This window comes from Gopherus flavomarginatus, chromosome 14 (genome assembly GCF_025201925.1).
Source record: "Gopherus flavomarginatus isolate rGopFla2 chromosome 14, rGopFla2.mat.asm, whole genome shotgun sequence".
Taxonomy (NCBI): Eukaryota; Metazoa; Chordata; order Testudines; family Testudinidae; genus Gopherus; species Gopherus flavomarginatus.
The window spans coordinates 14,433,589-14,505,677 of NC_066630.1; positions in this window are offsets into that span (position 1 = coordinate 14,433,589).

Consider the following 72,089-nt stretch of genomic DNA (forward strand, 5'->3'; position numbering starts at 1 on the left):
AGAAGATGATACACTGAATACATAGGAGCAAAAACTTAACAGAAATAATAAAAAGTAAACTTTGCAACATGAAATATCAAGAATAAAAAGGGTTATGATTAGATTATAGCTGTATTTCATCATAAACTCATCTTCATTTAATCTTTATTTGACAATTTTTGCATGAAAAGACTGGCGCTCAGGATTTTACCTATTTAACACCTAATTCAGCACATTTTAATTAATCCATGCAAAAAATGATATTTGCAATTCTATGGGGTTCATAAGGACAATTTTCTGTTGTCAGCTTGCATGGATTCAGGCTGATAGCGTTTAATTTTGAGTTGTAGATTTTGAACCCAAAAGCTCAAAATGAAACTCAGCTTAAAAATTACCAACACAACAAGCCAAAAAAAACAAAACAAAACAAGAGGAAAAACAATTTAGTTTTGCTTGGTTTGAAGTTGCACAATTTCAACTCCAAACCATAAATCCTTGCCAAGCACTCAAAAAAAGAATCCAGGTTCACATAAAACTCATCTAAGATTTGCTGTAAGGTTCTAAGACCTCTCTGAACACCTGATCTGAGCTTCTTGTTTCCCAGTCAATCCTAGACATGAGATGTGACACATATGAGTGTGAGCTCAGAAAGACCACAGAAGGGACTAGGTGCAGCTATCCTTGGAACTATGACATACTATTCATTGTCATGATGAAAAATCATCTGGTAGATATTCTAATAAAACATTTTGTCCTTATTAAATATGTCCCAATAGATGGACTGTATATTTTATTTAAATATAACAGTTACTGTAAGTGAAGAAATAGAGACTTTCCGTTTCCTACTTCATTTTTTATGCCATTGACACATAAAGGCACCCTCCATAAATAATCTATGGACCTAACTATCAAAGAACCACAATCAAATTTGACTTTCTGAAGTCAAGTTACTGAATCAATTTCTAACAATATAATGATGGATCTGGATGTTAAGTATGACTTATTATACAATAATTACCCGCATCTCTCTCTTGCTCTCACATATACAGATATCATATTGGAAATATATATATAATTACACTGATCGCAAACATACATTTTGTTCCTCCTTGCCTTTTTCATGGAAGTTTTTTTTGAACTAGCCATATGCTCTTTCTGGCTCCTACCTTATTTGGAGAGCAAAGGTCAATAATCTTAACAGAAATGGCATTTGCACTTGGCTACCTTACAGCAGTTCAAATGGTAAATACCTCATTAAAACTTGAAATATCTAAGACTGAGTACAGCCACAAATCTCTTTGATGTTAAAGGCCACCTCGTTAACATGGCCTTAAGATTCTGCTTGGAACTTTCAAGCAGACCATTAATTTGTAGCTAATAGGGAGTTTGATAAGTCCTTTTAGCCCTAACTTGCTATGCCATCATACTTGACAGAACCTGTGTGTCTTTGCACGTTCTGTGTCATTTCCATTATGCAACTCTAAGTTTTACTTATACAAATGTTTGGGGATAGCAAATGTTCAGCTTGCACATGCAAGCATTCATACGTATACTTACCCAATAGAGAGTCACAACTAGCCAACACAGCTCAACTATTAAGCATTGAATCCTTTTGGGGAACTGTTCACAGTCAATCCACAGAGTAGGAAAAAAAATCCCCAAACAAACTTGCATAAAAGTTTGTTGAATGATTTCAATTCAATAATTAGTTTTGGGAAATTGCACTCTGCTTGTTGACATTACTTAGGCTGAAGAAAAAAAGGTTACATTCTTCAAGTAACTTATTCCCTGTTAATAATTTGTTCAGCTGTCCCAGTGGCAAGGCTGTTCTGATTGACCATGAAGAGTCATATTCAGAAATGTTAGCTGTGAAGTTTTATAAGACCTGGAAATACCTTGCTTTGACTTTTGATCCTCGTGCTAGCCTAAAATAATACCACAAAAACAGTACATTTTTGTGCCCTGTTCCAAAAGGTCCTCTTAATCAAATACCATTGTCTGAGGCTGTAGCTGATGATTGTTAGTATTGTCATTATTTCTGTATTAGTGGGAAGCGCACGTATCAGGATGTTATATGGACACAGTCCTAGACTAAAATCACCCTATTGCTCTGTCACTCTTTCTTACTTTGTTCTGTTTTGATATTGGGGTAACTGCTTCTTGACAATTAGAGTTTTTCAAGATTTGGGAAACACTCTCTAGCTTCCATTCAGAAGCACTTACCACCATGTAATTTTTCTGTTGTACTTTTTTAAGGTCTCATGCCCAGATTTTTAAAGTTAAGTAGGCATTGCTGTGCTCAGCATTGTAATGCCTAACTAAATTCGGTGCCTAAATTTAATTTTCAGTATTAGGCACTTACAAGCCAAAATCCCATTGACAGTGAGTGCTGAGTTCAGCAATCCCTAAATACCTTTAAAAATCTGAGCATCAGTGTCTTGCTTTAAGCAGTCTGAATGATCTTTTTTAAATACAGAAAATAAGTTCATTTTCCTCTCCTTACCAGTGTATAGAACACACAGTCAAGAAAACCTCATATACGGTATAGTTATTCCATATAATAATGTAAGGTCTTTATATGATGGCCATTTCTAGTAGGAACCTTGCACTGTAGGATGGAGAAATCCTGCTTTACAGAAGATTAATTCATGCCCTTTTAGGGCTCTGACCTTGAAACATACATGCCTAGAAAAATAACTTGATGCCTGCTAGTAGTCCCATTCAGTTTAATGGGTTTACTGATATGTGTAAGATTTTAAGGGATGGATGCCTTGATGAGATGCATGGTCTGCAAACATTAAACTATCTGGTGATCCAGGAGAACCTAATTTGTATTATATTGCAGTTATAAACTGAAAATTATTATTTTAATCTAACTAGAGCATTTCAGATGGTACTTTGCTTAGTTTTAAAATACACTTTATTACATCCTGAGTTATAGACTTATCATGCAAAGACAATTATGGTTCTTATATGATTGATTTCATCTCTATATAGAAGATCATATTCGGAGTGTGAAAATTCCCATTTAAAACACCTGTAGTTCATGTTTATGTTTATTCTGATGGATTCAGTAGAAATGTGTATGTCATATGGGTAGGGTTTTTTCGGTGTTTGATAATAATTTCATCTAGGAAAATATATGTGCATCAGGACCTGATCCAAAGTCCACTGAAGTCAGTGGGAGTCTTTCCATTGATCTCAGTGGGCTTTGGATCAGGCCTAGTACATTTTATCTGAACATGAGTCTAAAGCTGAAATTTTGTACTGAAGCTTTTTTGAAGATAAGTTAGACAGTTAAAAAAAATCTTTATCACAAATCCTCTAAATGATGTTGTTTACAAATCTATTGGGATATTTCAGTGCATATGTAATTCTCAGTGTGCAACCCTCAGGGCAAGAGTAAATGATGTATGCCGGAGCTCTGGAAGCTAAGTTAGACAAACCTTTGCATTGCTACAATGTGTATTGTAAAAGGAAGGAAAAATGGGAGGAATGTGTGACAAATTTCTTTAATTATCACATCAAACATGCATGTGCCAAAAAGATAAATATCTCTGTGGAAGGAGTCTTAAATGATGTTACTCAACCTTTTGGCTGCAACATGATTCTTTAGCTCTGATTTTCTTTTAAAAAAACCTTTAGAAACTTACTTTATTAATTACAGCCACAGCTCTGCAAATCTGAATGTTCTGATTGGAGGTTTTTTCTGGAAAACTTCTGGGAAATCTCAATGTCTTCTGCCAAATATTCTTCTTATTGCCCTGCACTTTGCAAATTCAGTGTTAAGTGATCAAATAGAAGCCCAAAGCCATTCAAGGTAATTGAATCCCATGGTTTGAGACCAGGTGTACAAAGATGTTCAAACTAATTATTTAATAATTGAAAACAATAACCCATGTAGTTAAATCTCTTGCTGATTTTTCTAAAGTTTATTAATTTAGGCACCTGTGTCTTTTGCACCACTTTCTTTCAAAATGCTTGCAAAGATAGGCATAGCATATAAATGTACAATTAATAGGATTACCTCTTGATGCACACTCAGGGTGCTTAACCGATTTGAAGAGCATTATTTCTTTGTTTTGTAGATTTCACTCTTTTTAGCTTGCTTATTTATTGTTTAAATTCTTAGATAGCCATCGCAATGTTGGATTTTAATTAAAATCTCAACTCGTTATTTTTTCATGTTATTTAAGTTGTCCCAGAAATGTGACACTCCTATTTATGGAAAATACCATTAATGTGTTTAACTGCTACCCTTCAATTCCAGACAAATTAAATCTCTTATGTGGTAGCTGACAACAAACAAAAATCAAAATAACCCAGCAGCAGCAGCACCTTTAGCATCAAATCCATTATCTGATTTTTCCACTATTCTACGTTAACTTGTTTTTGCTATGTTTAATGCAAACTGCCTTGAAGAGTCTCACAGACTGAGATCTGCCTAGCAATTAATATAATGCATTAGTATTTTATTATATTGCAAGTCAGCACCTGTCATCTCTTCCAAGGGGTGTGTGTAGCAATGCAGATGTCAAAACTTGCCTACTTGCTTTTGCTGCTGTTACTTCACTTAGCTAACTGTACTATTTTAATTAATTATCCTCTCTATCTCAAAGGCAATTCCTGTCACATTTCTTTACTCTGCTAATGCACCTGCTTAAAGGAGACATTCTGGAAGTAGGGCACTCTGGGAAGGTTAAAGTAGCAGATCGCTTTTGATTATTTTTGTTGTTCTTGTTATTTTATTTTTTACTAAATAATAGATATTGTAAGAAACAAGTTGACTGGAGGGAATTGGCCGTTATTTTTGTTTGGTCCCAGTGCTGCTAATTAACAGCAGCTATGATAGGTTAGATAAAGGTTAAAAAAATCCAATAAAAACAGTTGTTACCTTCCATTCTTATTCTACAGAATGTATTCTATAGTGGGTATGCTGCTTTAGACTTAAAGTCATATGACAGCAGCATGAATATAGCAGCATAACTGCACTATTTAACAGCATGAACAAAATAAATGGGCAATATTAACTGTATCATTCCAGCAGCCTACACAGCAGTCCTAATGCCTTAACAGAATGTGTGAAAGTAAATGAAATGGCAGCATGATCACACTGATTACAGCCGTTCCAAATATGTTAGGCTACATTCATGCTTCAGTGCGGCTGTAATTATACTTCGAAGAACTGCATGCAGGCAGCCTCATTCTTATGGCATCCCTGCTGTTTGTTTCCTGCTATTTTGTTCTTACTGAGCTAGGCCCTGATCCTGTAGACACTTATACATCTGTGTAACTTTCCTCACCCAAGTAGTTCCACTGGCTTCAGTTGGACTACACCTCTCTGGAAAGTCACCCACATACCTTGGGCTGGATCAGCCCAGGGAACTATTATAAAAAATGTAATACATATGACTAGCTGTGGCATGCTGCTACAGAAGTGCCATCAAAGTAAAGGTTTTGATATCATTTAATACATTTTCCTCCCTTGTAGAATAAATCCATTCAGTGGTTCATTAAATCAGTTGGTAAATGGTGTGGGGAAATATGGTTCCTTGATATCAAACATCTCCTTCTTCCACCTTGCCCCTAGGTGTTAGTACTGAACAGAAGAAATCAGAATCTTTGTGATTTGTCTTTGATTAGATCTGCCTCATGCTGCAAACAGTACTTCAAGAAGAAAGACACATTTGCTGTTTTTGTTTCTCACTTCCAGAATGTAAGCGACCAGCAGCACCAAAGACTAAAGCTGACCGTTTTGTTTGATTTTAAGAAACAAGGTGTAGAGAAAGAAAATGTACTTTAATGTGTCTGCATTTTTTCAATACTTCAAAGGATACTACTAACATTTTATAGCAGGCTCTTCTTACCTAGCTAGATAATGAAATGACTCCACCAAGAGGTGGTCTGGTCTGCACTAGATGCATTTGGCAGGCTAACGACATTCAGTTCTCCTGTCTCATCTGCAGCACTCATTGTTTTCACACACAAAATTGTTTGCAATGGCACACAGGTGCTCACCACATTGTTTGGAAAAGATTTTCTTTGAGGAAGGCTAACTACAAGATGATGCTCCATTGTGCCACTCTATGCCAGTGCAATGTTAATGTAGACAGGGATGGTTTGTGTAAAGCCTCCATAGTTCATATAGTTTTCCACTACAGTTCCACAGTAATGCTTAAACGGCCTGCCTGGTCTTCTCTCTGGACTCCACTGCACAGAAGTCATGTTTGCTAGAAGCCACTTGGTGCCACAAACACTATGGAACTCAGTTGCTTGCTATTTTCATACTGATCAACTTCTTTGACTTTACTCTGCTTTTGTCATTATCATGTTTCAAAGATGGCCTTCCTAGGTATGTGCCCAAGGTGAATGGAGGTTGACATATGAACATCAAGGGAGATCCAGGGCCAGCTGAACTTGATCATTCACAACACTTTGGTATATGACTGTGTGATCTAGCACCTTCTGAGATGAGCATCACTCAGGGTAGTAAACAGTGCTGAGAGAAGATCAAGGTACTTAAAAGTCCAGTATAATACGGCCTGGGACACATCAATAAGGCATAAAAGTTATCTGTTCTATGATGAATAGGATCAGATCCCCACAGCTCACCCGTCCTTGAGGATGAGGTGACCTGGACAGCACATAGGTACCTTTGCACCGAAATGATGAAGAATGAGAGGAACTCCATGAGGACCAGAGGGATGAAGAGCCAACATCAAGAGTTGCGTGAGATATTGCTAGGATCTCCCAATTCCTTTGCAGGAACATAGGATCAGAAACAGCAGTTTAAAGGCAGATGAGCAGGTTCAGATGAAGGAATCGTAGATCCGAGGTTCCCTTGACAACAAGTTAACTTCATTAACTTCAGAGTCCCAAACTACAGCATTAGTGACTTATGTGGAGTTGTGCCATTTATGTTCATAGCGAATTTGGAGCATGATGTGTGTGTACAAATCTTGCACTTTATTACAGCTCAAAGTACAGTCAGGCACCTCATGGTCCTCAGGCAGCAGGTTTATCAGGTGAGGCAAAAAGAGAGGCCCCATCTGGCTGAGCCAGTGAGAGCTGAGCTAAGCCCCCTCAGCTGGAAGTTGCTCTTTGCTTGTCATACACAGTGATATATGAAGGTAATTGCTTTAGTGTGCAGTTAATTACAATATTGTAATTAGCAGGTTGCAAGAGCAGATGTAAGGGGTCTTTGCATAGTTCAGACTCTGATATGCCAGGAAAGCATCTCAGAAAAAGAGGGCAGCACAATGTCACATTGTAAAGCGACTCTTTGTGCCTGGAAAAGGAGGGTAATTAGCTGAATGCTCCACTCTTCATATTGATTTCTTTTAAGGCACAGGGGGCTAATATCTTCATGAATTTAATTTTAAAGAACTAGCAAACAGTAGCAAATCTTAATTCCTCCTTGGTAGTAGCAAGGTAAAAGAGGGAACAGAATCTACCTATAATCCCTGCAGCCTTTCCTGAGAAAAGGAGAAAGAGTCACAAAATCTTTGATAATCTTCTCCATGGCAACTGGAGCACAGGCCTGACCATTGGCCAGCGGGAAGAGAAGCAGTGGTGGCTGTAGGTTAGTATTTTATGGGGGCCCTTGTAAGTTATCTTCACTTTTTGCAGTACTTGTTAACAAAAAGTCACTTTTCAAAGTGACCCTCAGTTCTGTGAGGTTGGTGGCAGGTTGTGCAATAGGGTTATCTGGATCAGTTTAGTTTCAGCCATAAGGGAATCTTGGAAGGTTTTGATGATCATGTAAGGTCAGAGCTGTTTGGTAGATGAACTGGCATGAAGCCAGGTCACACACTACTCTAAGGCAGTATATCAGCCTGAGGGTTTCAGACCACCAGCTTTGATGTGGTTTCAGGGCTTTTGAGAAACCTTATTTTCTTATTAGTTTTGTTGCTCAGACAGGGAATGTGGGTGTTTTACAAAAATGCAAAATAGTTCAGGAAGTGGTCAATTGTTTTCTTGTAAGAAAACAGATAAAGCTAAGCTAACTTTCTATATATCCAGTAGCTTTCACAGCACTCTCTATTCTTTAACTCACATCATTATCCAAGTAAATTATCAAGCCCTGGTATTAGTATTTATTGAAATTAGCTATTAAAAGGGATTAAAGTGCATAGTCTCTTGAAATATTTGCCTAAGTCAGTACAAGTTGCACATTTAATTATTGTGTACTTAGAATCTAATAATCATAGAAGATCAAATACATAGCTAGGTTGAGTCAGAAAGTATTTTTAATAGGGTAGTATTAAATTATAGAGTTAAACATTATTAGATATATTTATTCATGAGAGATAATTTGATATGTTACAAAATAAGCCAATACATGGTGTAACCTATTGCAGTCTAATTTTCATGGATGATCTCTTGCATATTTAACATCTTTTGAGGATATATTTTAACCTACTCTAATTACTGCTTTCCTCTCATTTCTATTCAGACATGACACAGACATTTTGGTGAAAAAATAGTATTGTTATTCCTGAAGAAATGAAGTAAATCTAGCTTATTACATTTGGAGCCTTTGTTTACACTGTAAGCATTACTAACTTCCTGTATGTTGTTATAACATGCGCATCATATACAGAGGAAAATAGTTACAATGGAAAGGAAGACTAGCATGTTAAAATCATTTTTTATAAAGACATCTTATTCATGCTGCATATCATCACCATCACAAAGAATATTTTCCAGCCAAGCAACTGCTTAAGATCTCAGTTTCTCTGATTTAGCTCTGGTAGGTCTAAAAACCAGCAGTAAACTGAGAATTGAGGGGAAATGTAGATTACAATAGTGAAATAGTTAAGCATAGTAAATGAGCAGGACAGATAAGTGGGAATGAAGCCAACCAAAAAACATATAGAAGATAGATTGATTGGAGGGACTTTGTATTCACTCACAGGCAAAATGAATTCATCCAGCTCATGTGTGGTAGTTTTGATATTTGTATGAATTTTGAAATTTGAATACAAGGACATTTTTAATGAGGCTTAACATTTCTTGTCATTGTTGCCAATGCAAACATTGACCTATATGTAATATGTCCTGGTAGCTCCAGTTATAATTTTGCATGCAATATTCTACAACTCAAGTCATGTTGGCTTAGACAATTTTGTTTATTTTCAGTTTAATTTTCAACACCAAAGCATAAATCCCTCTTCAGAAGCAGGGAATGGAGAGAGAAGGGATTTGCTCAAAAGGTAGCTCAGGTTGATATAAAAAAATTGATTCCAAACCTCTTGCTGAATTTCTGCTAAGTTCTGAGTTTTGTTGAAGATGTCTTCACAGTACGCTCACTTCTGAAAAGCAAGTATTAAGATAAGAAATCCTGGGGGCAGAGGAAAATAGACACTGAGAAAATTTAAAACTGAATTCACAATATTTAGATTTACTTTACATTTAATTATATAAACTTTGATGAATGAAAATGGTCAGTCTTGTTAATCAAGATTGAAGCTAATAAACCACAGTCTGGCAAATGTTCATCCACAAAACTATAGATGAGATGGCAAATTAGAAGCAAGATGGTTCTACAATAATAACTCATTAAGACCCTGTGTCAGTATAAATCAGGAATAATTTCATTTAAGTTAATGGAGGCAAAACTGGTGTAAATGAGATAAGAATCAGGCTTCTGAGCTCTATAAAACTTCTGTGATGAAGCCCAAAACCAAACAACAAATGGTAATTTTTAGAATTTCTTTAGAAATTCCTCTGAGTTCCACAAACCTGTCAGCTGGTCAGAGTTGTGCTTTGAGGATGAAGCCCTGTGAAAATCAATTATATCTCACCAACCTGAAACCTAATGAAATCAGGCAGCTTTAAATAAAATTCACGTTAACTTTTGGAAGTTTGAAAATATGAAACTCCATGGTGAAAATCTATGTGAAACAAAATCTGATTGAAAGCTTGGTCTGAACCATTGCCAGATCACACCACTAGGTGCAGTTCCAGGTGACACCCAGCAATGACCATGCGATACTGTCATTTATTACAATATGGTTGATAAATTCATTATCATTCTGTAGAGTTCCAGAGATCATGCATATTGACTATATAAATTCTGTGTGTCACCAACCAGGATATCTACTAAGCTGATTATAAAGCACACTGAAGACATGGCTGTCTTGGGCAGCCCCGTATGTGTGCTGATCATTTGACATAACATCTCACAGTCAACTCAGGTAATCAGTTCTTCTCAGGATGAGACCTGGAGATAGCTGTGATGAAAAATGGCTTGAGCTCATTCTGAATTTTGAAAAATAACAGGTTCCATCAGTTACTAGAGAGAAATGGAAAATGTGTTTACAAGTATGACAATTAGGTTTCTTTACATGAGTCCATCATAGTTTTCTAGTGATTCTCAAGACCTCAACTGCTACCTGCAATATCCTACTCAGGCCAGGTCTTGGGTCTGTTAAATCTGTATTTTGCTGATCACCTGCCCCAGAGCAGACTTGAACCCTCAGGATTCCTGAGCCGGGGGAAATATTCACTTGCTGAATTGCTGCCAAAGCAGCTCCTATGCTACAGCCCTTAGCACAGCTGGTATGTCTGGGGTGATGCTGATCCCCAGCTGCCAAAATGGCCCAGGGGTCAGTAATAACCAGAAAAAAAATGCAGCAGATGGCATTAGAATCTAGCCCATTAACTAACTCTTCAAAATTATCTGATTATGTTAATACAGGAAGAGAAGAAGCTTAAAATCTTTGGATTTCAAGAAGATATTCTTTATTAAAGAACAAAATTAGCTGCTTCTTATCCTTTCAACATTTGTTTGTTTGTTTGTTTTGTAGTCATCACACATGAAATTTTTTGTTGCCTATTTTCAGAATCAATGGCTCTGGTTTACTGTTGCCAATATCTTGTTTCAGAACAACGATATCACAAAAGATTTAGCCTGCTATTTAACAACTGATCATTCATATTTCAAGTAACAAACACTTTGCAGTTTTGGATTTACATTTGCTATGAGTCCCTTCTGAAGTGCAAATTATTTATGCACTTACCTCGGTAGCCTTATATTTTAATTAGGCTTCCCTGGATACAAGCAAGGCCATTCAAGTAAACTGCCCTCCATATTTAAAGAAGAAAGAAACATGTTCAGTGCTTAAGATCTGACTCTGATAATCTACAGGTACCTTAACACTTTATAACATGGCTTAACTGATTTTTATCTGAGACCTGTGTAGCTCTAGTTTATGGTAAGGAAAATGAAAAGTCTAAATGAAAAAGAACATAGCAGTTGTGAATACAGTGTTAAAATTACAAGGTATCAGTTTAAGTTTTAAAGATTTCCTTGGTCCTGCTTGCAGGCTAGCGGGCCTGTAGGGAAGCATTTGATCTGCATCATTAGCAGTCAGTCTGCAAAAAAAAAGCCAGCCTGGAGCAAGGTGTGTTGAGTTGTACCTCTCTGTTTTCTCTCTTTCTGTATGTAATTGTTGTGTGGTAGAGTTCCAGATTCTTAGAAATAAAGTAGTGTTACACTACAGCCTTTCAGAAGCAGTGAGCTGAAGAACTTTTTGGTACCATCTGAGTGGGCAAATCCCCATCTCCTTTTTTTGAAAAGGTCTGTGCATACATATTACAAAAAAATATGGTAATTCTGCAAGGTAGCTTAAGGGGGAGGGATAGCTCAGTAGTTTGAACATTGGCTTGCTAAACCCAGGCTTGTGAGTTCAATCCCCCCTGAGGGGACCATTTAGGGATCTGGGGCAAAAATCTGTCTGGAGAGTGGTCTTGCTTTGAGCAGCAGGTTGGACTAGATGAGGTCCCTTCCAATCCTGATATTCTATCATTAAAGATGGAGTTAGGCTTGTTTCCATTAGTAAATTGTACATGGAAGGTACTCAGAGAGAAATGGGCACAGGCTATATTTTGACTAAAATGAATACAGCTTCACCCAGTTTGGGGTAATTACTTTTTTCACTAAAATAAAGAAAACTATACACGTTAGTTTCTTTTAAATTGATGGGTTTCCATGTCAACTGCTAAGAACAGGGTGAGGCATGCTTCATGTGAAAAAAATATTTTGATTCCACAGGCATTAGCATCATTATTTTTCAATTATAAATCAACTTGTATGCAGGTATTGCATACAATAAAGTAATGTGACCTATGATTTATGTATTTTCTCTTTGTTTGCTTCAGATTTGACTGTGATGTGGTTATGATTTCTGAATGAATAATGGAATCTGATGCAGAGGTTCTGAAAAATGTCCACAAACAGAGCAAATGTCTAAAAAAATGTGATTGTGAAATATAGGCTTCTTTCCCAGAACTGACCAAACGGAGAGACCTGGAATGGAAGACTCTTTTAAGAGTGACAGCAATTGAAAAATGTGCTGCCATTAGGCAATATAAAGATACCAGTGAAGTTCCTAGTACATCTTATCACCTAAATTGTAGAAAGATCTTCACATGCAAGAAAACGCTGCAACAACTTGAAAAAATAAGCAGAACTTGGCAGCTGTAGTGAAGAAACTGGCAGTGAATCATGCAAATCAATAAGGGAAATGAGATGATCATTCACCAGTGTGTATGAAAAAAGTGTTGGATACTATGTCACAAAATATACAGTATCTGAAAAGGACCAAGTCCTGAGAGCCACTGTGTCAACCAGTAGCTCCGAGGTCAGATACAAATGTATGAAAAAGAGTAGAAAAGAAGATGAACAGAAAGATATTGGCAGTGACATCAAGAAAACTGGTAGCAGCAGAGGCACACTATCACACATCTAGTTACAGAGCCTGCACAAGGCCAATGGAAAAGCACAAGTCTCATCAAGATGAAGATGATGACTATAACATATACTCTCCTAGAGACAAAGAGGCATATGGTAGGTTATTCAGTAATATCAGCACTGATTTGCTATCAATGGTGAACCTCACACAGAAACTGGTGGCCAATAGGAGCACTCTTGGGGCGGAAAAAATCAAGACACAAACAATGAAACTCATTTGGAGAAAAATGGAAGCAGCTTCAGTAATAGCCTGGAGATTAGCATCATGAGATGCTAACGGCAACATGTCTCAGGACATGTTATCAAGGAGAATCTAAGGATGGCCTTTGAGCTGGTTTCACTTTTTTGTCAGAAGACCCTGATCAGGTCTTGAAGCGATATCCCCTGGTCACATGAGCAGATTTAAAGATATCTAACACTGATCAGCCATGGCCTCCACAGCCAGAGAGTCTTGACAATGATTAACAAAAATACCAAAATCTCTCATGGGCTTCCTGTGTTTTAAATAGGGAACACAAAAGAGACTACACTACCCTCACAGATTCAAAGATTAATATAGTCCTTTTCACAAGATTGTATATATGCCATCAGTGCAGGTGTGCAGAAAATTTCAAAGCACATCCCTGCATCCCCACAACTATGGCATATGATAACATTGAGAGATGTGAAGAGATACTCAGCAGTGTAGGAACACCACAGAGAGTAAATGGTATTGCAGTGCAGCCTCACATACCAACTGTTGGACAACCCAAGTAGCCTCCATACTCAGAGAAAGTCATAACTTCTCTGCCATTACTTACCTCCTCCTTATAATGCAGTTAACCAAGCTGGTCCTGCTCTGATGAAACCAGTTGAGATAGACTATGAAGATTTCATTCAGAATGCTCAAATTAAGAATCAGGTATGGTGTCTGATCAGGCAAACAGATGCAAATAACCAGATGGTCAGCTCCTGAACATCCAGAGAGAAAAAGGTCAATGTGACTCAGAACAATGTTGGGTTGCCAACTATGAATGAGCCAGCGATAAAGATGTCCATGGTCTGAAAAATCCTTAATCAGACTCTGAAAATGTTAGAAAAACTTGATTTTGAAAGCAATAAAATGTTTGTTTTGGCCAGGCACTGTATGCCAAGGCTGCAGAATTACTATGGAGGAATGATTTTTAAAAAAAAATCCACTCCCTAATTATCAGAATGGGAGGATTTCATACAATAGGCAATATAATGTCCATCATTGGGAAAAGATTCTAAGATGCTGGTCTCAGAGATCTTGCAGATTAGTCTGATATCGTTCCTGAAGGTTCCATCAGTGGTATAATGGAGGGACTCCAGAACAACTTGCACCGCTATTTTTCCTGTGGATACACCACTTTTAGTTGTGGCCCAGCCATGAGCCTCCTCTTATATCCAATGAGGGTTAGCCCTTAAGCGGCTGGCTGCTTCCACACAAGTTCTTTCTTAGGACTGACACTTCGAGAGGCGTAATTATGATAAAAACAATTTTTTATTATTTATTCTTTCGATAATATTTAACTGATAACTAGTATTATGATACTTAACAATCTCCTAGCATTAATTCAATTAATTGTATCTATCTTTAGAATATCTATTGTTACAGCTGATCAGGCCATGCATTTTAATAATAACCTTACCTTGTTATAATAAGCGCTTATATATATTCCGTTATTGCAACAGGCTTTTGCTCTTTGAATTGCTTAAACACAGCAAATCTGAGTCCACTGTTGCCCCTGTTTTGCCTGTATTCCCAATCGTCTGACGCCTCTGGTGGAACTGGATACTCTCTAGGGTGGTCCGGGATCAATGCGAGATCTCCCTTGGTAGGGATGTGTCTCGAGACCCTTTCCAATCCCGCTCACTTGGGCTCTTGGCCGCCACTCAAGGCAGATCTCCCATGGTGGGGATGTGTCTGTCTGAGCTTAGGCCTCGTCTCCAAGGATTTCGAGATTCTCACGGCTACCAGTTGACTGCGATTCCCTTATGGTCCGTGGACCGGGCAGAGACCACGATTGGCACGTCCTTCACCGAGGATCAGGTACCTCAATGTGGCTCGCCCCGACTGTGTGTCCCCGAGCGTCTTTTATGCGATTTAGAAACACAGGCAAACACGTCAACAGCGCTTCTTATGCAAATTACATTTTCTTTTGCGGTTTGCGGTTAAGCGCATCCTGTTCAGCCATAGCGTATTTCATCCGCTGTTCTAAGAATCAGCGGAGGTTTCTTGCCCAGCTGATCTGCATAGCAACATATAAGTTCACAGGTCAGAGCAGGACCAGCATTCACACAACTGAGCTATTAGACTACATAAATCAGAGCATGAGGCCCCGCTGAGATGAGCCCAGAAGGATGGGTGGAGGAACATGACCTGGTTAACTTACAAGGCATGAATGACACAATAATCTGGATGGAGAATTTTCATGGCAACATTACACAGAACCAGTTGAATGATGTCCTCAATCATAATCCTCTGTTTGGATCATCCAACTTTTCAATGTGTACCTGAACTTCTTAAGGTATGAAAACAATGACCTATCAGCATTCTTGATGAGTTATATTGGTATGGGTGATGTAGTTCTTGGATTTATTTGACCGTCCAGAGAAGGTGACTAGCTTCTCCACCTAGCCTTGTAAAGTGCCGTAATACCTTGGTGTTTTGCTTTTGACAAGCAGAATTATGCAAGATATCCGCAAATGTACTACACACAAATGACATGGTTGGTAATGGAACATCCTGAGATGTAGGATTATTTCAAAAATTGAGGTTTCTCTATACAGATGGGGTCATCAGACCCCATTGGCAAAATTCCTGTGGATTAGTACATTGAGGTGACAGCCAATAAGAACATACAGACAGCAGGTGGAACCAAAAGATTCAGGCTGAAGGCTGGGACAGTGAATGGGTATTATCTAACTGAGGAGTACAGAATTACTTGTCTTGGAAAATAAAGGCCAATGGTACAGATCCAGACCCCTGGCATATTTCAAGCAGATCTTAACCTATCAAGGATAGAGAGAGATGAAAAAGACATGCAGTCACTGATAGATGCACTGGAGAAAATGGGTCAATTCTGCTGCAAAACCAAATTAATAACTCTTTCTTCACTAGTTGTGTAGCTCCTACAGACATTTGAGAAAATCTTTTTATATGCAAAGAAGAAAGGAGAAGATGCATATACAGCATTTAGAGATAACAGGCTAGAAGAGCAGCCAGCCCAGAACTTCTACAAAAGGCTGCCAAAGTAAAAACTGAAAATATTCAATGACATAAAGAAATCGAGGCAAACAAAAGCCTCAAACAAGGAAATTACATTATAGTCAGATTACAAGTGTTTTGGCCATATGCTTTTGATATCCATAAGTAGGAATCTGGACATATGGGAGGTGTTGCAGCACTACTGAAGTCTATTGTCCTGTGCTCTTGCCAACTTTGAGATACCACAAGGAAGACAAATAAAGTAGCCCTGTCAAGGAATCTTGAGAAAATAGTAACAGCACCTGACACAATCCCTAGTTCTTCTGCCTGTATCACAGATGAAATGGCTTTTGTACACAACAAACAAAACATATGATGATCTGTCTGAGAGTGTCTTCATATTGGACTTGAAGACTGGAACTGACATTGACAGAGTAGATGTGATCGTTGACGTGTACAGTGACATCTCTATTAAAAATTCAGATTCAGAAAATAGAAAGCCAGAATGGAGTGCTATTGAACCATTTGAATCTGGCCATCTGCCTCCCCATACAAAGACTACCTCTACCTGCATGGTCTTTGGGACATATACTGTTGTCTGGTGTAGGAGCCAGGAGAAGTATCCTATCATATCCAGCCATGAAACAGGGCATGACTGGCTTATGGAGAAGGAGCTGACAATAGAATGTCCCTGAGGTGGTCTTGCAGATGATGGCTTGTAAACGCATAAAGAATGTAAACTACCTAATTGTCAGTGCCTTGCTAATGTACTCCACTGCTCTCCAGCATATAGGCAGCAAAAGTGTGAGAACATGGGTGAAGATAAGGAGAATGTGACAGTTACTATGGAAAAGAGTTCGGACAATGAATATGGTGAATCAAATGGAGATGACATTCCAGTCAGATGCTGAATACAGGATTGTTTGTCAGTTATCCATTCTATATTATTGTGGGCTTGATATATCACTCATCCGTGTAATTATTACAGAACATATCATAATATTAGTAACACTGAAAAAGCTTCCAAAATCAATGGAGAGAGACATTTCTATTGCATTATGTAGTATTTAGATGGCAGGAGTAGTTTAATTATATATTTTAGACTTAAAATTAATATCCTCAACATGATACCAAAATGTATATTTTTGCTTATTAATGAACAATGTGTTGAATAAAATTGTTTCCTTTCATTTAAGTCATTATATAAGAAAACGCTGCATAAAATTGATGACTAACAAAAAAGACTCAGTTCTACCAATAAGCTACTCTGCAGGAAAGTCCACCATGAGTTTTTCATCATCTGTTGTGACATGGAGCTATTCAAAATACAAGAAGAAATTATGCTCACTCAAATGGTACCAATGGGCTATTTTTTAGGGTATATCTCATGGACTAGTTATATTTTGATTCTGTGGGCTAGACTCACAAATGGTTTTAGGAGCCTAAATGCCATTTTTGGTGCCTTAATCCCAGAATCAAGCCCCCAGTGGGATTCATCAAACCCCCACTCAGTTGCCCCCAAGGCCTGTAGGTGCCTTAACTCCCCTGGTGCCTAACTGTGTGCAGTAAAAATTTGCTAGAGTCTATGCTTCTCCCTCTCTGAATGTGTGCTGCAGCCTCATGCCAGGCATCCAGATGTGTTAGCCTCAGAGCAATGCAAGAACCAGGGGAAGACAGGTGTCCCTCTACTTAACTTGCCTGTGGGCTTGATCTAGTAAGCATGCTCAGAGCTTGCCTACCACATTGGTTCTTAAATTGAAAGGCATACACAAAATTAGGGTGGGAGTGGAGATCGTCCAATGGCTAGAGCACTCATTTGAGAGGTGGCAAATCTCTGTTTAAATTCCTTCTCCCCTCAGGCAAGTGGGGGACTTGAACTAGGGATCTCTCACATTCCAGGTGAGGCTCCTAGGCACTGGGCTAAAAGTTATGAGGAAGCTCCTTCTCCCCCAGGTGCTTTAGGTGTCTATTTTGAAGAGAGGGGCAGGGCTTAGCACACTTCCCTCAGCTTGACACCCTACTTCCCCTCCATTGGCTAGGTTGTGCAAGAGGCAACTAGCATGCTGGCTTTTCTGAATCCCATTCTGAGGTGCCCATCTCTCCCCATCCATTGTATAGGAAGACTAGAGGCTGAACACAGGTTTTGTGAATCCCAGGGATTTTCTAGTTGTCTAAAATTTAGTTGTGGTGACACTGAGCATTACTCTAGATAAGTTTCTTTGTGAATCTAGCCCTGTGTGTATGCCATGAACGTATCAGCAGTGACATCCTTGGAGTATTTTATGGATTCCAGCCCCGAGTGTTCAGGTTCATGCAGTGCAGTTGTAGCTCTGTCAGTCTCAGGATAATAGAGAGAAAGTAGGTAAGATAATCTCTTTTATTGGACCCACTTCTGTTTTTGAGCATCACAGAGTTCTTCACTTCTGGGAAAGGTTCATGTTGGCAGTTTATTTAATTAAAAATAAAACTAAATGTCTCTTTTTCTCATGGAGTCAGTACAATCCCATCTACTGTGATGAAATCCCTTTTTGAGCCATTCATATCCTGTGAGCTCAAGTCTGTAAAATGAAAAGTCATTTAGCAGGAAATAGATAGCATACCAGGGTTTAGGGACTGATGTACCTGAAAATACATAGGAACTAAGAGTTAGTTATTTATAAAATAGCACTATCTTGCCAATGAACAAGTGAAGAACTCCTCCAAAATTTGTTCCAAACAATTAAATGAAATGAAATTACATTTAATATTTAATTTATCCTGCCAAAATTTATCCCTATGTCCATTTGGTAATTTGGTGAACTCATTCTCCATCATCTTGATATGAAAGCAGGACCTGGACTATTACTTTGAGTGGACTAAAATCACATTTCTGGATTCCTGATGGTCTAAATCTCCTCTTATTAGACCTAAAAACCTGTTAGTTGCCCATGACTAAATATTACCTGTCTTCAGCCTGAGGCCAGTATAATTTAGAGGAATGCCTACTACAGCATTTTGGAGTAGATATTCAAAAATTTCACAGGCGTTTTTGTTTGTTTTTTTGTTTTGTTTTTAATGTTGGCCCTTGAAGTTACTCAGAAATTCAGAATGTTAGATGTAATCCCAGTGGAAATTCCTTCCCAAACACCTAAGATATATATGGTAACAATACACAGCTCATCTCCTGAGCTTTTGGCCAAAAAGGAGAGTTGTATGACCTTCTCTGAACCCGTAATAATCTATGGATCATCTAGTAGAATGAGCTTATTCTGTGAGAGGTTATCATACTCAAAGCCATGTCAAGCATACACACACATTAATTCAGCTAGCGCAAGGAGCTGCAAACCTGACACCAATACCAAATGTTTGTCTCTACCAGAAACGCACCATGTGAAGCTGCCTCCAAGTCACAGCAATGTCTCTTCTCCCACCCCAGAGTTCCCTTTACAATTGTTTGCTTGATTATTCTTTATGGCTGTTCTGTGCAATGGGCAAAGTACAATGATATGTCAGACTTCATCTTTCAAAATGAAAGAATTTCAATATCCCATGAAGAACCATTTCTTGCTCAATTTTTCTCTCATGTGTGGGTTCACAACTCTGTTAATTTTTTAAAATTGGCTACCAGAATAGGCTGTAACTTGTTTAATGATATACATCATGATATCTAGAAATGTCCGGCAATGAATGTGCCCAGGACTGAACATTTGGCTCTATCTGATTTACTAAACATAACATTCGCCTCACTTACTAAGTTAAATCCCATTCTTACAATATTTCATTAAAGTTTCAGAAACTTTATCTTACTCTGTTTTCATTACAAAGATGCCTTTCTTTAAAATACACCCACTGAGGAGTGAGTCAGGAATCTTCACCCTGCTTTGAGCAGGGTCAACACCTATATAGCCGTCATGTTACTTTATTACTATTAGCAACTCTAACATACAGAAATCCAAAACAAGTAACACTGCAGTTTATCTATGTTTTTGCATGGAAGAATTTCAGCATATGGGAATATTTGGTAACCTATTTTATGAGTATTTGGCACCCTCTTTCATGAATAAATATATTTAGCAGGTCATTTTTCTCCAGATCTACCAAAAAAAAATAACATGGACTCTAAGAAGTTGTCAAAGTATTTCTTCCCAAGGGAGAATTTTGCTCTTCTTTCTCATTTATCTAGGCATGTGTAGAGGCTTTTGACCCAATTTAGCATAGATTAATGACCCATGATGTAAAATTTCCCAACAGTTTAATAATGCATTTAAGTCAAAGTGACACTTGCTTGCAGCTGCCTTAGAGCAATTTTCAGGCTATATATGTCTCTTTGAAATGATGTATGACAAGTAGGAAAGCTTCTTTGATAGAACCCTTACTCCCATGGGTGAGAAACAAGAAAATCCTTTTTTAGATTGCCAGCAGCAAATTTATACTTTGCAAGTCTTTATTTAATTTTATGTTTTAATATAATTTACAGTTATGACCATTAGTTAAACTGTAGTCTAAAGCTCATAGTAACTGCTAAAAAAATATTTTTTCCTGACAGTACTAAAGGATTTTATTGATTTAATTTTTCTCAAAAAAACTGAATCAACCCCCTGGGCTTGTTGCTTAGAATGTTGTCATAATCCATGTAATAACTTAGCAGGGGTGAAACTGCTTTATATTACTTTTAAAACCAATGCAGTAGAACAGAAAACTTTACATTGTGTTTGTTATCCTCAATCACTATAAAATCAAGAAACACTCTCTTAATGAAACTCCCATTCAGAAGTACTCTTTTAGGTTTAAAGACAGAATGCTGAATTGTGAGTTCCTTGATTTCCACTGGCATTGTTTAAAAGATCCCTCTAGTTACATGCCATTTTTTGTCAATGTGTTTTAACTTAATCGGCCTCTAGATTAGTAACAAATATCAGAGGAGTAGCCATATTAGTCTGTATCTACAAAAACAACAGATTCCAGTGGCACCTTAAAAACTAACAGATTTATTTGGTCATAAGCTTTCGTGGTTAAACCCCCCCACCTCTTCAGTCTTTAAGGTGCCACTGGACTCCATGTTGTTTTTGTAGATAAAAAATTCCCAGAACACGTTTACAAGTAGTGCAGGCTGAAATATGTCGGTTAAATCATTTATTTGCTGAAAAATGTAGTGTTAGCACAACCAAGACTATTTGCAAATTGGGTCAAATATGTTGAATAGTTTTTGTTTGAATAAAAAAATAGAATGAGTCAAATTTCAAAACAAAATGTCTTGGCATTTGGTTTCAAAACATTTTGTTTTAAAATTTCACAGATTTGATTTTTTTTTAAATTTAAATTTAATTTTAAATTTAAATTAACACAATGAAACAAAATAAAAATATTTTTTTCAGTTTTTATTTCAGCCATCATACTGAAAAATCAATTATTCACTCAGCTCTGGTAGCAAGAACAGTTGAGATAGGTTTGCAAGTATGATTTATATTAGCCATAAGTAGAAAGAACATATGCTGTGTATTTATATAAAATAAAGTGTTGTTCATTTAACATTTGCATTAAAGTTGTACTCAAAGGTCTCAGTCAGAATTAGGACCCTATTTTTCTGGATGCTGAACAAACAGATGACACAGTCCCAGTTCCATTCAATGATGATTCCCTGTCCCACTTGCCTTAAACTCACAGCAATCTTTGCCTGTGTGTTCAATGGGAAGAGGATCAGAGCATGATGAGAGACTAATATTCAGATTGGGAAAAGGACAACCTAACCACAACAAAACAGATAATTAAAGAGAAAATGCTGAGAGAACATGAGTTTTGTCAAATCTGCTGTGTTGCATCTCTTACCCTCACCCTTCATCTGTTTTGTCAGGAAGGTTCCAATAGAAGCAAAGGTCCACCTGCATGTTGTCTTGGTGGGATCTGGGGCTTAGATTACAAACTCTTCAGGAAAACGACTCTCTATTACTCTGTATGTTAGTACAGCTTTCAACACAATTTGGCCCCAATCTTGATTGAGGTCTAGGGGTGTTATTGTAACACAAATATTAATAATAGAGTTTAGACGTACACTTTGGATATGTGTGCAGAAGTCTGGATGCTTACTCAGAAACACTTGGTGTATTCAGAATTGATTTGGAAAATTAGGACCCAATCTTTTTAAATCCAATCCTACAACCTGCTTAATCAGTAGTTACTAGGGGGCGTTCTAGCTCCTTACATTAGGTATTAGCATATCATAGAATTAATTGAAAAAACAAAATATTAAAAATGGATTTAAAAGTTATATTATAGTAGAACATTCCAATAGTTTCTATAAATGTCCTGGAGACATTTATATGCATGAGTAATCCCACTGAATTCAATAAGATTACTCATTACAATCGGGAAGGAAACATTTTTGCCATCTGTGATGGGGTATATGCTCCACACAGGCAACTAAAAGGTGAAGGTGGGCCTGAGAGGCCAATTATGCTACTTGGCTGCTCCTGGAATGTGTTCCAAGTTTAATTTAAGATGAAGTTCAGCTGGAGAATGAGCTGAGTGCTGACTATGAAGAAAGGAAGTCTGGAGCCAAAGGGGGCTGTCCCCCAGCTGTTCTGACTTTCAGCATCATTATCATGTGTATTGGCAGTTAAAAGGGGTACCTCAGAAAGCAGGATCATTTACTAAATGAAATGATTTTTGACTACAGAGTTAGCAGGCTTGGATAAAGACAGCATTCACATGTATTCCAGCACATGCAATGAAATGGCAGATAAGAAGGTGAAAAATGCTTCAGTCATGAAGAAATCAATATAAAAATTCCTTTGAGTTAACAGGAATTTAAAAAAATAGTTAAAAAAAGATTAAAAATGGAATGGTAAGAAATGTGGACCAAGGAGGAAAGAAGAAGAAGATTCTGTGAAGTATGCCCTAAAATTGAGGATAATGTGAAACACCAAGGTTATGATGGAATCAATGTACTCATATTTAGAAACTGGCCACTGTGGTTTGAATACTAATTTATATTTATTGAATAGACACCAAGATGGATTATGTAACCCATGGAAGATTACAGAAACAGTTGATCACCTGAAATGGGAATGCAGGGAGCATTCCCAGGAAAGAAAGGCACTTTAGATGCTTTAAGGTGATAAACTATACTATGAGGACTTAAGCGGGATATTGAGAACACAGGGTAACATTAAAAAATGCTCCAATACATTTTCTTAAGAATATAGAGCAGGGTAAGAGAGGGCAGAGGCATGACAGTAAAAGGAATATGGTAGGTGATATAGACTCAGTAGATGAGTCTGCTTCACCACAGAGCAAAAGAAATAGAGAGAGGCTCCAAGGAAAGAGAAAGGAAGTCTACAGTCTAGAGAGTGGAGTAACCAGGAGGGTCAAGGAGGAAGGCTGGGGACAGCTGGCTCTGGGATCCTCTCCTAAGTAGATAAATCTGGCAGAATGCCAAGGGAGACATGGAACAGCCCCTGAGAGTAGAGAAGACTTCTAGGGAAAGAGCCCTGGGAGCCATTTAGTGGAGGAACAGATCAAAGGGAACATGAAGGGTATGAAAGGACTAGCCTGAGGTGGGCAGAATTTGGTTTAAATGTATACTTTTGGTATGGGATTTATTGGAGGATTCTAGGGGATAGTCCTGTAAGTCCCAGCCCTGGAACAAGGGTGACCTTAGACAAGCTGTGGGAGGGGCCTGCTGATGGGCTGTGGTAGGAAGCAGTCTAGGAATGCAGCAGCAAGGAGTCTGAAGGAGCAGACTGCTGGTGGTTATAGAGTCCCTGTACTGGAACCTAGTGTAGTGGGTGGGCCTAGGTTCTGCTACCAGCCATGGGGAAGGTGGTGTGAGTCCCCTTAGAAGGGGACAAGGATGAGTGAAAGCCCTTAGAGAAGAGTATGAGGACCATGGACTCCAAAGTCAGCCAAAAGACCTTTTGTAAGGACACTGGACTGTTATTTGTTAGACTTTCTGGTACTCCAGAAGGGATGGGACTAAAACTGGCCAGAGGGCCAAATGAAGAGAAGAGGCAGATCACTGTGGAACTGGAGCAACCATTGATCAGGGATGTTAGAAGAGGAAAGCCTGCTATAGCATGTCTAGCCATGAGGGGACACCTGTGGTGAGTCACTCATTACACACTGTCCTACAAATGTTTTTGAGATTTAAAAAATAAAAAAAATCCCATTTGAATTGGAATGAAAAGTCAAGATCTGCAATTTTCATGAGCCAAAAATCAAAGTTTTCAATTTGGATGAATCAAAATATTACGTTTCAATACTTTTGAAACATTTCATTTTGATTTTGACTATTTTTAATGGTTAGCTTAAATTTCTAAATGAAAAGTTGTTTTGAACTGGAAAACTGGAATTTTTTTCATTATGAAAACATTGAAACAGGACATTTCAACAATATTCAAACTTTCCAAAAATTTGTGAGCCCAGAAATTAGTCCAAACAGGCCTTTTCCTGCTAAAAGTTTCATTTTCAATGAATTGGCACTTTCTAACCAAAAGAAAAAATCAGAAAATTCCTGACCAGCTCTACTACTCATGTGCTTAAAGATAAACATATAACTAAGTCTTTGCAGAGACAAGCACTAATTTTTTCTTTACTATTTGGTGTGTGTTTAAGTGGAAACAGTTGCTCCTTGAGTTCATTTTGTCCCATGTGTGGGCCAATATTTCCAGTGTGACTATTGATTTTGGGTGCTTAAATTTTTGGATGCCCAACTTCAGACACCTTAAAAGGGCCTAGTTTTCAGAGTATGGGCATTCAGAAGTTTGTGAAAATCAGTGTCCTTTAAGATGTACCATGTTGGACAGTTAAGAATTGAAGCATCCAAAACAAGTAGTTATTTTGATGTTTTGTTACTGGTATTTTTATAAATTCTTTACATATTGCCTATATTTAAAAACTGTATATTTTTCACACTTATAACAACATGATTCAGTCTTTTTTGTTAGTGACTTGTATGGCAAACACTGGGAGACAATACTACTAGAACTAGGCTTTCTGTCTCTTTTGTATGATTCATAACCATTTTCTTGCCATTATTTACTCATAAAAATGCAGACATGCTGATAGAAAGATACCTTCCTTTCCCTGTGACTTTGAGTGCTTAGGAATCTTTATTTCAGTGTGGAAGCCAAGAGGGAAGGGTCATACCTTGGAGCATTCTCAGTGACAGAGGGCAGTAATAAAATAAATCATTTTAAAAAGTGATACTTTTTTCTTTCTACATCTCATTTTTTATTAATTAGCAGTTTCTGAGAGCTCATTTTGTGTCCTGACTTTTAGGTAATTTCTAAAGTTTTGACTGATGTGTTAGTGTAATATTATGCATTCATGTTGTTGTAATAAGCAGTTGTTTAAATGGCATACCCTGACATTAATATTTTTATTATGGTTCTGGAAAGATTTTGGTCAGGTGTGAACTTGGGCATAAAATCCTCCTCTTTTGTATCAAAACTTGAAGCAGCAACCTGGTGCTGGATTTTGATCTGGATATTCAAATGCCCCTGAAATGCAAAAGGGGTCAGATTCAAGGATATTGTTGCATCTCTAATTCTGAGGTGACTGCCCACGATGTAGCTACCAGTCTCAGAAAGAGCCTGTAGTTTCATCCTTAGCCTGAGTAAAGAAATCACCTCTCATGTATCAGATTTTATTTGTCTGTCTTGCTTACTTTCACAAACCCTCTTCATCTGAAACCTTTCCATTTGCCCAGGGGACTCTTTAACCACTATGCCTAACCCAAGCTATGATATTACTATTACAATACCAAAAAAAGATATGGGAAGAGATAACTCAGTGGTTTGCACATTGGCCTGCTAAAGCCAGGATTGTGAGTTCAATCCTTGAGGGGTGCATTTAGAGAACTGGGGTAAAAATCTACCTGAGAATTGGTCCTGCTTTGAGCAGGGGGTTGGACTAGATGACCTCCTGAGGTTCCTTCAAAGTCTGTGATTGTCTGACATTCCTGAGGGCCTGCATGACCTCTGCACTTTGTAATTCCCTTCCTTGATCTCTCTAGGATCTATAGACTTTAAGGTCAGAAGGGACCATTATGATCATCTAGTCTGACCTCATGCACAATGCAGCCACAGAATCTCCCCCATCTCATTCCCTAGAAATGTGATGGTCTTTTATATACTTCAGCTCCCCACCCATCACTGACTTTCTCCTTGGTGAATGAGAGGTCTCTCCAGGGTACATCCCCCTCAGGTTCTTCCCAAAGCACAATTCCCATATCATTGTCATTATTATCTATAAGTGATTGGTTGGTGTTTTAAAGTTAGGATAAAAGTCAGATTTTGATAGTTGTCAAGGCATGCTTCTTCCAGCTTCCTATAAATGGGGTCTGTAGAACAGCTCCTAGGAGTTCAGTTCACACTCATGTTTGACATTTATTTTAGGCTCAGAGGGCCAGATTCTCAGCTGGCTCATTGACAAAACTGGATATTCCTCTTCCTGGGGGAGCCCTTCCATTTCTAACTAGGATTCCTCCTCAGTGGCTCTGTGGGCTGAGGTCTCCGCATTGGTCTCCAATACTGATGGAGGCAAATCATGGAGCAAAGGAAGTTTTTCTGGAGTTTTTCAAAACTCCAGATTCACTCTCCTTCCACTCCCATGTGACTTCTGAATCCTGTCAGCAGCTGAATGAGACACAGTCTACATGTCTCTTGTGATGTTAGTGCCCTCTAATTTATATAATAAGACATGGGAGCCAGAGCTAGGCTGGAATCTTCTGAGCAGAGCTGTATGATGTTTACCTTTAACCCTGAATCCACCTGAAGACAGGGTGTTTTGGGGTTCTGGTGTGTCCATGAACTTCATCCCAGCTCTAGAAATGGTCCAGGTTTGAATTTGTCTAGCTACTGTGCTGGGAAATGTAGGGTGCATCTGGCCATGAGGTTATTCAGTAAGGCTTGCTCCACACTTAAATATTTTGACAGAATAGTTATATTGCTTAAGTGTGTGGAAAAAAATCACATCTTAGCTGTGCCAGCAAAAGCCCTACTGTAGATTCAGTTTTACTGGCAAAAAAAAAGTCCAGTTGCTGATATAGCTTATACCAGTTCAAGGGAGAAAATAAGCTATATCAGGGTATGGCTACACTTGCACTTCAAAGCGCTGCCGCGGCAGCGCTTTGAAGTTTCTAGTGTGGTTGCAGTGCCAGCGCTGGGAGAGAGCTCTCCCAGCACTGCACATACTCCACATCCTCTACGGATTAATAAATAAACCCCTAAAGGAAACTTTTTCCAAGCCACTTCTTTAAAGTGCAATCTGATTTGATTTAGGCTTCTTCAACAGTCACTACTAACGAATAATTATTCAGCTTTTCAAACTGAAACAGATAGCTTCATTTAGTGTGATTAATACTGGTGTATAACCTCATTTGCATAATTACAAAATATAATAAAATAAATCCCAAATAGGATGCTTTGTTACTGTGTGCATATTTCCAAAAGTGGAAGAAAGCGCATTTCAGAAAATACATTACTTTTTACAAAATTATTACAAGACTCGACTGTAACATTCCACACTATCAATGTGTAAGTTACTAGTTAGAATTACTTTTCATCATCTTTCATTCAAAGGTATTGATATATGCAGGTTTGTATATCTGGGGAAGATATAGCTGGCCAATTGTACACACCTGATTAAAAGCACCATACTTATCATAACCTTAGTCCCAGATTTGGACCTTAGCGTCCAAAATATGGGGGTTAGCATGAAAACCTCCAAGCTTAGTTACCAGCTTGGACCTGGTACTTGCTGCCACCAGCCAAAAAATTAGAGTGTTTTGGGGCACTCTGGTCCCCCTGAAAAACCTTCCCTGGGGACCCCAAGACCCAAATCCCTTGAGTCTCACAACAAAGGGAAATAATTCTTTTTCCCTTCCCCCCTCCAGGTGCTCCTGGAGAGATACACAGACACAAGCTCTGTGAATCCAAACAGAGTGACTCCCCCTCTCCCAGTCCTGGAAACAAAAAGCACTTTCCTCTTTACCCAGAGGGAATGCAAAATCAGGCTAACAAATCCAACACACACAGATCTCCCCTGATTTCTTCCTCCCACCAATTCCCTGGGGAGTACAGACTCAATTTCCCTGAAGTAAAGAAAACTCCAACAGGTCTTAAAAGAAAGCTTTATATAAAAAGAAAGAAAAATACATACAAATGGTCTCTCTGTATTAAGGTGACGAAATACAGGGTCAATTGCTTAAAAGAATATTGAATAAACAGCCTTATTCAAAAAGAATACAAATCAAAGCACTCCAGCACTTATATTCATGCAAATACCAAAGAAAAGAAACCATATAACTTACTATCTGATCTCTTTGTCCTTACACTTAGAAACAGAAGACTAGAAAGTAGAAACTACTTCTCCAAAGCTCAGAGAAAGCAGGCAGACAGACAAAGACTCAGACACAAACTTCCCTCCACCCAGAGTTGAAAAAATCCGGTTTCCTGATTGGTCCTCTGGTCAGGTGCTTCAGGTGAAAGAGACATTAACCCTTAGCTATCTGTTTATGACAATACTTCAATACTATTTCCTTAATTTTTAATATTTGTGGAGGTTCTATGTGAAGCTTAAATAGCATTCTATTTAGTTGTTTTTGTAATACTTAGAGTATTTTTACTTTCTCAACTACTGCCATTTAAAAGCAACCATCCCTTATTTTACAAATCTGAAAGTACTTTTTACCACTATAAATTTAGGGTTCTGTTCTTTACTAAATGCAAACTTAGCTTAAGCAGTGCAAAGTGGACTAGGCAGACTAGAGAATTTGGTGCTTAGTTTTTAGATACTGTAATGTTCTTCATACTTTTTTAATCTAATGCTTTGGTTCTGGTCCAGCTTTAGACAAATCGATGTGACACCACAGCGTTTTGCTTAGTTGCAAATGAAATCATAAGTCCCTTCCTACAACCTATGAAGAGGGATGAAATTCACTCAAATCTGAGCTGACAATTGGGTTTCATAGTCATTTGGCTCTTATAGTCATGTGGTAACACAAATACTGTGATTGGAGAATCAGGGGAGTCCCAGTGGAATCTTCCTCATGCTCCATTTGAATCTTACAGTTTGCCTGTCTTGTGTCTACTGGAACAGCCCCCAGAACTGACTGATCAGTGGACTCTTTGGTCTGTTACCCAGCTTACATGCCAAAACACAGCCAGGCCAAACACTCAAATGGAATTTTCATTAGGGAAGTAGCAAAAAAGAGCCAGGGGCGGCTCTAGGAATTTTGCCACCCCAAGCATAGCAGGCAGGCTGCCTTCCATGGCTTGCCTGGGGCCGGTCCGCTGGTCCACCGAAGCCATGGGACCAGCGGACCCTCTGCAGGCACTGCTGCGGGAGGTCTGCTGAGGGCAGCCTGCTTGCTGCCCTTGCAGCGCTGGCAGAGCGCCCCCCACAGCTTGCCGCCCCAAGCACGCGTTTGGTGTGCTGGGGCCTGGAGCCGCCCCTGAAAAGAGCCCAAAATTGGAGGGGTGAAATAAGTGAGTAGGTGGGTGCCTATGAGGTTTGAAAACAAAGAAGCGCAGTTTTGAGATGGCAATTTGAATGGGAAATGAAAAAGATAATAAACATAGGTTGATTGGGGATTATTTGTTACCACCTTACAAAATGAGTAGGTATCCTTGTATAGTGGACCCTTTGAAGTTAGAGTAGAGAATTAAGAAGGCTGTGCTGTACTTGTAGCTGTAGATGAATATCTGTGAGGGAACAGAAGTCTTCCATTTCTGAGACTGTCAGTGATACCTTCCACCAGAACTGAGAAGTACAATATTATTGCACCAGCATCTACAGATAAGTACAGTAACATTGCTGAGATACTGAACACTAGATGTTCCTAGTGGATCAGTCAGCAATAATTAGTTCAAGTGTTTCAATACTTGATATACTGAAAATTCCATAAAGTCAAACGTTGCCTGTGGGAGATGGAACATAGTCTTCCTTTCCCTTCCCTTCCCTTAAATTACTGTCTAGGATCAATCCCAGTCATTTCACACAGAGAGCAAAAAGAATTGCTCCAAGCTAGTGTAAAAAACAAAGGTATTAGAGGACAAGTATCCTGTCTCTCTCTCCCTTCCCATGCACAGACCACTAGAGCTGGGCTCATACACAGTTTTGGACAAGAGATGGAAAAGAAGAGCATATCCAATTGCAACTGCAAGGGAGGATTTTGGTGAACTGAAATTTGGCTAGATTCTGGGGCTTTTAACCCCTTATGAAAAGTGAAATAGAATCTTTAAAGGTGACAAGTGTTCAGGACAGAGGATTTATACCACCTCCCAAGAACACTCCACGTAGCACAGTGCTTCCTAACACCTGCCTGTTGTAGATGTACAATATTGACACAGAAGGAAGACTGTAACACACTGAATCCCCAGCACCATTCCCTGTGCTGAAATAGCTGTGCCATGCACTTTCCACTGGAATAAAGCATCGTCACATTTTTATGGCTATCTGAATGTGGCAGGTGGGCATGCTCTGTGATATTATCGTTAACAAGAAATGTATAGTGGAAGAATACAATGCTTTCATTATAGTGTTGAAGTTTCTATCTACCCATCATTGGTGAAACAAGTAAATATACCCATTTTCCTGTTGCTCATCCCTTAGTAAAGGAAGTAACTAGTAGTCATATTATTCTTTTTTAAATGTTACTTTGATTTTGTTTTAGAAATTATTTGGAGGAAGGGAAGAACTCTCTAGGGGGGTGAGCAGAAGAAGTTCCACTCTCTGAATAGTTTAAAAGCCAGTCCAGCTGGACTTCAAACTTTTACTTTCCTGCTCATAAAAAATCTCTCAAAGTATCCAGGACAATGGATGTAGGAAGCTTTGAACTGGGAGGAAAATTCTTGCCATGTATAGTGATATTTTGTGAGCCTTTCAAAATGAGGCTTGCAGCTTCTGATTGTTCAGGAATGATTACAGGATTAAAAGAGTGATTACAAATGAAGGCAGTAAAAACAATAGCTACACTTAAGCCTTCTTTTTTTGACAGAAAAATTAGTGTGATCAGAGGGAATGTATGTGAACACTAAGCAAAAGTAATTTTTATATGATGGTAATGCTGTAGTGAAGCTAAACTGCAAATCACAATTCCTTTTTCCTTACACTGAAAGTTGCTGATAACTCCCATTCAAACTGTGACAAAGGCAGGGAGAGAGAATCTCCTATAAAAATAAATTGTGACTGAAAAATATGAAAAACAACTTTAAAATAATTTTGGATCCATGTCAGTATATTGTTAAATCTGACTGTCTATTCATGGAGGATTTGTCTCCTGCCTCTCTTTCCCCACCCCCTACTCACACTGCTTTAGCACACAGGCTGCAATGTGGTCTTTCCTCCAGCTTCTGGATCTGGCATAGTGTCTCAGCCCCCCGTGTGAGAGTTGTGGACCCCTGGGTCTGTATAAAGTCTGGATCCAATAGATCCTCATTCAGGCTGCCCCAGGCCACTTCCTGTGACTACCTCCACAGTCGACTGTGATGCAGAGGTGGCCTTTGAGGGGGCTATGTCAACAATCTCTTCCTACCTGGGAAGGGAGGCATGGGACTTATCAGTGTATTATGAAAATCCTCAATATCTGGATCTATTTCATCTCTTAGCCCTGCTTCATTTTGCTAATCCATGCACAGTAGCACCCCACTAGGTTTTAGCAGATTTTCATATAAAAGTGGGTAGCTTGTTTGGGCTTAATACTCTTTTGCTCTGAATTCTCTGAAATTTTGTTTTACTTTCTGAAAAATATAGCCTAAGGCCCCATTCTGCAGGATACAAGTAGCTCTCATTGTCTTCACCTGGGACATTAGAGTTTAATGATGTGAATGCCACCAATTGGTGAACGATCCAAATCATCTGGTGTGAAACCACAAGCTATAAGAAACCAGAGAGGAATAAATCCATTCAGTGAAGTGTGGCTGTATTTGCATTAAAGTGCCTGAGACATTGTGGAAAACGTGAGACATCTCCTAAATCAAAAATAGGCTGTAGGCCCCATCATGTTTATGATCAACCCCAGGATAATTGCTTCCAGAAATGAGGTTACAAACATAGAAAGTCACCAGTTTGTTGAAGCCTTTCATATCATAACATCACCTTTGGGAGGCAGCATGTCCAGGAGCATGCCAACCCCCACCTTGTTGACCTGCCAACCCCTACCTTTATTTAGCTTGGGTAGTTTTGTGGGGAGGAGCATTTGTTAGTCCCCAGAGGGCACAGAGTATTTCTAACTGGGTATCTATCTAACATCAAACCATTAACAAAAATAAATTTGGATCAAAACTTTTACATTAAATTTCAAATATGGAGATCAAATTGCTATGGGCAATCTAAAACCCAGCAATTATTTAAAGGGTTTAATTAAGTGCCGTTCTTCCTGTATGCTGATTTAATAGGACATAACTTAACATTTGTAGCCAATAAAATGTAAGGAATAAAAGACTCCTTTTCCATTTATTTCTACCATAAAATGTATGCTGTAAACTATCAGGAACATCTGAAGATATTTCACAAGCAGTACCATCTGTCTTCTTGGCAGACTGTCCAGGCAGTGCGGGTGGCTTTGAGTTACTTGCCTCTATCTACAGCATGACTTGCTTAGTCTGCTAGATGGGCTGCCCTTTACTTTCTGGAATGGTTTCAGTGTCTCATCTTTGGTTCCATATTTTATGTGCTCACTCTATACACCTCTATAAATTACCTGGCAATTCACCCAGGGAATGTTTATACAGGTAGGTTCCTTGGCATGAAAAGGAGAGATTTTGTATCTAAGTGTATGTCCTACGTAAATCTCTGTTAGTGTTAAAAGTTTTTCCTAAGTGTATCCCACTCACACTGCTTTCACGGTAAATCAGGATTACACTGGGCAGACGTACACAAGCACATAAACCATGTTTCCTCTCCCTTGAGCCTGTTTGAGAAACTCCTTCGTGGATAGGTCCCTCTATATCAAATTTTAAGTTTCAGTTCGACTGCATCTTTTTCCTATTACTAACATAACATATTTCATAGAGGATTAAAAGATTTGGGGCCAAAATTTAACACCGGCATAAGCTCAACCCTGTTGATTGGGATGAAGTTACCCCTGCAGATGACAATAGAATTTGGCCTTTTATCATACAAACCTGGGGCCTGATCCTGTGAACTACTGAGGCCCCTGCAAGGTGCTTATAACAAGATGTTTCCTACTTGCATATACATAATTTTTTTTCAGACATACTTTTATAATATATAACCTCAATTATATTAAATAAACTTAAAGATGCTCAGCCTGTCTTTTTGCTGTTGTCTGTTTATTTGTATGTGATAGTTCCTGTGATATTCGTGTCACTTGGCAGCAGATCTCTATCCATTCTGCAAGGCAAAACAGTGCCCAGGCTGGGAAAAAAGCAGCTGAAAAGAAAGACTAACCATTATACACATCAAATAGAACAACACAAAATTGTGATGTGATGTTATTCCACAGACAAAGAGCAAACATGTATTTGCACACTGGATGACTTTTATATTAGATAGATGAAATTAAGAAATACCAGGTCTTCAAAAGAAAGTGCAGTCTGAGGGACTTGTCTTGCACTGATTCCCAGGTTGTGTCCATGAAATAGGCCAAGAGTGGCCAACCTGAGCCTGAGAAGGAGCCAGAATTTACCAGTGTACATTGCCAAAGAGCCACAGTAATACGTCAGCAGCCCCCCACCCCCACCATCAGCTCCTCCACCCTGCTCCCAACACCTCCGACCCATGGGCAGACCTGCTGTTTCATGGCATGCAGGAGGATCTGGGGGGGAGCAAGGGCCCGGCAGGCTGAGGGCAGGGGATGGGAAGGGGTGGAGTGGGGGTAGGACCTACGGCAGAGCCAGGTGTTGAGCAGTGGGCCCCCCCCCATCACATTGGAAAGTTGGTTCCTGTAGCTCCAGCTCCGGAGTTGGTGCCTATACAAGGAGCCACATATTAACCTCTGAAGAGCTGCATGTGGCTCCGGAGCCACAGGTTGGCCACCCCTGAAATAGGCTATGGGCCTTCAGTGCATAGAAAACAGTTTTACAGTTCAATACCTACAAACATTAGAGATCTGTTGGGAAAGGAGACATAAATTACTAACCCTCAAGATGAACAATAACCAGCAAGCTGTAAGAGCCAAATTCTGTGTTCACAGGCCCTGCAGAGGTCATTGATTATATATAAACCAAATAACTCATTTGACCTAAAATGGTGTCTATTATTTAAATATGGAGTTTAGTAACTGAGATTGACAATTGGATGCACAATTTGTCCCTGATTATTTGTATGAGGCCATTTTCACTGTCCCTCTTGCCCTCTGCAACCCCATTTCCCTACCCACACACATGCTAAGGACTTGACCCTGTGCCCACTGAAGTCAATGCAAAGATTCCGATTGACCTCAGTGGGTGCTGGATAGGACCATACAAGAATACATTAGCAAATATTATTTCTCATGGAGTTTAGGCTCCGTCAGAGCTGATGTGCTACTAATGTCAAGAATACATTGTGTGTATGTTCTAGTAGTTTCAGGACAAAACATCCCTGGAGCTAGAATACCTGCCTGAAAAACAAAAAGGAAAAACAACTATTTGTTACTATATGTGTTAATGTTTTCTGCCAGAGAGAAATATCTCGGTGCTAAAAGCAGTGTACTGTACTATGTCAAGCACTTGCTTCTTGGCATGTGCTGTACTTCTTTTTATGTTAAACTAATGAAGCAGACCAGAGTACTTTCCTGCCCCTCCATCCATATATTGTGTTTCCGCTTCTTTTTAATAGAAAAGAAGCTGAGTTTTGCAACAATAGCTGCTTGTTTTTACAAATAAATTACTCCTAAGGTAGGAGCAAAATTTGTTCTTTTCTCAGGAGTGCACTTCAATCCTGGTAAATACTCATCAAGAACCTACTGAATGACAAGAATGTCATAATGATATCTCTCTGTCAAGTACAACCAGAATCAAGCTCCCAGTTGTACCCTCAGGGAAGGCAGATTGAATAAAATCCTTTTCAAACTACTGAATTGCCCATGTGGATACAAAAAAAGATAATTAGAATAGATAAATTATAATATTCCCCAAGTCAGCCTAGAAGACAGCACTATAATGTCATCACTACATATCTTAGTGATGTAAATATATTGTGGTATACATGGGAACTTTGATAAGAATGACATGGCCTTTGATAAGAATAAGATGCCAGAGGCTACATTGTGTAACATCTCTCTACTCAGCCAAGCAGAGTAACCCCTGCATTGGCTAAAACCTGCTCAGGTCTGGATTCAGATCTAGTGCTCTGCTCTCTAGATATTTCCTGCAAAAGAGTTGGCAGAGAATGGCTCCATCCTAGTACTTGCTAATGACCAGAACAGCTGGCCAGGTATGAGGAGCAAAGTCAACTGTACCATTTGAAGGGCTGCAGTAATTTATTTCCTTCCCTGGAGCAAGAAGAGAATAATTGTCCCTGAGAGGAGTGGCTCCAAGACACAATGTTTCCCAGGACTACTCCAGAGGTGGCATATCTTATTCACCATCCCTTGCTCAGGGCTGTGCCTAAAGGCACAATCTAGCCCTATCTGAACAGCAGACATTTTTAGTTGTTCTTTCCTATGTGACATGGGCATCCCTTTCATCCCAAATGAAATGTTCATTTTATATTCAGAACTTGTATAATGCAAAGAGTAAGTAATCCAGTCACAGATTTTGTTTAAGATATGGCTTTGGTTATTCTTCAAGATTATCTAACGCAGAAGTCCTGTTCTTTGGGATAAGAAACTGGGAACATGGGTCGTCTTTTCAACAGCCTTTCGTGGGAACTAATGATTAAACGCTTATCAGGAATTTCCGGTGGTGCAAGAGGAGGATCATGTTCTTTGGTTATAGTGTCTGCTGCTCCTGCCATAACAATGACAACAGTTTAAGGTACGGTTTGAAACTTTAAGCTAAAGCAACATGGGGTTACAATAGGCTCTTCCTACTCATAAAGTCTGTAAAATAGCAAAACTCATCTAATAAGAGCTGTGACTTTTTCAGGCTTGTTCCTTTGACACACAGGACACTGCTTTAACTTTCAGCTTCATTTTATGCTGTCAATGCAATTAAAAGGCCAGGTTCTTCCACTCTACTCATTTTGTGCAGAGTCTTTTTCATCAGTGGGATTACTTGTGGAAATAAGGTGCTATTTAGTGTAAGTAAGAGTATCAGAATTTGGCCCATAATAAGTCTGATTAATGATCGGTAATGGTTAGTCATGGAAGGTCCACTACTGAGCTCCTACGCATTGACTTCCACAGATAGTTTGTTAGAGCAAGGAGTGCAGGAGTCACTGGGGAGCTGACATTCCATGCAGCTAATTAAGACTTCTGAAAAGGTTCTTACCCCCTCAACAAACTCCAGTGAGTAGACTGAAGCATACATGGGAATTTTGATGATGATGTCATATTATACTCTGTGGGCAACTGTGCTCCTGTCTTACTGAATCAAACAAAATAGACCCCAGGCCCATTAGCAAGAGTTTTAAATGATTTCACAGAGTAATATTGGAGGAGATTCAGGATGGCTCCAGGCTTTGTTATACCAGTATAGAGAACTGAGAGAGCGTGGGATTTCCTTGGATATATTTATTCAATGATTTTTTAAAATTATTTTTAATTTTTTTTGCTTTGTAGGCTGATCGCAAACATTGTGCTCTGAGATGAGCTGGACAATTGGCAGTGAAAAGTGTGTTCAATTAATTTTACTTTTCTGGGGCTTTGATTCTCTCAGGGCAAACATGAGAACAGTTTGCAGAATTACAGGAAACTGGGATGGCAGGATTAGAGAATTTATTTGGATATTTTAATTTTTCTTCTTTCTGAGCATCTTTATTTAGGCCATCCCTCCCCCACCCACCCACCCACCCTCCCAAAAAATTACAGAGGGTAATTATAGTGCCCTTCTGAAATTAAAGTTTATGAATCTATGTCACTTACAATTAACTTTCTTTCATCACACTCACACAAATTACTGTAATTGTTGATATGCTCTGTGTGTGCAGTTCCCAGATGTAAGGAGGATAGCCAGATCTTTTTCTATCCTTAGTTACCTCTGTATTGTGGCTGTGTCCATGGGTTTTAAATGGTCCCACCTACAAAGGGTGCAGTAACATACCTATGTCCATCTCAAGGGCAGGTACCAAGGCTATTCCATCTCATAGCTATACTTTATGTGCAGTAACAGGATGATGTTCAAGGTCTGAGAACAAGCTGAGAGGTCTGTCCTCGGGCATGTACTCTGTCATTTCCTGCAATAGATATGAAATGTATCAAGCTTGCTCAGATGGTCCTGATCCTCTCCCCCAGTAGTGATAGGCACTGTCATAGGCTGGCTGGCCTTTAAAGCAAGCCAGTCTCATCCTTGTGTAACTGAACAGCTATCCCCCAGCTGAGCATGATACTTAATTATGACGTTCCCTCAACTGAATGTGTGGGAGACTTGATTATATAGTCATCTCTGATTCCCCATAACTAGGATCAAGCATTATAAACAGAGCTGTGAACTCAAGCAAGAGACGGCCCAGGAGGGAGGAATGAACAAGTTCCTTCTCTGGGAAAGACCTAGTGAAGTCAGACAGGAAGAAACCTGCTGGTCAGGCTCCTGTGGGGAGCCCTGGGATAGGGCTTGTAAGGAGCAAGGATATCTCTGAGGGGAAGCTGACAGAATCCCTCAGAGAGGAGACAGTGAGGGAAACCTGCTTGGAACCAGCAGCATAGAATAAACTCTCCAGGGGGCAGGAATAGGGGCAAAAAAAGCAAAGATTGTTGGTAGCTCATTAGAGGCAGAAGAATGATTAGTCTGGATTTTTATTTGGACTTATAATTGGACCTTCTCTTAGTCTCAGAAGGAAATTGAAATTGTAAGTGACCTGACCAGAAGTGGTCACTAAGGGATGCTAGAGAGAGTTCCCGGTAATGCAGCACCCTGGCACAAACAGGTGCTCTGGAGACAAAGGCACACTATTCCATACACTTACACAGATATAAATTGTGCAGTGGCAGACAACTCAGAAGGAGCCAGTGCTAAATAAAAGCATTAGCTGATTTACCAAGGCAGGGAGCTGTACCTTAAACTTGACATCAGAAAAGGTAAAGCGTTCTTCAAAACCCTGGGTGATTAGGGAGTAATACACCAGACCCACTTCGGCTTCCAAATGGTGGAACTGAGTGTGCACTTGAAACACAACATGGAGGCCCTGAACTGTACATTGAACCTGTCAGTGGCCCGCTTCTCTCCTTTAGCTGATCCCTGTGTTTCCCTAGGTCTATTTTACAACGCATAGTACTAAAAGAATGCACTTTGCTCAAGGAACACAGGGATAGCTGCCTGCACTATTACAATGAGACAGTTAATCACCTCTGGCAACATTCATTTATGGCTGAAATGAAACATTTACTGCCTAGAAATGTTTGACACCTTGGTATTGCATTGCCATTAATACTGCTATCTCAATAGATGTATAGAGAGATAGTTGCTGCTCAAAGTTTTGAGCATTTATCAGATTCAGCAGAAACTTCAAATGCACTCAAAGGCTCTCGGTTTGAAAATCTTGGAACAGAACCAAACACAGAGGTTTATGATCCATTAAGTAGCTGCCCTTTAAAATTTGAGTTGGGGAGAAGGAATGAGTCTGAGTAGGAAACGAGGCAGCCCCATGGGTTAGTCATAGGGATAGATTCTGCTCTCGTTGACCTAGTGCAAAGCCAGGGTAGCTAATCTACAGGCAGCAGAGTTGGCTAGGCTTTACAGTGATGTCAGTATAGTCAGTAGGCCCTTATACCACTTGCAGTTAAGTCTCTCTGCTCAGAAGGATGAATTGGTAAATGCAGGGCTGGATTAAGGCCATACAGGACCCAAGGTACCTGGAAGTTCTGCATCATCAATAGCTCCACCCCCCATGCTGTGAGCCTCATTCACACAGGGAGTGATGAGGTCCCCCTCCCTACTCCTCCCAGCATGAGAGGGCTCCCTTCTTTCTCCCCAAAAGTGGCAGCAGGGCCTCACTGCATCTAAGCAGCAATAGGAGATCTTATTTTCCCCAGAGAGGTGTGCTGGCAGTAGTGGGTCCCCAGTACTTACCCCAGCAGCTGGCGTGTGTTTATGTGTGTTGGCAGGCTGATCCCCCAGACCAGAGGTTTTTGGAGTCAATGTCCCATAGAGATGCATGAGACCGTTACTCTGCTCTGAGCATTGTTTCAGGCTGTCTGCATACTCAGGCAGACATCACTGCAACGCTGACACTCAGCTCATGTTTTCAGTTTTTGCTTCCTGACCATGAAGGCTAGAAACTTCCCTCTTATTTATGTTTTAAATGAAATTTGAGATTCCAGTGTGATCACAGGACTCCAGTAGTTGAGGCCGTCGGCAAGGGCCTGTAGTGCTTATGCCTTATTCTGAGCCTGAGTAGGAGGAAAGGAGTGATGGTACAAGGAAAAAAATAATTAGAGCAGGGAGGGTGCAGATGGAAGAGGAGGAAATTAAAATGGAGAAAAAAGCTCCTTTAAGCAGAGACGGGGCTCACAAAGGAAGCAGGAAGCCTGAGGAACAGAGAGAAAACAAAACAAAGTGAAAGACAGTGCATCCTCAAGATAGGGGGTATTATTGCAGTAGACAGACCACAAGGATCTCTCTGTATAAGACAATCGAGAGGCTTTTAAATTATTTTTATTTACAGTTTCATCAGACATAAAGTTACACACTGTTTAGGCTGGGATTTTACAGAGGGCCTAAGGGAGTTAGGTGTTCAAACCCCATTAACTTTACTTGGGACTTGGGGTGAGGGAGGGAATTTCAAATCCACTTAAGTGAATTAGGTGTACAAGATCCATTGGCTTCAAATAGGAGCTGTGTGCCTAAGTCAGTCAGGCTGACATCCTCAAAAGTGTTTAGGTTCCTAACTCCCATTAAAAGGTGTCTAAACACCTTTAGGGATCTGGACATAATACATTTTGAAATCCCATCCTGGACATGTAAATCCCTTAGGCTCCCTTGAAAATTCCAGCCTACATAAAAACTACACTGTTTCACTCTCATTTCATTTCCTTTCACCTCCAGTGAGGTGCTCTAAATAGTTCCAATACTCTGCAAAATAATGTATTCAAGAGTTTTCTTTGTTTTGTTTTAACTTTGAACTTATACTTTTTCCTCATACTACAAGCTACTGTTGCTGCTTTCATTCATCAGGCTTTAAAATAGCTTATTAAAAATTACATATTAACAAAGAACATCACCCACATGTACTTAAATAAATGCACGGTAATTAATCTACAGCTGGAATGGGAAATGGACAACTGGGCTGGGAAATGAGTCTAATAAAAATAAATTAAAAAGGCAAAAGTAGTGGCATTAAGAGATTTTTTCAAAGCCAGATGCTGATCAGAGTATGGTGGAAATGATAAGGTTGCTGATCCGATTTCTGCTCCAACACAATGCTATTAATACTATATATGGGTCAAATATGAAGAAAGTGAGCAATGCTAGAGTTAGGATTAAGTAATGCATTTGATATGATTGATGATGTAATGGGAAGGGAAAATCAGGTAGGCAGTAAAAGCAGTTTTATTAGGTTGAATGCTGAGAATGAAAATTAAAGGTGGCAAGGTAAAAACATTAATCTTTGGCATGTCAGGGCTATACTGTACATAAGTCCAGTCAAATGGAGATGATGTAGTGCGATGAACTAACAGAAAGGGAAATGGAAGCAACTCATTGGGCTATATTCTAAGCATTAGGGTAAGACTCTGTGCACAAGTCATAGGCTGGAAGCACAGAGATGGGGCTCTAGATGGCACAAGGAACCTGTCACAACATTGTCTTTCATAAGCATCCAAACATTGTAGTGCTTATTGATCCTGTCTAGTGACTAGCCCTTTTTTTGAGGTTCAGTTACCACTAGATATTGGAACGGCTGTCCTCTTGTCAAAACACTGAGGCACTGGCAAAGGCCAGCAGCAGTTGCTTGCAGAACTTGCACTGAAACAGATACAGGAACCGTTGGAAAGCGAGTGACATAGATGATTAATGAGGATATTAAAGCTCAGAGTCTGACATTGTAAAGATAAGCTTGCAGTGGAAATTACTCCTACCATATGTGTATCTGGGGCATCAATGAGACCACCCCAGTTTGATGGTTACCAACCTGTCAGTAGTGAGAAGACATACATAATCGGTAGGCTTATTCTCTTTGTTGTTTAGATTGGTTAAATTATTCTGAGGTCAGTGATTGATAATAAATTAGAGAAGGCATAGACCAGGGGACAAAGAGCCTTGAGAAACAGTGTAAAACCTCAGTCAAGTTTGACTAGCCCTGGTTTGAGAGCTGATTAGGAAAAGCACCCACCATACAGTGATGCATCCAGAAAGGGCTACAGAAAGGTATCATTTAAGCATGGAATAGGATTAAAAAATAAAAGAAATTTTTTTTCAAAGCTGGATGGAGTGCAGGACAAGGGAAAGAAGCAAGGGGATGGAAAGGTCAGAAGAAGGAGGAGGAGAAGAAAAAACTTCTATATACTGTTGCATGGTGACAGGTTTCAGACTGTTAGTCTATATCTGCAAAAACAATGAAGAGTCCTTGTGGCACCTTAAAGTGTGCACCAGGCATTAACAGACATTTTTGCCAGGGTAGGTTGGCACTCCGACATCCTTATGGATTCGGGAACTAATTTCCTGGCAGGGACCATGAAAAACCTTTGGGAAGCTCGTGGGGTGAACCACTTGGTTGCCACCCCTTACCACCATCAAACAAATGGCCTGGTGAAGAAGTTTAATGGAAGTTTGGGGGCCATGGTACATAAATTCGTAAATGAGCACTCCAGTGATTGGGACCTAGTGTTGCAGCTGTTGTTCTTTTCCTATAGGGCTGTACCACATCCCAGTTTGGGGTTTTCACCATTTGAACTTGTGTATGGCTGTGAGGTTAAGGGGCCATTACAGTTAGTGAAGCAGCAATGGGAGGGGTTTACGCCTTCTCCAGGAACTAATATTCTGGTCTTTGTAAACAACCTACAAAACACCTTCTGAAACTCTTTAGCCCTTGCTAGAGAGAACCTAAAAGATGCTCAGGAAGAACAAAAGGCCTGGTATGATCAACATGCCAGAGAGTGTTCCTTCAAAGTAGGGGACCAGGTTATGGTCTTGAAGACGCTCCAGGCCCAAAAGATGGAAGCGTCATGGGACGGGCCAGTTACGATCCACGAGCACCTGGGAGCTGTTAACTATCTCATAGCATCCCGTACCTCAAACCTAAAGCCTAAAGTGTACCATGTTAAATCTCTATAGCCCTTTTATTCCAGATAATTAAGGGTTTGTCAGCTTACAGGCTAGGGAGGAGATGATGCTGAGTGTCCTGGAGGTGTCTACTATGAAGGAAAAAGTGATGGTGGCATGGAAGAGGTGAACCTCTCCATGACCCTTGGATGTAGGCAGCGACAGCAGATCAAGGAGCTGTGCAGTAGCTTAGTGCCCATGTTCTCAGCTACCCCAGGATGGACCAAATGGGCATACCACTCCATTGACACAGTTAATGCTCGCCCAATTAGAGCCCAACCTTACCAGGTGGATCCTCAAGCCAAAACTGCTATAGAACTGGAAATCCAGGACATGCTATAGATGGGGGTAATCCGCCCCTCTAAATGTGCATGGGCATCTCTAGTGGTTCTAGTTCCCAAACCAGATGGGGAAATATGCTTTTGCATGGACTACTGTAAACTAAATGTTGTGACTCGCCCAGACAACTATCCAATGCCACGCACAAATGAGCTATTGGAGAAACTGGGATGTGCTCAGTTCATCTCTACCTTAGACTTAACCAAGGGGTACTGGCAAGTACCGCTAGATGAATCCGCCAAGGAAAGATCAGCCGTCATCACCCATGTAGGGCTCTAAGAATTTAATATGTTCCATTTTGGGCTATGAAATGCACCTGCCACCTTACAGAAACTTGTAGTTTCCTAGCAGGATTGGGAGAATATGCAGTAGCCTACCTTGATGATGTGGCCATCTTTTCTGATTCATGGGCAGAACACTTGGAGCATCTATGAAAGGTCATTGAGCGCAAAAGGGAGGCAGGACTAACTGTTAAGGCTAAAAAGTGTCAAATAGGCCTAAGCAGAGTGACTTACCTTGGAAAACAGGTGGGTCAAAGAACTATCAACCCCCTACAAGCCAAAGTGAATGCTATCCAAAAGTGGTCTGTCTCAAAGTGAAAGAAGCAGGTCCAATCCGTCTTAGGCTTGGCTGGATATTACAGGCAATTTGTACCACACTACAGCCAAATTGCCACCCCATTGACAGACTTAGCCAAAAAGAAACAGCCAAATGCAGTTCAGTGGACTGAAGAGTGTCAGAGGGCCTTTAACCAGCTTAAAGTGACACTCATATCTGACCCTGTGCTAAGGGCCCCAGACTTTAACAAACCTTTCCTAGTAACCACAGATGCATCCGAGCATGGTGTGGGAGCAGTTTTAATGCAGGAAGGACTGGATCAAGAATTCCATGTCATGTTTCTCAGCAAAAAAGAGTCTGAGAGGGAAAGTCACTGGTCAATCACCAAAAAGGAAAGTTACGTCATTGTGTACGCTCTGGAAAAGCTACACCCATATGTCTGGGGATGGCATTTCCATCTGCAAACTGACCATGATGTGCTGAAGTGGCTTCATGCCATTTTTAGCTTTCCAACATTCTGATTTTGAAATACAGCACATTTCAGGAGCTTCTAACAAAGCAGCTGATGCACTATCCCATGAAAGTTTCCCAGAATCAACTGGTTAAAATCATCCTTGAAATGTGGGAAAATTGTTAGTTTTTATATAATCAGTAGTATATCTGGAGGTGCATGTGTTTTATTAACTCTGTTTTCTCCTAGAGCTCCAGGAAGAAATTATAGCCAGTGTGGAACAGGCTGTCCAGCACTGTCTGTGATTTGGGGGCACGTGTCATAAACATACAGTTAAGGGTGGCATAAAATCCCTCCTTTACTTGTAAGTGGTTAAGAAGCTCATATAACCTGATTGGCTCCTGACCAAAAGGACCAATAAGAAAAGAAGATACTTTCAAATCTGGGGGTGGGAGGAGGAATGTTTTGTTTGTGCTCTTTGTTGTTTTCTCTCTTTGGACGAGAGAGGGACCAGGCAGGAAAAGACATCTCCTAAAAACCTACCTTAAATGAGCATCTAAGATTACAAAAATTGCAAGAAAAGGCAAGAAAATGTGATAGATTATCTTTTGTTTTAGCTTGTGAATTTTCCCTATGCTAACAGGGAGTTTTATTCCTGTTTTTTGTAACTTGGAAGTTGAGCCTAGAGGGGAATCCTCTGTGTTTTAATTTTTTTGAAATTTACCCTGTAAAATTACCTTCCATCCTGATTTTGCAGGTATGATTCTTTTACTTTATGAATAAAAATTCTTCTAAGAATCTGATTGATTTTCAGTGTCCTGAAACCCCAGGGCTTTGGTCTGGACTCACATTGTATCAATTGGTGAGGAAATTTATTCTCAAGCCTCCCCAGGAAAGGGACTGATGGGGCTTGGGGGAATATTTTGGGAAATGAGGGATTCCAAGTGGCCCTTTTTCCTGGATTTTGTTTCTAAATCACTTGGTGGTGGCAGCAATACCGTCCAAGGACAAGGAAAGGATTTGTGCCTTGAGGAAGTTTTAACCTAAGCTGGTAGAAATAAGCTTAGGGGGTCATTCATGCGGGTCCCCACATCTCTACCCCAGAGTTCAGAGCAGGGAGGGAACCCTGACATGAATAAATGGACACAAATCTGATATCAGGAATCATAACATTCAAAAACCAGTAGGAGAACACTTCAGTCCCCCTGGTCACTCAATAACAGACCTGAAAGTGGCAATTCTTCAACAAAAAAAACCTTCAAAAGCAGACTCCAACAGAAAACTGCAGAACTGGAATTAATTTGCAAACTGGACACCATCAGATTAGGCCTGAATAAAGACTGGGAGTGGTTGAGTCATTACAAAACCTAACCTAATTTCCCCTATACTAATTTCCCCCTACTGTTACTCACACCTTCTTGTCAACTGTCTGAAATGGGCCGCTCTCATTACCACTTCAAAAGTTATTTTTTCTCTTTTAGTATCCTGCCATCATTTGAATTGTCTTATCAGACTGATCTCACACTTGGTAAGGCAAATCACATCTTTTCATGTATTTATACCTGCTCCTGTATTTTCCACTCCATGCATCTGATGAAGTGGGTTCTACCCCATGAAAGCTTATGCCCAAATAAATTTGTTAGTCTCTAAGGTGCCATAAGGACTCCTCGTTGTTTTTTCAATATACTGTGATAGAGAGAAATATATCTGTTATATTCATAAGTTAGCAAGCAAAGATTGCCTTGTGGTTAAGTCACTGAAATAGAGGTCAAGCTTCAATGCTATGCCAGACTTCTTGTGTGACTTACGGTTAGGCACCTTATTTAGGTGCCTAAAGGGGAGTGGTTGGGTGTTCAGCTCTCTTGAAAAATGCCCTGAATTTCTCTGTACCTCGAATCTTTATCTGTAAAATAGGGGTAATAATGATAACATTGCCTTTCTTCTACCTCTCTCCAGTTTTTAGAGTATAAAGCTGGATTTTTAAAGGTATTTAGGTGTAGCTGTGCTCAGTGTCACAACATTTAATTTATTTAGAAGCCTAAATCTCATTTTCAAAATTGATTTAGGCACTTAGGAATCTAAATTCCATTGATAGAATTTAAATTCCTAAATTCACTTTTGAATCACTTTTGAAAATGAAACGTAGGCTCCTAAATCAGTTGTGTTGTGATTCTCAGCGTAGCATCACCTAAATATCTTTAAAAGTCTCGGCCTAAGCTCTTTGCAGCAGGGACTGTCTCATATTTTGGTATGTATAATACCTAGGACAATGGAGCTCTGCTCTCATTTGGGGTCTATAGGCTGCACTTTACTACAGCCCGTAATGATTATATTTGATGCTACTCTTTTCCAATACAAATGAAGGCAAATAAGAGGGTTGTGTATCCTGGCAACCCTTTGGTTATGGACGTCATCATTTGAAAACACAATCTTCCAGTGCTATATTGGTAGTATTAGCTACAGCCACTGTTGGAACATGATTCCTGCTGCCACAGAGTTAAAATTTACTATAATAGTTTACAAATATTTCTAGCCTCCTCCAGCTATTTGTGGCTATTTCCTTTCACTCTTTGAAGGAGGAAAGAAGTCCTAATCTTTGAGTAGATCCCCAAGGTAATTTTGCCTTCATTCAGCTGTTGTGCTCCACATTTTTACCCTGGAGAACTAAAAACCATAAAGTACTAAGCCCACAAAAATGATTTGATAAGTCCAGCAGATGCAGCCCAAATGGAGAGGAATTATTGTATCATAAAAGGTCCATTAAACAGATTCCACGCAATATGAAGAGGCATAACCTGAAGTGTGAATTGGACTTCTTTGATGCAATAGCTCCATAGCCTTGCCAGTGTAGTATGACCTATCACCAATCACTTCCACTGTTCTTTGGGACATTTGATATAATGAAGAAAATGCATAATTAGGTATGGATAAAAGAAGAGATGTACTTCATTTCCCTTTGCTTGTCAGAGACACTCTGTAAAAAAAAAAAAATGCCCAACAGAGCGAAGAAATCCAATAAAATTGTTCTCTGTCATATCCTTTTCCTTCAGCATTCTGCAACCAAACCTCACATGGAATATACAAGATAAAATGCTGATTATAATTCTGTGTTTAAATAGCCTAATTGTAAAAATTAATTCTGCAAAACTAGAAGATGACTAAAGAAATTAAAATCACTGATTGGTAAGAGAGGCCTAATTGATCTACCCACTCCACAATGTTAACATTTCAAATGAATGCTAAAACAGAGACAAAATGAAACTAGTTTTCTGCAACTGTATGATAAAATGTATACTGAAAGAGCTGAGATGGTTTTCTGTGCTATAACAATACTAGTATTTTAAAGTTTAATTTCTTGTCATATGTATTTGATGAGATGTGCCTGCTGCTATTGATTGACTTTCGATAGAGTTCTAAACCTGGGGGCCACAATCTTCAGAGGAATTACAAATACATGCTAAAGACGCTTCACTATCCTGGTTAAATGGCAGTTGAGACTGGAGGAGTTCCTTCTGGATCCCATGTAGATGGAAATAAAGTCCAGGAATGGTTTTGGTACATAAAAGAGAACAACTGGCTTATTGCATCTATGAATTGTGTGCAAAGCTACCTACTCTACTCTTAAAAATTAGATCTAGCTACATTGTTTAGGTCTATGAAAAAATCCCCCCCCCCCCAGTGCTACATAGTTAAGTTGACCTAACCTTCACTTGAGATGCACCTCTTGGAGAGGTGGATTACCTACACTGACAGACAAAAACCCTTCTGCTGATGTAGAAAGTTTCTACATTACAGTGGTATGGTCTATTCTAAACCATCCTGCTATTATTGGATCTCCATCCTCCTTCTCTCTTTCATAGCTATTTGTCTCACTGAGCTCTTAAGTCTTGTCTTTTTACAGTATGAGATCTTTAGGGTAGATACTGTCATTTTCTATATGTTTCTATAATGGAGCTCTGATATAGTAAAGGCCTCTCAAGGTTCTATTTTAAAACACAGGATAATAATTTAATAATAGTATGTACATGCATATCTTCGTACGAAAAATCAACCCAAGTATAACAAAAGAAAGAACCAAAAAAGTAACCATCTCCTGCAGTGTTTTATGTATAGTGTGCACTTATGCCAATCTGTTGGTCATTTTGCTGTCATGAATTTGTTTAAGAAGACTTCTGGATAGAACTGGCCTCAATAAGAAATAAATTCTTCATCATTTCAATAACAAAAAAAAATCTATGTCCTATAGTTGGATGTGATTTTTATACTGTTTATTCCTTTTAATAGTAAAATTTAATGTATCATTTTAAACAAAATAATATGATCTATTGAAGTGAAATTTGTGCCAGTGCAGACAGCCTGTGCAATGCCCTGTACATAAATTAGCAATGGATAGGCATTTATTTATTTTTTGTATGACCAGAGAAGACTTCCAGGGGAACTCGCTGGTGAACCAGTGGCACCAGCAGAGGAACCAAAGCTGGGGCAGGAAGTGCTCCAGGGAGCAGGTGTAGGGGCACTAGCCACCTAGTCTACGTATTGTGAATTATTGTTTTATTGGGTCCTGGGTTGGAACCTGGCTAAGCAGAGAGGACCCAGGTTTCCCCTACCCCCTAGCCATTGACTCTCACTGCTGGGCAATGTAACTGTCAACTCCTGCTGCTGGGTGATGCGGTTGTAAACTCTCGCTGCTGGGTGACACAGCCCAGAGTATCACCACTAAGTGGCACTGCTGGGCATGGACACCAATCTCTCCCCCAACCGAGGGACATCTAAAACTTTTAGTTAACTGGGTATTTGCATAAGCAGAAACGCTGTTTTGAGCTTCAGTTTCACTGACACAGAAATCCTGGGAATGAAGGTAGTGATGCTGATGTTTACTTAAGGGATTAGATCTCAGTACCTGCAGGTAACTGCTCAGATCCAATGGAGAAATACAAAGCCATTGATTAGCGCTAACTAGCACTAAGAGTCTAATTTAGAAAATATTAACAGCTGATTAACCAACATGAGGCTTCATGAAGGAGCCACTGTGGATTCAAATAACTAGAATATTTGGATAAAAGGAATCTGGATAACTGGAATTATGCTATATTATGTATATTCATGGAGCAATACTCGGTACCAGTTGGGGGATTTTAATATTAAATAGTTTTTTTTCCGGAAGTCATGTTATAGTTTTAGGCACAACATTTACTGTGTATTGGTAGATGCAAAAATGTTTCTAATTTGTATCCCACCACCAATTTCTCACAGTCCTGAAGGTACATTCCTCAATGGCACAGATACCTTCCCTTTTGCGACAGACATCTGGGCAGAAGATGCAGGGACAGAATTTATACTTAAATGTTTAGGAAGTGCACCTGAATTTCTGAAAGTCTATAAATTGCAGTGACTTTGTGTAGCAGAACTCTTAAAAAAAAATCCAATTTTCACATCTTCGCTATTGGTTTGCCAAACCTAACAGTTTTATGGAAATTCATGAATTTATTAAAGAGTGTAATTCTTAGTTCCTGTCAATAATGCCAAGTTTTGATGCAAAGAAAGATTACATTTTCTTCCCACGTTGTCAGTCTTGTTGGCAACTTGATTAGAATGACATTAAGGTTGATCCTGCTAGAAACTGTCTTTTTTTCCCCAATTAGCACAGGTTTAATAAAATAACAATAACAACAATAATAATTAATTAATAAAAAAACACATAGAAACCTTTAAAAAAGGGTTTTGGCCAGTTCAAAAAATGACCATTGACTGACACTTTTTGAATAAAGAGAAGAAATTTACCTTCCAGCTAATAAATTGTACATAACTTAGTTTATTGCTGAGGTTATAAACTTGCTAGAAAATGTTTCTGATGAAAATAATAGGACTAGTTGAAATTTTCCCATCAACATTGTTTCGGGGGGAGAAACACACTATTTTTTCCACCTTTCCTCAGACATTCTCAATTTTTCATCTGAAAACATACTTCTGGGGGAGTTACTCCTCTCCAGGAAGGCAGACAATGACTCTACTTCAGTTGTTAGTCCTTACGAGACATTTCAATGAATCCACTGCTGGAAGTTCACCTCCAACCATACAGGCTGAGACCCGTACATTGGAATGACCATATTCAAGGGCCCAGAACAGACAAATGATCTTTTAAATAGATAAAAAGATGGCCTTCTCAAATGGGGAGAGAGTGAGTCAGCAGAGAAACAGGCGATAATTTGGACCCCAGAAAAATGAGAAAAGGAATACCAAGGCTCAGTTGAGCCAAGCAGTTGCACGAGGCAAATACTAAGTTTAGGTAACACAACTGGCATTTAGACTTTTGTCATTTTTAATCAGTATCTCCCTGCTTGTGATGTTCCTAAGGATGGAGAAATCATACTCTGCTTTTGAACAAGCTGTTCTCCCTCAGTGTGTTTACCAGCTGGTCACAGCACCCAGGGAGAAATCTATAGCAACGGGCCAAACCCAGTTGGATCTGCTAAAGGTAACCTGGTTGGTAAACAGAGGATGCTGTAATTTGGTGATACAGTCAACAATGCAGGTGAGAGACTGTCACTATGAAAGAGATGCCAACGGGGGGAGGGGGAGGGGGAGAGAGAGAGAGAAAGGTCGAAGATATAGCTCACCGCTGAACCATAACTGATTCCCTTTCCTGCTGCTTCCCAAGATCCATCAGCTTGGAAGAAGCTCCCAAAATCTATAGCTCCCTTAGTCCTTCCACCCAAAGGAATGTTTTAGGGAAAACTAAGGGTATATTTATGTCCCCTCTTAACCTATGAGTTTTTCCAGGAGAGTGGTGGTCTGGCCCATTGCTGTTTCATCAGCAATAGCAGTGCCTCAGTATAATGAGATAGTCATTCTTGGCAAAAGTAAAAATAATAGATAAGTTCTTAGGGCACTTTTTTTAATGACATTCTTTTATGCCATCAAAGCAGGATGTGGAAAATCTATGCTGCTGTGATAATAGTTTTCTGAATGCAATGCAAAAAGTATTTAATTGTTTTAATTTCATATGTGAAGGTATGAAACATTCAATCTCATGCTGCCTCTATAAAAGAGACATTGAATTTATATTAATTAGCCCTAATCTAAAATTCGTGACTACATAAAAGAAATATAAAACAAGTCATCCATGATACAAATGTTCCAAAACATACAATTAAAGAAATATTTGGATTTTTATATTCCTCTGGTCTCAGTGTAAATCTATAGTGTCACTAATATAAAAAATGCTTGTTACGGAAAGCGGAGGCTATTACGCAGCAGTACCACAATATAACAATTCAGACTTAATGAAACATTTAAAATATGCTATTACTGATATTGTTTCATTATACAATTTCATGTACACTGTTTTCATGCTTAAGTGACCTCTAAATTGGACTATTGCAAATCACTACTAATGGGTTTGCAATGTAATACTCCAGACACATTTTTTTGCTGGGACGAAATGCAGCTGAAAAGGTACAGTGGTCACCATTACAATTTTACAAATTCCTTCGTAAGTCACTAATATTAGTGTAGCATTCACAGCATCTCCTAGATTAGGGACAAATATACTGCAAATTCTTCAATAATCATATCATAGCTAATTGCAGAGGCAAGTATTTTAACAGTGTCTTATGTAACTTACAGAAGCTCTGATTCAAGTCACTTAAGCCCATATTAAATCTACCCTGATTCAGGAAGCACTTGGATGTATCCTTACCTTCAAACATGTGCTTATATCATATTGATTTCAATGGGACTTAAAGTTCAGCACACACTTAAATGCTTTCCTGAATCAGGACCAGAAGCCACAAATAATATGGTTTAACAATGCTAAATCCACAAAACTAAGACAAAGTGAAAATGAAGGCTAACACCCCAACCTTGCAAATACATAATCACATGCATAACTTTACAAATGAGAGGAGTCTCACTTAAGTCAATATCTCATTTTTGCAAAGATAATCAAGGTGCTAATCCTCCAACCACTAAACCTGTGCATAAATTTACTCACAAAGAGTCTCATGGACTGTAATGGAAAAACTAAAGAGTAAAGTTAAACACATCTTTAGGTGTTTCAGGGTGTCGGTCTGTTACCATACCTTTTTGCTCTGATCTACTGAAAAAATATATCTAACTGCAGAAAAAAAATCAAAGACCTTTACAATGAACTCAATCTCCCATTGAACAGTGAGAGCTTTGTCATTGACGTGGATGCAGGCACAATCAAGACCTAGATACTAATATAATGAAGCATTATCATGACGTGGTTATTATTTTGTGGGGAAAGTGTTCCCAGCTCACACTAATGTTTTACACCTGACTCGGAATGCTTTCCTCTTAGCTAGTCGAATCCCCAGCCTATCTCAGCCAAAAGCTACACCAAGTCTAGAGTGAATAGTTCTCTCTTCTTGGGGACTTTTTACCAAAAGTAAGAACTAAATTGGAAAGGGATTGATTCTCCTCTCACTCCAGTTTTGCACTGGTGCAAAGCCCTGAATCTCAGTGTAAAAACTCCATCTTTACATGAGCATAAGTAAGTGGACACTCAGGTCAGAGACTGTACCCTAAACTTTAGTCCAAGGCTTGGCTTCTCTAAAGCTTCCATCTTGATACCCACCTGTCTCAAGTTCTAACTTCCGTTCTTGAGAGCTAAACCTTCAAAAAGCCACCTCTGCCTCAGTTAATCAGCAGAAATGAACCTCTGGCCAACTGCCAGCATCTTACTGCCCTGCTGCATTTCTAAATAGCAAAAAGGTAAACACAAGTTTACTGATTATTTGCAGAAATTCAACTCCATTTAGTATTGGTGGACAAAAGCTAAAATACATCACACTGTAGGGGAGAAAGCTATTTCCACTGTAAATATTGGAACAAATATTTTCAAAAGTTTGGCACTGTCTGTAATATGTATTACCAGTGTGCTGTGTATATGGTCTTCAAAGCTTCACTAGAATTGCTATCAACACTACATTGTGAAGAAAAATTACATTGTTTTCCACAACGAAAAATATCAGTTGCTGGTTACGGCAGTTTAAACATTCAGTCACTGACAACTAGGAAGTACAGTATAATGCATTACTATGATTTATTGTACTACAGCGCCAAAGAGGAGAGGCTAAGTCTAACTTCACTGAGTGCCTGACATAAATGCAGTCAGGAGAGGTGCAGAAATGTCTTGATAGGGCCTCTGAATTTCTGATAAACAACCTAATACCAAATAGCATTTTACATCTATTAAAGGTGTACAGCAAGGTTCCTCATCAACTTTCCAGTCCTGTAGAAGGATCAGCTGCTACATTTTCATAAAGAGAAGCAAGGCTGAAAAAACAAGTTGTTGCTGCTTCAGTGCAGATCCCTTGCCAGTGAACTGAAGATGAAAGGTTAGAGCCAGTCTCGCCTTCATAATGTCTGACAAAGGTTGTTTTTCAAGTGCAATGGAGAGAAGACATATTTAACAATCATCTGGAGGCAGTAGCAGCCAATAAATCTCTCTACTGTTGTCTACCATTCTTCCGTCATCAGAGCAGCAGCAAAACTAGCATATTCCTCATCTGCAGAATCACACCATTTGACAGATAGACATATCTAGGCCAGGAGAAATTTGGGTGAGGTCACATAGGAAACAGTTATATTATTTCTGATAATGGAATTAGCCATTGTGATAGTCAAGATAGTCAAGTGCCCACTTACACCTGACTCCACCAACCCAGGGGAATGTGTACATGACAGAATAAATAAGCAGAGTGAAAACATACAATAAATAATTATCATTGTCACTGTAAGTTTATGAAGCACTTTACAAAGATGTGGTAAAACACATTCCCTTTGTCAAAGATCTTACAATCTAACTAAGAAAATGAAAACAAGACAAGAGACAACACATCAGCTTTGATAAGTAGGGAGTAGAGATCACTGATTGTAAGTAAAGGGTAGGAATGCTGTTTGAAGAAGTGGGTTTCAGTGAGGGATTCAAAGGAAGAGAGTGGATACCTGCATACAAGATCAGCAGGATTGTTTCAGGCACAAAGATGAGAGTGGGAAAATATGATGAAGCATGGAATAAAGTGACAGCATTTTGGAGTGTGTAGGGACAAGAGACTGGAGGGGATGTGAGAGCAGAGATACACATGGTACAAAACTTTATAGGGCCTTGTAGCCTTTGCGACATATATTACTGGAAGCCACCAAACCTTCCACAAAAGCACTTAGAAAGAGAAGAGGCAATGAATGTAGGGCAATTTTAAATTTGAGGGTTTAACAGGATGGATGAAGGAGTCAAATACACACCAGAGCTGAAAGCAGAAATAATGAATATGAGGAGGGGACAAGAAGAGCCAAAGGGAAAGAGAGAAAAGACTGATGCAGTAAAGTCAGTGGTAATTGTGAAAAGACTGAGTGCTGTGGTGAAGGAGAGGATGGGGTGATGGATAGTACAAGAGAGTATAGGGGATCATGGAGAGGAAATGCTGTTTGTAGTAATTCTGCAAAGAAACAAGCTCAAAAGTCTGGAAAAAATTATGTATGGTAAGAGCTTTGTATATTCCAGACATATCAAAAGAAATGGGAAGAAACTTTTATCTGTGGCTAGAGTTTAGTGGCTTTCCTCATCAATATGCTGATAACCCTACCTATTGCTGTAACTGGTGATTCCAGCTTAATTCCCTCCCCAAAGGTTAATACTATAGCTGGCTGTATGTATCAGGTATTAACCCAAGATCTATACATACTAGTCCTTGATCCAGCTTCAAAGATTTTGCTCAAATAACTTACCAGGCATGTCGCTGGACAAACTGCACAAAAGAGACAAATCCTAGGGTACATATTGAGATTTTGAGAATGTCAGGGGCTGCTTTTCACTTTGACCAAGCAATGCAAAGGGATTCTGGTGAAATTGGTTTCTTACACATCTGGAATGCCTGAGGTTACAGCTTTCACAAGAACACATTTTCTGTTTGCATGTGAGGAGATGTATCTATATTGATAATTTGTTACAGCTTCACATGACTAAAATCATGTATGTGTAGAATGGCATTTACAGTGTGTGAGCACAGAAAAAAATCTCTATAGTTGTGTTATTGCGGTGATTACTGAATATATTTTTTGCTTACATAACAATGAACAAATTCAGACTGCATTAGACACAGATCACCTACAGCTCTTTTTGAAATGACTGAGGAGAAATCCTTTTTTCTGTTGACATGACTTGTAGCCACACTTCAATTATTATTTCAGCCTACTTTGTCCCTCTCCCCCAACATCCCCAGAAATTAGTAGGTAAGTATGGCTCTGTTTGTGACTAGTAAATTTATTCCATCAATACCTGTTATTTATCTGATGTAAATATTTGGTTTCTGATATAGTTGGTATTATTTCTCAAGACTGTTTCAAGTGTGTTCCATATTTACAATGCCACAGCAGATCAAGAACTCGGTACCTTTCTCAATGAACCTCACTTGAAACATGGCTCCCACCTAGTCCACCTTGGAATAAACCTCAGTAGAACTCTCACATATCTTAACCACCTGAGGAAAACTGTGGCTAAAGTGAGGATGCATAATATCCTTCTAAGAAAATTGGTAGGAACTTCATGGGGAGCAAACGTTCAAACTCTCTGATCATCTAGTTTAGTCCTCAGTTACTCTGCAACAGAATATAGTGCTGTGGTCTAGCTCCATTCACCTCATGTCAAGTTGGCTGACATACAACTACACTTAAATATGCATATTGTAATGTGGCTGATTTGAGCTGCTCCAGTACTGTGGCTCCCATGTTAAGCCACATCACTCCATTGTGAGGATGCTACAGCCAGAATGGTTGAGAAAATCAGGCCAAACCTGAGCCTACCAGAATACACAGACATCTTTGATAACCCAAAAGTGATCTTGTCATTGAGGCACTTATTGTGGGCCCACTTTCCTTGCAAAATCGATGTAGCCTAAACATGGTCAGCAGCTGATATCAGAAACCAGTCTTTTATAACTAACCACTCCATGCATGCACGCATGTTTGATTTGCCACACTACTCATGGGCCCTTCTGAACAAATTTTGAATGGGCCAGGTGTGACTCGGTGTGCCTTGGGCAGCCAACGTCAGGGCAAGCTCCAAAAAGGAAACCAGATTCTCCCAAAACTGGTGGTTAACACTGAATTTAGACTCACCAACCAGTCACAAACTGTGCTCCTGATCCCCCATACTGGTTATTAAGAAGCTAAGAAAGAAATCACACAGCCCTTTTATTGCATTCCTGTTCTCTGGCTCCCAATCAGCGCCTAGGTCCAGTTCAGTGAGAAGTTATTTAAAACTCTGTTCACTGTACAAAATGTTCTTCAGAGCCCAAAGTGCCAGCCACATTGCCAGGTCAATATTAGTTTAGATCTTACCCAAAATATACTGCCAGCCAATCCTTTAGTATCTGAAACTAAAGAAAAAAATAAAGAATTATTATAAAGAAAAAAAGAAAGAACTTTCCTGAAATAAATTGCCTAGGGAGGTTGTGGAATCTCCATCTCTGGAGCTATTTAAGAGTAGGTTAGGTAAATGTCTATCAGGGATGGTCTAGACAGTATTTGGTCCTGCCATGAGGGCAGGGAACTGGACTCGATGACCTCTAAAGATCCCTTCCAGTCCTAGAGTCTATGAATCTATGCAGAGAGTTGTTAAATGATAAAGTACTCAAATACATACAGAGAATTTGAAGTCCATATATCAGGCTCTCCCCAGTGTTGGTGAGTTTACTGGCTTGAAAGTCCCTCTTGAACACATCCACAGCTTGGATGGGTCATTCAATCCTTCGTTCAGAGTATCAGTTTGTAGAAAGATTACTCCAGAAGAAGCAGGAATGAAGACAAAATGTGGAAGATGCAGCTGCCTTTTATATTCTGTTGCCATGTGGCTGGTACTTCCTTTGTCCCAAACACATACTCCACAGCACATGGCATGGAAAAGTCTCTGTCCACTGGCATAGAGTCATAGAATATCAGGGTTGGAAAGGACCTCAGGAGGTCATCTAGTCCAACCCCCTGCTGAAAGCAGGACCATTTCCCAACTAAATCATCCCAGTCAGGGCTTTGTCAAGCCTGACCTTAAAAACCTCTAAGGAAGGAGATTCCACCACCTCCCTAGGTAACCCATTCCAGTGCTGCACCACCATCCTAGTGAAAAAGTTTTTTCTAATATCCAACCTCTACGAGCCTGGCTGACTCATAAGGTGTATCCTCTGGCTCCTTTCAATGGGTTCATTGTCCAGCTGTTGACCGCAATGGGCCATGAAGCAGACTTAGTGCTGCTGATGCCATTCTGTCTGGGGGTGTCACCCAGAAACACAGCACAAGTTTTGAAATACAAATATACTCTTCATATCTATAACTCATAATACAAAAGTGATACAAACAGATAGACAAGGTTATCATACTTGGCAAATCATAACATTTTCACAGATACCTTACATAGCATATCTGGCCAGATTCCTTGCAATTTTATAATATTGGTATCAACAATATTATGTATTCCACATATTCCATACAGCATTGCACCAGGGTCTGTGTGAAATCAGAATTCACACCTGTAGCAAAGGAAAGGATTCCCCCATGCAGCTGTGGCCAAACATAAAGGTCACACATCACTGATGACTGTCCACTGATGATGGTTTGAGGGCTCTGCACTTCATTGATGAGTCTGCTGCAAATTGGCTTGGCAAGCTCTGCCTCTGATAAGATTTACTTGAAGTAAAATTCACATTCCTATTTGTTTGCATTAGATATAAACATTGAATATTTTGCTTACATACTGTCTGGTCATACATAATTTACAGCATTTTAAATCTCTTTCACTCCCTGAAGGGGTATGCAAACTCCTCACTCCCTGTGGATGTTATAGTGTTCTAAAGATTTGCATTCTTTAGTGTATGTATTGGGTTGTTATGGGGAGTTGTGCGATTCCTGAATTCTCATCAGTAGAGAACGCAAAGTTTATCTGCAAGTGTCAAGATAACATGTTCCTTTACTTTTGATCAGTGCAAACATGGCAGACATATAGAAAGGATTCTGGGTTCTATTAACAGCTAAGCATTTTGGATTAACAGATTTCAGAAAGTAACCTTCTTATCTTTTGATCAGAATTGAAGGCTTGTTGAAAGATAACAACTGTTACATGCTCTCCTATGTGGCAAAATTGTTATCTTGTTTTGTGGCAAAGCAACATGTTACAACATGACTAGTCAAAACTGAAACATTGATTCAGCAGCTGACAGCAATTCCTTTCATTTCTCATCACTGACCTTGTCTAAAAGAGAATCTTGGTGTATTCCTGATAACAATTATTTAGTAGGTAAGCAATATTCACAGTAACTGAGTGTACATTCTATAACATTTCAGCCTATACATGCTTTAAATTTAACATCTTCTGAAGTTACAAAATATAGATCTTGAAACAGGCATCTTTATTAGAGCTTACAGTACATGAGAAATAATTTTAATGATTTCTTACTGTACATATTCAGTGAGTGCACATTTTGAAATGAGTGGTGTGTTTGGTCTCCAAAGTTCATTTATATGTAGGCTTTTCTATGATGCTCAACAACATAGTATCTGAGCACCTGTTAAACAGTAATTAATCTTTGCAACACCCATGTGAGGTATAGAAGTTTTATTACATGAGGAACTGTAGTAAAGGGAGATACAGGGCTTTATTCTTTAGCTCAGTTGGAGCAAAGGGGCTTAAATCCAGCTGCAAATCAGCAATAGAAAATTCCTCTTGTGCAGGGGAATTTAGACGTGCCTGTCATTTTTCTGCAGGGAAGCAAAGAAATCTGCAGGGGACATAAATTCTGCGCATATACGGTGGCACAGATTCCCCCAGCAGTAAGTTTATGGCTAACATTTTGTTAAACTCAGCAGTTTCAACTGAGTTTTGTTAACTTTTTGGGTTCATTTGAACAAGAAAGTAAAATTGATGCTTAGTAGGATATGAACTCATGCAGAATGAAATGTATAAACCTTTATAAAGCAAAACTACTCAATTTTGCTCATTTAAAAAAACAGCTTTTTAATTATTGTATTTTGTAAGATGCAACACACTTTTGTTATGCCAACCAGTGAGATTCTCACAGAGGTAAAAGTACTTAAGCCAGCAAAAAGGAAATGGAATTTTTGTGTACTGATATTTTTTTTCATTATGGGTTATGGGTTCGGCTATTTCCCATTGTTCATATAACACATGGTATTTGTTCTATGGTACATCCACATTTGGGAGGGGGAGGAGAAGAGTAGAGTAGACAGGGGATTTAACTGAGTTGCTAAGCACTGTATCTTCCATGCACATTTCTCTATAAATCACGGGGTGTTGGAAAGGGGAAGGAAAAATAAATCTCTGGTTTGAAGTCTTTAACTTCTTTATGAGTTTGCTATCAGTCTTTTTACTGAACCAGGTGTACTATGAAACATTCTTGACATGACTTGGAATAACACAGGAATAAAACTCAGTGTATTGGTAATTGGCTCTATCTATCTGGGTATACAGTCCCATACTTGTCATATATTTGCACCTCAGAAACATCAACAAAACCATCCACACAATATGCCCAGGAGATAGAGAAGTGTTACTATCCCCATTATACCAATGGAGAACTAAGGCACAATAAGATGAAGTGACTTGTTCAAGATCACATAATAAGACTGGGATAAAGTCAGGAACTGAAGCTCAATCTCCTAATTTCCAATCTGGTGCTTTAACAAGAGCATCCTTCCTTCCAGTTTGAGGCCCAATCTGTAATTGTTATTAGAATAACTCAAATGCATTGTATCTTGGACACAGGATATGAGAGAGACAAGATAGTAATATGTTTTATTGGACCAATTTCTGTTGGTGGAAGGGATGAGCATTCAAGCTAACATTCAGCAGTCACTAACCATTCCATTTCTAAATAAAAATGAAGTCCAAAGGCACCTACTGCCTACATCCAGGATGCCTCATCTGGAAGACTCTCTGTGCTGTGATGAGTCAAAGTTAAAAGCCATAAGGGAAGATTGAGGAAGGATAAGGGAAACAGTTGCATGATGACTCGATGAGAGAGACCTTAGGCAGATGAACATCTTGTAGGTTTAATGAAATTTGGCTCTGTTTTTAAAATATATTCATAATCACCGACTTACTCCTTCTGGGCATCATGGAAAAAGTGAATTTAGAGGAGGAATTTGAATGACAACAGGATAGTAGTTGCCTGGCAAAATTTTGGAGGATATTCCACTCATGGGGGCAGTGCACAGAAAGATAGAAAGATGCTTGTTGGAAAATTAAATGGATGGAGCTTTGAGACAGGTAAAGGGGAACACTTCCCCTAAGGCTAAGATTTTCAAAATGTCTAGTGGTTTGGAGTGCTTCAATTTTTGGATGTTCAACATGAGACACCTGATTTTCAATAAATGGTAAGTTCCCTCCTTTTGAAAATCAGCCCCCTTCCAAGTATCACAAATTAGACATCCAAAAAACGGAGACATGCCAAATCAAAAGTCACTTTGGACAATCTTGGATTAGTTTGGCTAGAACACCATGGGAAATAATCTCTCTCAACCCCAGATATGGTGATCAGATTCACCTTGAGCAAGTGAGTGAGGATCTATCTGGATCCCTGGTAGGTACTAGAACCATTCATCACACAAACTTACCTCTTTTATCATTGTGTAAATACAGCTGATTGGTGACTAGGATTTGTTTCCATGGAAAATTTTGAATATATATAATAGGGCTGTCGATTAATCACAGTTAACTCATGCAATTAACTCAAAAAATTAATTATGATTTATCACTGTTTTAATCACATTGTTAAACAATAGAATACCAGTTGAAATGTATTAAATATTTTTGGATGTTTTTCTACATTTTCAAATATATTGATTTCAATTACAGCACAGACCACAAAGTCTGTTCCTTCCTTCCATTCTCTTCCATGGACCAGATTTAGAAGCCAGAATACAGCTCCCAGAATGCACCATTTTCTTTACTCTTCTTCAGGAGGAGAGTGGGTTGTCATAGGAGTTAGTACCTGTGTTGTATCCTGGGAGATGTAGTGTGGGCAGAGTCAACAGGGAGACTCTGAATGACAACTCCGTGAGGCATGGTACCAACATTTTGAATCAATTTGTCTGGTTTTCAGCCAAAATATTTCAATTGTCATGCAAAATCATTTACAATTTTGGGACTTTCAGTTTTTCAAGGAAAAAAACCTAAATTTTCTGTGGATGGTAGACATATGTGAAAAATTGTCAACCTCATCCTCCTCCTTAAAACTCTCCTGTGCTGTGACTCTTGTTACAGATATGGGCCTGGGAAAACCTTACTGAATTAAGTTAAACTTTATTTAATTTTAAAGTATTTTTGGAATCCACTGTATTGAAAATTCAAAATTATGTATTATTGTGGAATTGCATAAAACGTCGAGTGGGGAGGGGGAGAGAGGCAACGTGACTAGTGCAAACACTGAGCTTCAAAGTACCTTATAACTGAAGCAATTATGTTGTTTGTAGCCTCTTAATATATATCTACACAGCAAAGAAAACCCTATGGCTGTCCTATGCCAGCCATCTCAGGCTCACGGGGTCAGGCTGCGGAGCTGTTTCATTGCTGTGTAGAGTTCTAGGCTCAGGCCGGAGCCCGAGCTCTGTGACCCTCCCACTCCTCAGGGTCCAAAAGCCTAGGATCCAGCCTGAGTCTGCAATGGAAGTCTACACAGCAAAGTGTCACAGGCCAGCTCTGGGTTTTTCTTTGCTGTGTAGATGTACCCTGAGGAGAAAGCAAAGCAGGCCTGCATAGACCGGATTGCTTGCTGGGGAATTCACATGATGTCAGGGAACTGTGTAGCCTAAAAAATCCCCAGTCAAGTGGAAGAGAGATGCATGTGTCCAACCAGGAGACATGATGGCTGAGAAGCCAGTAGCCTAGAGTAGGTGCTGTTACAGGACTACAGAGGTGGAATACAGGTGCAGTTGCCCTGATATGTGACAAATGCCTACAGCAGTGGTTCCCAAACTGGTTCTGCCACTTGTGCAGGAAAAGCCCCTGGAGGGCTGGGCTGGTTTGTTTACCTGCCGCATCCGCAAGTTTGGCCGATCGTGGCTCCCACTGCCTGAGGTTCACCGCTCCAGGCCAATGGGAGCTGCTGGAAGCAGTGCAGGCCAAGGGACATGCTGGCCGCTGCTTTCAGACGCTCCCGTTGGCCTGGGAGCCACGAGTGGCAGAACCTGCGGAATGAGTGTGGGAATCACTGGCCTACAGAAAGCTTCACCACAAGTAGGCAGATGGTGTGCTGCGAACACAGCCTATCACGCTGACCAATATTGGCTTACCGTTTCCTTGTGCTCCCTTATCTGCATGTCTACATCCACCAGTTGTCTCTGGTCTCATATTTAGATTGTAAGCAATTTGAGACAGGGACTGTCTTTTTTATTCTGTGTCTGTGCAGCACCTACCGCAATAGCATCATGGACCATAACTAGGGTTCCCAGACACTACAATAATGCAAAGAAATAATAATAATATGTAGATGACCCTGTGTACTCTTTGCTTCCTAGTGTCTGTCTCTCTCTGTTTTTTATATTGACACCCATCACTGAAGTATCTGAGTGACTACTGTCTGACCCCTCCTGCTCCCCCTTCCCAAGGAAAAAATGGAGGGACATGTGTGTAATCCTTTCTTGCCGTTCCAAACTTTAGTAACCTACTTTCTATTTCAAAGCAGTGTAATATTATGAACCTCATGTCTAGGTTTAGGAAGATTTACCTTCTCTAATGGATTTTTTTCTCTATTTTTCAGTTTACTCTTTCTTTCTTTCTTTCTTTCTTTCTTTCTTTCTTTCTTTCTTTCTTTCTTTCTTTCGTTCTTTCTTTCTTTCTTTCTTTCTCAGAATTGTCTATATTTATTTTGCATGCATAATTTCTTAAGGATTTTTTGTCATTACTTTCATATAAAGCCAAGCTGTATAATACATTCATAATAAATAAGCATTGATATTGTAAGCTTGAGAGAGAATTAATTAGGAATCGGATAACAAAACAGCATCTCAAAAAAATAAAATATGAAAATTTAATAGATTTATTGTAGAAGAATAGAGAGCAAAGAGAATAAAAAAGAAAGCTTTTGGCAGGAATGTTTAATGTTTATTTATGTAAAAACAAAAGGTAAAGAAAGTTGGATTAGTGGGTAGATGAAAAAAGACACCTGATTAAGATAAATAAAAAATAAGAAAATAATAATGTTTATTGAAATTTCAGAAATTCCACATTTGTCTTTCTGTTTTCTATGTCATTTGTTCTCTCCGAAAAAAATAAAATAAAATAGAATTAGCCTTGATCATAGAATTCATGTTACGTTTCTTTGTACAAAAAAAGCTGTTGTCTTTAAAAATGCAAATATATTTTACATGAAAAATTAAGATTCCTGATAGGAGCAAAGAACAGAAAATAATAGTATTTGTGTAGTAGCTATTCTCACTATTTTCTCAAAAGTACTACTTTAACTGCAAAATGTATCACTTGCACAGCATCTGATGAAAATGCTTTTGATCTGGTGAATAATTACATGTCTGCAGCCATACACACAAATCTTTTTGGCCCCAAAATTAAGCTGTCCTGAGGTATTTAAGTTTGATGTGTGTGTATATACGTAAATAGTGCTGGGGAGGCATTGCATACATAGGAAGAGATCATATTTTGAATATAAGCTTCACACTTATTCACATCATTAAGCTATCTAAACACTACAGGGTGAATGGCATACACCATTGACTGGGCAAGACAAGTTACCATTAGAATGGTAAATGTCACATCTCAGCTTTAAAAGAATTATGATAGTTGCATATTACAGCCCTTGTTTTGGGAACTGTGCACAAAAAATCCCTCTACATGATTTGTATATGTGTAATTACCATGTCTGCACATGCATTCATAGCAGTTTATTTACTTACTCTAATTTTTAAAGATATGCCTATCTAGATTCCCTTCCTTCCAAAGTCTGGGAGAACAGATATACCTTGCAGAATGCCATGAAGATCAACAGATTTGGGTGAAGGTAGGGAGTGAACTCTAGCTGCCTTCTCATGGCTGACCCAATGAGCTGTCAGCTGATCTCAACTGCAATAATAGAAAACGAGGAGTTAGGTGGCTTCTCAAACAGCCAGGATATAAAACATCAGGGGTCCCAGTTCAGCAGGGCACTTAAACATATATGTAACTTTAAGCATCTGGTTAAGTTGAGCCCTATTCAGTCAGTGGGACTGTTTCATGTACCATGTGCTAAATCATCACATAAGAAGACTCAATGTGTCTAAAACTAAACTGGTTCTTTATTAAGAAAGCTATTTACAAAGATGCTGCAACTATAACTATCGTTCATGCCGTGTGTACACAGAGTGACTTCCTTGTGCCTTCTCTATACTCTTGCTTCCTGCAACTTGTGCTCCTCTTTCCAAGTTCTATGCAGAATGTTACAAGGACTATATTTAAACTTAAACACACATGTAAGTGCTTTGGTGAATTGGGGCTTTATAGAGCAATAAACTCTTTGACCTGCATTTTGAAATGAATTGGAAACCTGTTCATGTCTTGGTGCGCAGATGTGATGTGGTTTCCATGTGAAGTATGGCTGAGAAGTGTAGACTGCCACATTCTGCACTAATGTACATTTCTGAACAGTCTTCAGATGTAGGGCATTGCTGTTATGCATTCTCAGAATGACATAAGCTGAAGGTAAGTGAGGTCTGCATCTGAGATGCAGTCACAGCTCTCTAGTTTTGTGGGTCATATGAGTTGGTATTGACAAGATGGTGAACAGCAATAAACAGGAAGCATGTCCATAAAATTCAACTTGTTTTAGAAGCCTGGACCAACTAGTCATGATATCGTCTACACAACACTGTACTGTCTCCCAGAAAGAACCCAGAACAATGAACATTTTAAACATAATCAAATGAATAAATAACTAGGCTAAATAGACCCAAGGTGCTTAAATTTTATTGGTAATCCAGGTTTGCTTAAAAATACATATATTTTGACTCTTCTGTCAACAGCTATTTTTTAAAATCTCCTGAACTAGCATGTTTTTGTTCGTTTGTTTATGGATTAAATTTTTCACATCACTGTAAATAACTTCTGAAATGTTGTTCTCTCAACTGTGCTAAGATTTAATATAGCATGGTAATGAGTGGGATGTATAACTTCTGCTTATCTGGTATGTTATGGACAGTGCCAGTGGCTCATGGTTATTAAGGATGTTGGCAATGAAACTGAGTCTTTGCTTTCCCAGCACTAGATAAATGGTGTCTGAGCTAACATTTATAAGTATCTTGGAAGACTCATTTGAATACAACCCCTAAGGCTACATACTTTCCTGGATTCCAGAACAGCACATAAAGCTTTCACTTTTTGAGATGCATTTGGAACTGATGATTGGATATTACAAATTCTGGCCATCATTTTGCAGAAGGCACCAAGTAGCTATGTCTGAACAGCATGTTCAGGCCATTTTCTGTTATATGCTGGCCTCTTTTCAGAGTGAGCCATATACTCTTTCAATAAATTCAAACAGAAGATAGAGTTCATCTTGCCATCCCGTTTTTATTTGTACCATAAGATTCTTCAGTGTTATAGACTTTATTAGTCATCCTCACTTAAGAGAAATTGAAGGTGATTTTTCCTCCTTCCCTCAATACTAATAGTGGATGCATCACTTTAGAATCAGTGCATTGTGTCCTCTTCATTCAATGCTAACCTGTGAACAGTGTCTTTACTTAATCAAAACATTTCTTTAATCTAGATGTGTCAACTTTGCATGTCTGTCTGAAAAGTGTATTTTCTCTAACAGTCTAATCTATTTGAAACAATTCTGCTGTTAAAATATATGTGTGATATGTTTGTCAGCAGTTTAGCCAATAGCCTTTATTTCATATTTCATGTTCTCAATTCCCAGTGGGCAGAACCAATCTGAAGATATTTGGGTTTCTCTGAGGAGTCAATAGGAAGGGTCTGGTAGGCAGTAGGCACTAGGCAGGGTCATGTATTTGCCTGTGTACTGAGTCCATAGTTAATATTGCAAGCGTTGATCTGTGTCTATAATTGTCACCGGTGCATCATATAAATCTAAACAAACCGGCCAATGGCATTTCACAGCCTGCTGTCTTAGGTCACTAATACAGGTGATGTGGAATAGCCATGAGATAAAGAAATGCTTGTCATGTTTCCATACAGGGCTATAGTTTCAAAAGACTAGATTTTGCATTTGTCTGATCTGTGCAGACACAGTGCACAAGTTGAGATTTGTATGAGCAAACCCTAACTTATATGTGTGCTAAGGGATTGCAGATGGACAAATCTGCTGCTTTGAAAATCTGGATCATAGCTTCTATTGTGGGGAAATTTTACATTCCAGCTTCCAAAGAAAGGAAATGTACAATAGTACTGATGGTACATGAATGCCTGAAAAGCCCAAACCTTTGATCTGAGAGCCCCAGAATTTGTAAGGCTAGGATCTGAATCTGGTTTTCATCTCTGTTCTCTAAGCACTTGATCCTGCTTCCTTTCCAGTTAGTGGAAAAACTCCTGCTTCTTTGAATAATGCAGGTAACTGTCATAGCCTTAGCCAAAATACTAGATGTGAGTATTAGCTGCTTTGGTTAAGCTTAAATTCAGATCCTAGCTTTTGTAGCTCCATCTCATCTCTTTGTATGATTACACTGCATGCATGTTGAGTCTGACCAATTGTTGGCCCAAGAACTGTGAGAGAACTTGAAAAACAATGACAAATCTAACTGGGTTGTATATGCACACATAGGGCTCAATTCACTGCTGAGGTAAGGTGGTGCAACAATTCTGAAATCAGTAGAGTTATACCAGCTTGTGCCAACAGCTATTGTGACTCAGAATTCAACTGTAAATTATTTTAAATGCAAAATGTCATAATTGTAGTTGTAGCTGACGACATGTATCATTTCCATCTCACCTGTCCTATTCAGGGGCAACTTCCTGCTGCCTTTCTGAAACCCAATCCACTGGTTTAAAATTTTACTGCAAAAGTTCCTTATGTACCAACATTTTCCTTGAACAGTACTTATTTTGGGGGAGGACTGTCTATTCGGTGCTAGAAATTACAAGGTTGAGAAACTTTGCCATAACATCATCTTGCTCCTCTACCTCTTCCCCTTTGTTTTTTTTCTGACCAGAAGAGATGTATATGTTTCCTTCCCAGCATTTCTGATGCTCTCAGATAAGGCAGACACTTGGGGTGCCCATTCTGCTGGTAGTAATTTCTCTCTCAATTGCATGGAACGTTGAGAGCAAGACCTGTTTTATTATTTATTTCTTGTTCAATAAAAAAGAAATGTTATTGAAAGGAGACACATTGAAACCAAATCCTGATAAGCTTACTACTGTTAGGCACAGGATATACCAGTAGTGTGTACAGGGACCATACAATTCAAAGAATCAAAGAACAGCTCTAGATTGTTTCAATAAGTCTGAGCATTTTGGCCTCTCTGTTGACTGTGCAAGCCAAGAAGATAATCATGTTAATATCTGTCATCCAAGAAATTGAGGGAGACTGTGAATTTATCAAGGAGGTATCAGATGACAATGCCTCGTATTCACTCCTGACCTGGGCTGAACTATAAATAGCAGCCTATGGGTATGTCTATACTTTGAACTGGGAGTGTGAATATCAGCTCAAGGAGATATACTCAGACCAGCTCTCATGGAGCTAGTGTGCTGAAAACAGAGTGCAGTCATGGCAGCATGAGCAGTGGGATGAGCTAGCCACTCCAAATACATATACATCTGAGACCCTAGGCATGTATCTGGGATAACTTGTCCATCCCACAGCTTACTGCAGTGGCTATATTCTATTTTGAATGTGCTAACTGAATGAGAGTTAGAGGGAGTATGGCTCTTTGGGCTAGGAATCATACTCTCAGCTGGAATTATAGATATATCCTATGTCTACATTGCAGCCAGAGATGTGACTTCAGGATGTATAAACATATCCGAGCTAGCCTTGATGTACCTATCTCAAATAACAATAGCTGTGAAATCACAGCAGTACAGGCTATACAAGTTCACCCAGGATCCTGGTTATATACTAGCCTGTAATGTTTCCCATGCTGTCATAGACTCATAGACTCAAGGATTGGAAGGGACTTTGAGAGGTCATCGAGTCCAGTCCCCTGCCCTCATGGCAGGACCAAATACTGTCTAGACCATCCCTAATAGACATTTATCTAACCTACTCTTAAATATCTCCGGAGATGGAGATTCCACAACTTCCCTAGGCAATCTATTCCAGTGTTTAACTACCCTGACAATTAGGAACTTTTTCCTAATGTCCAACCTAAATCTTCCTTGCTGCAGTTTAAGCCCATTGCTTCTTGTTCTATCATTGGAGGCTAAGGTGAACAAGTTTTCTCCCTCCTCCTGATGACACCCTTTTAGATACCTGGTTTTGTTGCTAGTGGTACCTGAACTAGATAGATCAAAGCTAGCCTGGATATGTCTACCTGAGATGCAGTCATATCACAGTCTGATTGTAGTGAAAGATGGCAGATGTTCATTGATAGCCCATCAAGCAATCCAATGTAAACCACCTAAGGGTGGGCTTTTCAAAAGCACTTGAGATGCTCTATTTTAGACCCCTCTGAAGTGAATATTAAGTCTCTAATTGACTTCCAAGGGAACAGCTTTAGTTCAATAACTATTTGAAAATCTCACCTCTAATGGCTCAAGCCCATATAAGCTTTACATGAAAATAATTGATACACCCACAAAAAATAGTAGAATTAAACAGTTCTAGAAGGCAGCTTCCACCTTCTGAGATTCCAGAAGACTGGAAAAGGGCAAATATAGTGCCCATCTATAAAAAGGGAAATAAAAACAACCCAGGAAACTACAGACCAGTTAGTTTAACTTCTGTGCCAGGGAAGATAATGGAGCAAGTAATTAAAGAAATCATCTGCAAACACTTGGAAGGTGGTAAGATGATAGGGAATAGCCAGCATGGATTTGTAAAGAACAAATCATGTCAAACCAATCTGATAGCATTCTTTGACAGGATAACGAGCCTTGTGGATAAGGGAGAAGTGGTGGATGTGGTATACCTAGACTTTAGAAAGGCATTTGATACAGTCTCGCATGATATCCTTATCGATAAACTAGGCAAATACAATTTAGATGGGGCTACTATAAGGTGGGTGCATAACTGGCTGGATAACCATACTCAGAGAGTAGTTATTAATGGCTCCCAATCCTGCTGGAAGGGTATAACAAGTGGGGTTCTGCAGGGGTCTGTTTTGGGACTGGCTCTGTTCAATATCTTCATCAATGACTTAGATGTTGGCATAGAAAGTATGCTTATTAAGTTTGCAGATGATACCGAACTGGGAGGGATTGCAACTGCTTTGGAGGACAGGGTCAAAATTCAAAATGATCTGGACAAATTGGAGAAATGGTCTGAGGTAAACCAGATGAAGTTCAATAAAGACAAATGCAAAGTGCTCCACTTAGGAAGGAACAATCAGTTTCACACATACAGAATGGGAAGAGACTGTCTAGGAAGGAGTATGACAGAAAGAGATCTAGGGGTCATAGTGGACCACAAGCTTAATATGAGTCAACAGTGTGATACAGTTGCAAAAAAAGCAAACGTGATTCTGGGATGCATTAACAAGTGTGTTGTAAACAAGTCACAAGAAGTCATTCTTCCTCTTTACTCTGCGCTGGTTAGGCCTCAACTGGAGTATTGTGTCCAGTTCTGGGCACCGCATTTCAAGAAAGATGTGGAGAAATTGGAGAGGGTCCAGAGAAGATCAACAAGAATGATTAAAGGTCTTGAGAACATGACCTATGAAGGAAGGCTGAAAGAATTGGGTTTATTTAGTTTGGAAAAGAGAAGACTGAGAGGGGACATGATAGCAGTTTTCAGGTATCTAAAAGGGTGTCATCAGGAAGAGGGAGAAAACTTGTTCACCTTAGCCTCTAATGATAGAACAAGAAGCAATGGGCTTAAACTGCAGCAAGGGAGATTTAGGTTGGACATTAGGAAAAAGTCCCTAACTGTCAGGGTAGCTAAACACTGGAATAAATTGCCTACGGAGGTTGTGGAATCTCCATCTCTGGAGATATTTAAGAGTAGGTTAGATAAATGTCTATCAGGGATGGTCTAGACAGTATTTGGTCCTGCCATGAGGGCAGGGGACTGGACTCAATGACCTCTCAAGGTCCCTTCCAGTCCTAGAGTCTATAATACTCAGGAGTAATGTCAAGGTGCCTATAGACAATTGGATCCAAACCTCTTGGAATTCCAGATGGAAGGAGTAGAGAGAACATATGGATTTTGAATTTCAACAAAGCGAGTTTTGGATGTTTGAAATTCTAGGTTCATTCAAGTGGGATTATAGGAATTGTGGGGCAGGGAGGAAAACTTTTATTGTTACAATATTGTGATAGGTTTAGTCACAGAAACCCTGTTGGGACTGATACCTGATGTGCTGAAACTACCTCTGAGCCTGTTTTCTCTGCCAGTTTGGGCCTTCAGAACCCTGCCTTGTTGAGCCAGATATGCTAATCTGCTGCAACACAGACCCAAGGTCTGACCCATGCCCCCAAAGCTGCAGACTTAACTGAAAAGGGCTTAGCAAGTGCTCCTGTCTCTCGCACCCTGACATCCAGCTCCCAGTGGGATCCAAACCACAAATAGATCCGTTTTTACTCTGTATAAAGCTCATACAGGGTAAACTGATAAATTATCTGCCCTCTATAACACTAATAGAGAGAGATGCACAGCTGTTTGTTCCCCTAGGTATTAATTATTCGCTCTGGGTTAATTAATAAGCAAAAAGTGATTTTATTAAATATAAAAAGTAGGATTTGAGTGGTTCCATGTAATAATAGACAGAACAAAGTAAGTTACCAAGCAAAATAAAACAAAACATGCAAGTCTAAGGCTAATACAGTAGGTAACTGAATACAGGTAAATCTCACCCTCAGAGATGTTTCAATAAGCATCTTTCAAAGACTAGATTCCTTCCTAGTCTGGGCCCAATCCTTTTCAGACCAACGTTGTGGCTTATGGCATGGGTCCTGCAATCACTCAAACCCCCGTAGTTACAATCCTTTGTTCCAGTTTCTTTCAGACATCTCTTTGGAGTCGAAAGGCCATCTCTTGACGCAACTGAAGACAAAATGGAGGGGCCTCCAGGGTCTTTTATATTCTCGCTCTTGTGGGCAGAAACCCCTTTGTTCTTTTCTGCAAAATCACAGCAACAAAGTGGAATTTGTAGCCCCTCTGACAAGTCACATGTCCATGAACTATTCAGCTTTTTTCAGGCCAATGCCATTGTTTACATGTTCGTTTGAATGTTCCCAGGAAAGCTCAGATATAGATTGGCATCTCCCAAAGCCCATTGTCAGTTAAGTGTTTCTTGACTGGGCACTTACTGAGAATAGTCCTTTCTCAAGAAGCTGACCAAATGCATCACTTTGTATCAAACAGATTGAGATACAAGTACAATTAGCCAATATTCATAACTTCAAATACAAAATTGATACACACATACAGACAACATAATCATAGCCATCAAATTACAATCTTTCTATAGACACCTTACTTGACCTTTGTACAAGATTTGGTGCATCTATAGGACCTTGGTTGCAACAATGGTATAGACAGTTACAGTTCATGTCAATAATGTCACAAATATATCAACCCAAAAAATAGAGCACATTTTCATGGTTAAAATTTTAATAAAATTCATTCTTAGTGTTCCGCAAAAGAAAAAAAAATTACAGGATTTGGTAGAGCTATGAAATCTATCAAGAGAGACAACAGAAATTCTCATGTCAATTGCCACTTTGTTTGAAAAGGCAATAATATAATTAGAGCATCAATAACTAGGGCATGCAATGAATGAGTCAAGAATTATAAAAGTACTGCATTAAGAAAATAGGAGAAGTTTTTGTAGATCAAGAATATTAATTTTGGAGTAAGTGAGGTACTGATAGATGCTTGCAGCATTGAAAAAGATTCTAGAAAGCAACAACAGGGAAACGTGGAAACTTATTATTTATTGGACAACAGCATGTATAAATAACTCTGTTCACATTTTTGGGGGGAAACAACTAAAAGACTTTACAGAGGGTGAAGATCATATATCTAGTTGTCTTGGAGGCTGGGGACCATGTGAATGACAGTGAACAAGAACTCAGTCATTACTGATTTAGAAAGACTGCATTGTGACTTCATTGCATTGCAGCAGAATATACACAACTCTGAAAAGAATAAAGAGATAGATGGAGAAAAGGTGACTCGATTAAGAGTAATGTCACTTAATGGGAGTATGAACTTAAACTAAAGGGAGTCTGGTCCTAAAAGCATTTTAAACATATTTCTTAAAAAGCAATAAACAAAATAGTGTCAGAGTTAATGTATGCTGGCCTTCTTCCATCCTGCTATGTCATGTGTCCCTACGGCAGATGGATAAGAATGCATTATTTACACAGAA